Source organism: Hesperophylax consimilis, chromosome 17 (genome assembly GCF_061612785.1).
Source record: "Hesperophylax consimilis isolate HC1 chromosome 17, BYU_Hcon_1.0, whole genome shotgun sequence".
Classification (NCBI taxonomy): Eukaryota; Metazoa; Arthropoda; class Insecta; order Trichoptera; family Limnephilidae; genus Hesperophylax; species Hesperophylax consimilis.
Window position 1 is genome coordinate 24,231,494 of NC_142852.1, and position 72,089 is coordinate 24,303,582.

A 72,089-nucleotide genomic window follows, 5' to 3' on the forward strand; every position below is an offset into this window, starting at 1 on the left:
TTCTATTGGAAAAGTTTTCCCATACACGGCTGTTTATCATTTGTATAAAATTTTCACCAGATTTTCACAGGTTGTGAGATTATAACTAGTGACTTACAACTAAGACATATAATTAGTGCATTTAAACTGATCGTTGCTGGTGTCCTAAGACTAATACTAATAACAATAGACTATTGACTAACAACTAAGATTTACAACTACACTATTCCATGTAAGTATGAAGTTGTATATAAATTAACTTCCCCTCTCTCCATAAATTGAAATAACGGCTAAGATCTAGGACAGTATTAGAGTGGAAAAGCCAGAAACATTTGAAAGAAAATTAAAACTAGTGCTTTAAATTAAGACATCGTCAGTGTCTTCCAACTAATACTTATCACAACATACTTTTGACTAATAACTCAGACTTACAACTATTAACTTACAACTATAAACTTACAACTATTAACATACGACTATAAACTTACAACTATTAACTTACAACTAAGACTTATAACGAGTGCATTTTGACTTAGACTTATAGCTGGTGATTTACAACTACATGAAACTTACATTTACTTAAATTTACTTCTAAGCAAGCGCCCCTGGGGTTATATTTTCATTAACGAAGCAAGCACATTTCATAAAAATGGAATTACACTAAGCATATGTTGATGATTCATAATTATCTATTATCACGTCTTCTCATATCAATAGAGTATCAAATAAATAACTGAAAATGCTAAGCGTCAAATGCAGAGACTTTAAACATTACAACATCAAAGTCTTAAATTCTTCTTTACTTCAAAATCCAAAAACTTAAAAAAAAAAATTAAAATGAGTTAACAAACGGTTTCGTCAAAAGTCATGTTCACAAATGATTCTACTACAAAAAATGTATAACTTCACTTGGAACGCGAGAGTAGTTTTCCCTGAATTGCGTCTATAGTAAAATAATATATCCCCCCCCCCCCCCCCCGCGCTATCAAAATAGTCCCCGACGGCGAAAAGGTTCCCGACCCCTGGTCTAGGGTACGTTTATTTTAAAAAGCAGAGAAGGAACGGAATAATGTCCAAATTTCATACAGTAAATGAGGTAATATCTTTTTTGGAAACGTGGGAAAATTACTGTACCACTGTTTTGATGGGGAGTTTTTTGTATCAAGGTAAGTTCTGAGAGGCATTTGAAAATTATTCAGAACAGGAGTTGGATGGCTGAATGAGAGCCTGAGCAGTTGAAACATTCCATTCTCCAGGTGGAGGGGAAGAAGGACATTGGTCAGTAGGAAGGTTATCGCCAGATTTAAAACATCTCTATTTGGTGTGGCAGAGTTGGATGCTGTGGTTGTTTAGGGGAATCTGTCAAACGGATCGCCCGATTCTGCACAAAGATATTTACAGGGTATTTTGTCATTCCAGACCAAAAAAGTCTGCTAGATTCAACAGGCGCACTTGCGATTTTGTATTAGGTTCAGCGGTTGTGTATTATAAACACGCTTTTGACTGTGCTACAGCACATGAATTTTAATGGCCCCTTTTCGGCAACTTGAACAGCAACTACATTCAGAACATCCAAATATTGTAACTTTAGTGTGCGCCACCATATTTCGCTTCAAATCTGACTTGGGAGAATTCATTCACATTCGGAGCAAAATAATGGCTCTTCTGCGGAGTGTTTCATCATATGTCGCTTTAAATTTGACTTGAAACAACATAACTGCATTAGGAACGGGAGAGTGGTTTAACGCCAGAATGCGTCATGACATATCGCTTTGTTCATGAGTCTTAGTTGAAAAACAATATTCGGAACACGAGAATGGTTAATGGTGCTTCATCATATGTGTCTCTAAATGTGCCTTTCTAGAACATGAATAACTACATTCAGAACACGAGAACGGTTTTACGGTAGAGTGAGTGTACAAATGTCGCTTTAAATTCTCCTTTGTTAAAAATGAATAACTACATTCGTAACACGCGAATGGTTTGATGCCAGAGTGGGCCATCAAATGTTTCTTTAAAGTATACTTGTTTGAAAATGCAGAACCACATTCGAAACACCCGAATGGTTTTTCGCCGGTGTGTTTCATTACATGTTCCTTTAAATTTGACCTGGAATAACTTGAATAACTACATTCGGAACACGATAATGGTTTTATGCCAGAGTGGGCCATCAAATGTTTCTTTAAAGCATACTTGTTCGAAAATGCACTACCACATTCGAAACACCCAAATGGTTTTTCGCAAGTGTGTGTCAATATATGATCCTTTAAACTTGACTTGGAAGAACTTGAATAACTACATTCGGAACAGCAAAATTGTTTCCTTTTAGTGTGCGCAACCACCCGTCGCTTCAAATCTGACTTGCGAGAAGATGAAATACTACACTCGGAGATTGAGAATGGCTTTTTTGGTTTAACGTCAGGGTGCGTCATCATATGTTGCTTCAAACTTGACCGAGTCGAACAAGAAAAACTACACTCGGAACACGAGAAAGTTTCAACGCCAGAGTGCCTCATCATATGTTTCTTTAAATATGTCTTAGTGGTAGATGAATAATCACATTTGGAACACGAGAATGGTTTAATGCGAGAGTGCGTCATCAAATGTGTCTTTAAACATGACTTACTTGAACTTGAATAACCACATTCGTAACAGGAGAATGGTTTTATGCCAGAATGGGCCATCAAATGTTTTTTTAAATCAAACTTATCCGAACATGAATAACCACATTCGAAACACGCAAATGGTTTAACGTGTATCATCACATGTCGCTTCAAACGTGCCGAAGTCGAACACGTATAACTACATTCGGAACACAAGAACGGTTTAACAACAGAGTGCGTCCTCATATGTTGTTTTAAATATGACTTTTTCGCAAATGAAGAACCACATTCGGAACACAAGAATGCTTTTACGTTAGAGTGCCTCACCATATGTTGCTTTATATATGACTTATTGGTACATGAAAAGCTACATTCGGAACACGAGAATGGTTTGACGCCAGAGTGCCTCATTATATGTTGCTTTAAAGTTGACTTCATCGTACACGCATAACCACATTCGAAACACCCAAATGGTTTTTCCCCAGAGTGCACCATCAAATGAAGCCGTAAATGTGACTTAATTGATGATGAATAACTACATTCGGAACACATAAACTGTTTAACGACATAGTGCGTCTTCATATGTTGATTTAAAGATGACTTTTTTGTAAATGAAAAAGCACATTCGGAACACAAGAATTCCTTTACAGTAGAGTGCGTCACCAAATGTATCTTTAATCTTGAACGAGTAGAACATGAATAACTACATTCGGAACACGAGAATGGTTTGATGCCAACGTGCGTCATTAAATGTTGCTGTAAATTTGACTTCACCGTACATTCATAACCACATTCGTAACAAACAAATGGTGTATCGCCAGAGTGTTTCATCAAATGTACCTTTAAATTCGACTTGGTATAAGATGAATAACTACATTCAGAACACAAGAATGGTTTTGCCCCAGAGTGCGTCATTGCATGTGTCTTTAAAGTTGCCTTCAACGAACATGCATAACCGCATTCAGAGCACACAAATGGTTTAATGCCAGAGTGCCTCATCAAATGTGTCTTTAAATTTGCCTTACTGGAACATGAATAACTACATTGGGAACACAAGAATGGTTTGATATCAAGGTGCATAATTAAATGTTTCCGTAAAGTTGACTTCGAAGAACATTCATGACGACATTCGTAACACACAAATGCTTTATCGCCAGAGTGCCTCATAAAATGTTTCTTTAAATTGGACTTAGAAGAACATGAATAACTACATTCGGAACACGAGAATGGTTTTACGCCTGAGTGGGTCATTAAATGTTCCTTTAAATGTGACTTAGTTGAAAATGAATAACTACATTCGGAACACGAGAATGGTTTGATGCCAACGTGCATCCTTAAATGTTTATTTAAAGTTCCCTTCAACGTACATGCGTAACCACATTCAGAACACAGAAATGGTTTAATGCCAGAGTGCCTCATCAAATGTGTCTTTAAATTTGCCTTACTGGAACATGAATAACTACATTCGGAACACAGGAATGGTTTTCCGTCAGAGTGCGTCATCGTAAATTGGTTAATATTTGAGTGTCGAAAATGACTAACTACATTTGAAACGCGAGAATGGTTCAATGCCAGTGTGTGTCGTCATATATTTCTTCAAACATGAATAACTACATTCGCAACACGAGAATGGAGGAAGGACGATCCTGTAATTTACTTTTAATTTAAATTTAATTCTTCATATTTTGTTTCTATTGAATGTTATCATTCGGTACCCACCTATTATGTTTTACTGTTATTATTTTTATTTATTTCTCTAAACCTAATCTCATGGAATACTGGGATTGCACCATTCTTCTAGTACCGCTGGATTAAAAACCAATTAAAAATAATTTTCCTCCGAGAATCTTACCACATGATGGTTATAAGATTTCGAGCACGGTGAGTAAGACCAAATGTTAATTTAAAACATTTCGTCTCAGCTGGTTGGATAAGATGCATTTAGGCTTTCTTCACCATCTTTACCAAGAACTGTAAAAAATAAACATTAAACAGTTAAAGAATAATAATACAGTTTTTCGGTAGTCCAGTTCTACAATCCAGGCTACAATTTTTTCAACATTTAAAAATTCCAAGAATTACAACCTTGGCTAAAGTCACACACAGCGGTGTTAGAAAAGGCGTTTTCTCTGAACGGTAAGCTATTTAACTCCGCAAAAAAAGTTTTTATTTCGAAACACAACGGAGCAAATTAATTAATTATTATATCAATCAAACAATTAATCATATGAATTAATGTTTTTTAAAATATATTTATTGCCTTTTTTATTTATGAAATAAATTAATGAGTAAAACCTTAAATTGAAATATTTAATAACTACAACATTAAAATTAAATCAAATAACAGTATCAGTAATATTGGTAGTTCTTCATCGAAGAAATTAATCTTACCGAAAGTAATTTGGTCGGATTTGCTCATTTGTATATCAGCGCCCCGACAAGGGTAAGATCAAATTTTCGTTTGAGAATTTTTAATATTGTCTTCAATGAAACAATATTTATTGTCGTCACTTAATTACAATTCCGCTAAACTGATCCATATATATTTTTATATATAGGTTTGTCAACATTGGTTCTTTGTAAGAATCCAATCATATTTTTGAATTTTGAATCTGCATTATATTAGATTATTATAATTCATAGATATAAGATATATATTTAAAAAAATCAAAACAGCAGAAATTGAGTATAAAATCAGATGAAAAAGTACAGAGAAAAAAAGGAAAAGAAAATTTATTTTTCAGCATATCAATTTCTGAAAACTTTTTTATTGCCTTTGGAAAAAAAATGCTAATTTTAGGGACATTGAGGTTCTTTGACCGTATTTATTTAGATACCTCATAATAACAAGTCCATTGTTTGCAGTTAGTCTTGTATAATGAGCATGTTCCACTAGTTTGTTATATTCTGATTAAGACATGTGCTGACTCACACACTGACTTTACACAGAAAATTAGTATTGCGAGGGTTAGGCACAATGCCGGGGCGAGGTAACAAAAGTCAGCCTTATGCCAGATCAAATGCCCCCGACAAACGGTTAAATTGAAAATAATTCAAATAAAATAACAATCACTGACACAAGAAGGTATCCCTTTTTGGCATTAACTGTGCAGTCGGCAACAATTCGCACCAGAACTTCTTGAAGCACTGCAGCTATGTTTTTATTCGTATTTTATTCCAACGTTTTTTAAAAAGAAAGAAAAAAATTACCGGGTTACGAACGACCTGAAAATATTTGAAAATCTCCTACTATGTACCACCACAATAAGCGGATATGTTGCTTGTGTTGTGATAGAAGACCAGCCGAGGAATTGAACACACGACACCTGGGTGGGTCCAAAACGCGATGCGCCCTCAGCCACTGACCGATCACCGGTTTTGTTGAGTTATAGCCGTATAATAATGTAACTACACTTGAATATAGCAGTTTCATGTTTGGAAAGAATAAGTAAACGGTCTCTTTGGCGTGTAGCGCGTGAATGAAAGTCACGATAATACAGAAGTCTGTCAAATGGAGAAGCAAGAACCTTCGAAATCATCAGACTGTACCCTTGACACATGTCATGTAATTTCCTTCTGTTCTACTTATTCAGTAATCTATGTCAATCGAGGCCATGCGAAATATTCTCACGTCTCGGGACATTATAGCAATATTGAACACATGCATCTTTATTTTGGATGTTTCTACGCACCTGCTATTTACTCAGCATTACTGAAGACTTTCCTTATTTTTATCCTGTAGGATTTATCTATATCCGTGTACCACAATCCCCCTCCGTCTGGTATTGAGTCCAATGTTTTTGATAGTCACACTGTCTATGTCAGGGAGATCAAGGCACGACTTCCAGAGGCGTCAAGTCAGGTTGATGAGTACCAAGTTGTTGGAGTTAGCTCACAATGTGATGCCTGAAACAAAACTAAGTATAACTAAATAAACACCAAAGATTAGGAGACAAAATGGGGGAAAATTATGTTTTTAAATAATCAAATTTACAAAACTATAACAAATAACAAACCAAAGTCAAACATACACAGCATTTTAAAATATAATATTCAAATAATATTCGACCAGTTTAAGCACAATATTTGACAGCTGTAATTGTTTTAGGTGAAATGTCTAAAATTTGCGTAATTGTTTCAAAATACATTTAAAAAGATTACAGGTTGACTAGACTGTGTTTTTGATTACTAATTTGAACGCGTGTTTCTATTTTGTGTTGAAATATCGTGTATATATTTATACTAGCTTCGGAGATAGACATATACCACCGTGGACTTTTCTGTGGACCTTTTATTATCTCCTAAGGATAACCCAGAACAACGCCGGGTACACATCAGCTAGTATCCTCTATTAATCGGCCATCTTTGGACCGTTCCTTAAAAAAAGATTGTTGTGTGAAGAAGTTTAACTACCAACCTTTGGAAATAAAGACCATATCAAATATCTTGGCTTAATAATTGATAGAAATCCAAAACGGATCTATCTTATTACCATATTTAAAAAAATAAAAAAGTATCTAAGAAATATAATGGACATGTTTACATTTAAAACCGTATGTTATACGCTTGTTTAAACAATGCTTTCATTTAATAACTGGAACGTTCTGCTAAATATTCGATTTCAGCCTGTTGAAGTGTTTGGTTTGGAATTTTTCCGCCTTCATTAAAAAAATTATATCTCAGAAGTTTCATAGAGAAACATATGAAGTGCTTGTAGTCTTCGAGAGCCATTGAATGCAACTACAGTTTAACATTTATCGCACATTTTTAGGATTCATGAAAAAATTATTAAAAAATATTTAAATTTATAAAACGTGATTTCTGTTTATTATTTATTTTAAAATTGCCGTTTGTGGTATCTACTTGGAACAATGTTAAATATTATGACTTCTGTGCGTTGTCTATTGCCTATATGATAATCACTGGTATAAATTTAAATTCTAACATGCATTTTTAATATGTAAACACACGATCAATGATTTGCATGAAAAAATATTTCAATAATTTCGGTTCATGGAATGGCAATAATAAATAAGACGGAAGAGATGCGAGACATCTTTTGTAAGAGTGTGAAAATACTAAATTAACTTTATAATTACAATATGCATACTTCGGTTTTACAATAGATGTCAATTTTAACTGGTCGAATCACATTGACAACATATCTAATAGATTATTTATATTTTCATTTTTAGGAAATCGACAGTTGACATTTCATCAGTTTGTACATAGGTATTATATAGTAAAATAAAACCAATTATGGATTTCCTCCTTGTGAATTTACCTCTACTGAGAAAGCACAATATGGAATAAGTAAATTAAATTAAAATTTGTGAGAAGGGAATATGAATTAAAAAAATTATACAAAACAAAAGATTATATAAAACGAAAAATTTACAAAACAATACATTTATAGCCATGAAGAGAGGTTGTAGATATAAATCAAATCACGATAGAGATATAAACAATAGAAACATAAACATTATTCACAAAACATCAGAGAAATATTCATTTATGGATGTATTTGGTAAGTTCGCAACTGAAAATATCAATCTTGAATAATACGCTATTGTAATTATTGCATAGACTGTTCAGGCAAGAATTCTGCTTAGAGTTCGTTTTGCTTTGATCGATCTGTATTAAGGAAATTTTACTTCCTAAAAAATATTGTTGGAAAAAATATATTATACTGTATATATTAATGCATTGGCCGAATCAATTATAGGATGTGGAGTCAAGAGCTATGGATTAACGTACAAAACGTATTTAAATAAAATAGAGCAAATACAACTACGTTGCCTAAATTTTAAAGCAGGCAAAAAAAATCCAATTATGTGAAGGCGATTATGAAAAAAATGTTTTCACTGTGTAACGTACTCTACATACGTAATAGGGTAGATTACCAATTAACGCTGGATGAATTCTGGAACACTGAATTCAAAAAACCTATTAACCTTTCTCTTACTGTACTAAAAAAATCAACGCGTTTCGGTGCCGTGTAGTCAATACACATCTCAAAATAATCAATTTAATATCGGAAAAATATCTAATCGCTTATGTTTATTATATTTTATTTAAAAAGTGATAATAATTGTAATTTAATTGCTGAAAACATGAAAAAACCATCGGCAGATGATAAAAAAACGTGCGAGCGGTCCACATCTAACGACTGGCACACACACAGTTATGCGGTCGTAGGTATCGATGGTCGATGATCAAAATACAACTGTGGACGTGTGGATTTATCATGTTCCCGAATAGCGAACTAAAGCGGGACATCAATAGCGTGTCATTTCCTCGCACACTCTTCGCGTAGCAGTGTCACACGGTTGATTGTATTGGTGTATTTGTTTCCGATTTTTAACAAAAATCTCTGATTTTTAATTGAGTTTGAAAACTATGTAAAATATTATTTTTTAATTCAGTGCATAAACGTATAACGGAGGAATACCTAAGATCTGAACTCAGAATTTATTATATTTATAGAGTTATTAAAGTTATTAGAAGCAATGTGAAGTAAATACACACCACAGATAAGGAAAGGTTAACCACAATTACCCTACTAGACATAGAGAAGCAGAAATGTTTATAATTAACAAATCACAAAATGTGTACGGAGATAGAACAAAGATGCATAAAATCCATGAAATGTTTAACGCATTACCTGAAGACATAAAAATAGGGACATCTATCAATAAAATAAAAACCGAAATCAGGTATTTCTACCTCTGTACAGCATGTAAACGTAAACCTAAATGTAAATGAATGTATAATACCTAATATGCAATATGTAAAAAGATGTACCGTACCTATAAATCAAACCTAGTTAGTATACTGCAAAAATTTAGTTTAATGCAACGTATCAATGAATAAATTAAAGTTATTTGTAAAAAATGATTTTGTATTTTGAAAAATTATAAAAATGAGAGATTTCTTACAATCTAACTGAATACTACTCAGTTTTGTAAGACACTATGTAAAATCCAAATGTAAAAACAACTGAATAAATTAATTATTTAAAAAAAAAAGTAACTAATCGAAGATCCAACGCCCTGAAGTTTACGAAGTAATTCCAATAAATGTTTTAAAATATCTCTTCAAATTGCCTACACGGTCAACGTGAGCTCGAGGGCGTTTGCAAATTGGTCAAAAATGTGGCCGAATAAGGTCCAGTGGATAATGTTGTCTATGGGCGTTCTTGTCTGAAGATTACCCAAAAGCCTTTAAATGTTGCAGAAAAATTAATATAAAAAAAATTTATTCAAAAATTTTGTATTCGTCACAGTTATTATACAATGAAAGTAAAATTGGGTCAGTAAGGTAGTTTGTTTTACATAATACAGGTTCTCTGTAAACTTCTCAACAACATTGATATCAACATCACAATAAGTGCGCAAAACTAGATTGGGTTCTTATTTAATGTATCAGCCGGCGAACACCAGAAAATCCTTTGGACAAAGGAGTTTTTCTTGTAAGTCTCCGTTGCTTTATAATATGCTCGGTGAAAATATAAAAACTATAGGATGGTTCAATCTATTCCAGAAAATAGTGATTTTGGATTAACAATATCGTGGCTAATAATAAGTCATCGTAGATACCCCAATTTCGATATAATCCATATCTATGTATGTATTATGCGCTTTAATTGTTTGATTAAATATAATAGTAACGCTGCTCATCTCGACACATGAATTCCCTAGGGAGATGAGCGGCGGAGGATTTTATTATAATGTACCATTTTATGAATGAATGTAAAAACGAAATCAATTTTTTTAATGACGTATCCCATTTCCTGTCTCATCAAATACCCCCAAACAACCATAAGCCATTGTATCTGCGTTAGCAACACAACAATAAAATAATATTATTTCATTATGCACCACTTTGCGCACAAATCAGTTCAAAAATTAGTTATACAAGATGGCTGCCAGACAATTTCCCCTCACCCGAAATTTGACTTCAATTCCATTCATACAAAATCGCAAATGTCCAGGGCTTTTCGCATCTATGGCCGAGTGCAATTATATTGTCCATGATCGCACCTTTTTTTAAATACCGGCCATAAAAGTTTTTTCAATTCTTGTCTGTGAAAAACCCGTGTGACCGTTTTATCTATGTTTAAGTTGACGACAAACTTTCATCATACAAAAAGACCGAAGATATCGATTTAGTGAGTGATATATCTATGGTCGAATTCACGCAGCTGTCATCCGTCAAGGTGACATCAATGGCAGTCCCGCAATTTTCTGACCCCCTCTCCCGAGGGAGATTATAGGGTAGTGCAACACACACATAAACAATAAAGCTTTCATACAATAGGGTGGTTTGTCACTAACTTTGAAGGGGGTTGCGCTCTGTGCGGCTGGAAAGAGATAGCGCCATACGAACTGTTTAGTTCTGTCTCGTTTCGCCCCACAACGGAAAAAGAGAAAGAAGTGCTTGCATCCCGTATGGCGCTGTCCCTTTATGTCAAAAATCAATAACCAATTATGACAAGCAGGAATCAAGGTGCACAAAATTAATATTACTAGAGGGTACAATCAATAGATTTTCTTGCTTTGCGCCTCCCCGTGGCTAGCTACCCCATTCTACCACCCCCGATATATTACTTCAATCTTTATCAAGCTGCCCCAAAAAAGGAAGATTGTAATAATTACGCATCGTATATTTTACCGGTACTAAAATGAGTTTTATAACTCAGGGATTGCAATGTAGCAAGATATCAAAATAAAGAATATAAAAATAATATTAAGAGAATATATGACGCCAATGTGAATGCGAAGTCATTATTTTAGAAGTATTCGTCACTCATTTAACAGGTTAACGGACTTTTCAACACTTAGTAAACTTAACTATAAATAAAATAAACTTTAAACTACGAGAAGCGCAATTAATTGAACAACTCAACGAGTGTTTGCAAAATAGCAACTAAATTAGAAAAAGAGTTAGATGAATTTCCTACCTATAATGATGGATTCTTCCGAAAATATAATATTTCCACAATTCGCTGCTCGCACAGACAGACGCCATAAATCAAGCACTAACGGAGACGCCATTATCATTTCCACAAAGCCATAGAAAAATATTTAGCAAGATGATTATGTTTTGGATTTTAGAAATTTCGCGAAAGTATGAAATGTAGGTACTATTTTATGATAATAATAATGCTTCCACCTACAAATGTTTGTTGCTTTGACCCTTCAAGAGAGTTCTGGCCATCATTTCCATTTATGGGAGAGAGGGAATGTGAGTTTAAATACTTATTTTATTTAAATGGGTGAATTTCATTATTATACGGCAGTTTGGAGTCGAGTTCAGACTTAAAAGAGATGAAATATTGAACGGAAGAGAGGTAATTTCATTATTACATGGAATATTGGAATCAAGTTCAGACTTATAAGAGATGAAATGTTAAACAAACAGCTTGTATATAATATACAATGATAGATATAAATATAAAAGTTGAATTCAAGCCACAGAAGTTTATTATGTTAAAGTTCATAAGAAATAAAATTAATTTGGTGTTAAAGGAAGGGGAGAGGAAGAGGATAAAAGATGCTGCCGATACATTCCATACTATCATATTAATAATCGATCGTACGCATTACTTCATATCGATACTGAACATATTGTTGTTAAATAAAGTTTTCCCAAATAGTTAATAACAGAAAATCTAAATCTTCACGTGTAACATTATTTATTCATGTCTGCCCTTCAAGAGTAAGTAAAAACCTATACAGACAGAAATAAATTATCGATTCTGATTACTGGCGACGGAAGTGTTCCACTGGCGGGCTAACATGTTCGCAACGAGCACTCCGAGCATCGTCCATTTATCCATCATGCATCCATACAAAACAGCTCGTCGCTCTCCTGTGAAATCATGATTGCCACGGACAAGCTCACCCCTCAATGGGCCGCTTTGCCCGAAGGAATAATATTTCCTTCAAGGCGACATATAACATTTCTTTAACTTAACCAAAATTACTATCCACCTTATATTAATTTAAATACTTGACATACCATTTTAGTATTTTACGTATTTCTGTGCAAATACATAAGTTACCATTAATAACTGACTGAATTATAATTATATGAATATAATACATGTCTCCTTATTTACAAAATAAATAATAAACTCATACATACAAATACAGAACTCATTAAAACGTCCCAAGTACACACACACTTTACACGGCAATACGATAAAATAAATTTAAACACCATACATACTCATTATGGCAAGCAATCTATTGGTTACGAGGGGAGCAACATATATAATTGCCTCCCAGACGAAATTAAAAATGAAAAAAGCGTTGGTACATTTAAAATAAAATTCAGTTTTATGCTCAATCAACAAAACAATGAAAGTGAATAATATCGTTGTGTAATACATTTGTTGTTTATGTGTGTAATTTATTTGTTATTTCTAGTCAAATAAGTGAAAAATGTAATTTTATTTTATCTTGAATAAAATTATTAAAAAAAAATAATAATTGGGATTTCTATAGTTTAAAAGCCCATAAAACAGAAAATGCTTTTGGTAGTCGGAAGACCCACTTGGTTAAAGACGTTTTGTTTGGCATCTTGGCCTGGCAAGAATTAATCATATTCCCATGGACATTTAGAAATCATTTTTTTCGAATCGTATAACTTATAACTATTATAGTATTGCAATTTGTAAAATCAAGCAAAAGTTTTAATTCACTAAACGCACACAATATTAATTTGCACAAGTTGATGAAAAAATTTAACGTTAGTCGCAATTCGTTTATAAATATACCGTAAAAATAATATTGAAATGTCGTCATAAACATTACGAAGTACTAAGTTCTTGTAGAATAACTTTATACCTTTTTGATTATTATTCTAATTCATTGAATAACATTAATAAGTTATTGCTCCCACTGAACTTCGAATATTTCGTTCTTACGATTAAATTGTTTCGAATAGGGTGTGTCCATCACTAGGTGAAATGTCCATCACTATGAATTTTGTCGTTTGACAGGTCAGTGGTAAGTACAGTACAGGTATTTAGTGTGACAGAATGGAGATGTTTTTATTCTTAAATTTAACTACCTTTAATTGAATAAAACATTGAGAAATGTCAAACTCTCATCACTATTGTTATTGTATTGTACCAAAATGCAAAAATACATCTGTAACCACACCTGGTAAACAGTTTATCGGCGTTCCAAGAAATGCATCGCTACGGAAAAAATGGTGTCACGCCATCAAAAGATACAATGAAAAATTTTTACCTTTATCATCGAATTCTTCTAAATTTTGTTGCGAAGATCATTTTGATGTAAGTAAAATATTTCAATTTAATTGATTGATAAAAGTTTGCGTTATATATCCACATTTATTACTGGACACGGCTAATATGCAGTACCAGTTTAATAACAATGGGAAACAACAGTTATTAAAGACACCGGAAAACTCGTTATTTCTCACAAACTCAATATAAAAATTGGCAAGTAAGAAAAATTCTTGTTTCCAGTAAATTCTTCATTCAAAAGTTGTTAATGTATGACCAAGATAGATATTCAAAGAATATATGTTTGTGAACAAAATGAATTATAGCGGGCGTCGTTTTCGTATTTGCGTCTAACACAAAATTCTACACCGATGTGGCTGAGATAACAAGACGAAAACGGAATACTGTATGAGAAACTGCTATTAGGTTTTCCTTATACTTGTGCTGTTACATTCGCTAGCTCAATTTTTCTGATGGCGCTTATAATCTTCTCGAAACAATCGAAATAATTGTATTTTTTTATAATAATGTAATAATTTTAGTGTATTTACGAATGAAATCTTATTTCTTGTATTTTACTGTTGTTTGCCGAGTGATTAAAACATTTCTACTCACGAGGGCCTTTTGTACTTTTTCAATTCAATTTACTTTTAGATAGCACTCCACCTTACGCGACACGTGGCAACTTAGTTAGCTTAGTAATAAAACTACGAAAGTGAAACGTCTTGCTTTTGTCTACATTAAGGTTAATATCTCCAGTTATATATTGTCTATCGCACAATTAAATGGTATTGCAGATTTGTTTCGACAGAATGTTATTGATTTACATTTGTTAATATTTAGAAATTAACTGTTATTTTCACGACAATTACACATTTCATTTGAATTGTTTTGTGTATTTTTATGTCATCAGCTAAGATTATAAATTTAACGTAATTGAAACAGGATTGTATGTCACTAATAAAGTGTTAGAATAGTACAGGACCTAAATTGCTACCTTGGAGTAGGCCGCCAGAGGCGCAGAATTGTTTAGGGTATGTGGTATTAGTTTGTAAATTATGTGATATTTTATCAAATGCTTTCATGAAATCTGTATATATTCAGTATTTTTTTTTTTTAAATAAATGCAATGGTAATGTAATTTTGGTATAGAAGCGATTCGTGATTGTGATCTGCATTTTACAAATCCATATTGTTTTATATCTTTATCTATAAAGACGGGATTCTTTACGGAATTTGAACAATTATTTATCAAATTTCAAAGTTCATTTTCAAGTTCTGTGAAAGTAATTTTAAGTGTAAGTAGTTTACCATGTCCAAAATTTCACCTGCACTGTTGTTAACAATTTCATTATACTTGTGATTAGGCCACTGTCATTTGCTTTTCATGTTAGGTTTACACTTTCATTACACTTGTGATGAAACCACTGGCATTTGCTTTCCATGTTAGGTTTGGTATTTATATAATTCAAATTCCCAAGAATTACAATATTGGAGTGAGATTATTATGAGGAAATTGTGTCGATGTTTCACAGTGGTTTCCGTGTGTTTTTGATAGCTATTTCCTTCAAAATGCAGATAATTGGACGTATTTTCTTCGCGTCATTATTTGACATGGAATAAGTCGATTTGGGAGGCAGGTTTGGGTACCGCTGCCCCGGGAACCATTTATTGGATAACCAACAACCCTGCCGTAGATCCAATTGGTTTGCCACGTTTGGTGATTTAGCAGGGGTGCCCGGATTCATCGGGTGAGGTTTGTTTAGGATGTGCCGTTTTGTGTAGACCGTTTGACCTCTCCAACTGGTCACTCTTGACCCATCGCGGGAAGTACAGATCATATTTACTTCACTCCTGTACACATTTCACACGTTGACCCCAGATTTCTACCCGCCCCTCATACCTTTTCCTTCCCAGAACTTCCCACTCCAAAAAGACCCTCCACGCAGCATCCTCAAAGATTAAGATTAATTATATCAAGATGAACTTTTAAAAATTAAAGTTGCAAGGAATTGAGAAAGTGATTTTGTATCCTTTCTTTGCTCGTGAAGGCAATAAAAAATAGTTATAAATTATTTGTTTTTGTTATACACATTACTAGGTTCTGAGGTCTAAATATAGAAGCAAAGTTTCATTACGATGGTTTTCAGCTGACGATATTATCACTGACATTAATTTTCTTTTTAGCTCCCAAATGACATGGAGAATTATGTGAAGCACAAATTAATGGGTCTGGGATACTGGCAACTAAAAGCTAAAAAAGGAGTTTTTCCTCATATATTTGACTGTCAACAGAAACCAAGATGGCCAAAAAAAACGACAGGAGAAATACGTCGAAGATTGGAAATCGTTAACGATCTATTAGAACCCAAACTGAAACCCTCTTCTTCCGGAGACGGAGATAATGAAGAAACTGTTGCAGAAACGTTTCCCGAAAAAAAAACTGATAGTAAGGACCTAAAATATTAAATTGATAAATTCATCAAATATCATGTAACTTGAAACGATATTAATATTTTTTTATGATAAACTAATGTTTATAAGACAAGGTTATTATGCATAGCACAAAGGATAACAAATTATTACAAGCATCAATTACTCGCCTGAAATATCCAGACAAATTGAGAATATCTCCCAAAAATAAATACCGCCAACGGGAATTGAACCCGTACATTCTGATGTCCGGTCAGGTGCTCTGGACCATTGAGCTACGTCGGCTTATTCCCAACCCGCCAAATAATTCAATATGTACTAGTACTTCAATCGACAATCACTCCTTATTATATTTTTTGTATGCATATTTCGAGCGAGTAATTGATGCTTATACTAATTTGCTATCCCTTGTGCTATGCATAAAAACCTTGTCTTATAAACATAAGTTTATCATAAAAAAAATTAAAAAATAATAATATTTAACAAGTCAAAATATTTCACCAACAAATGTAGATATAATATATCTCGACGCCATCTAGTGGGAAATTCAGCACTAACAAAGTCTTTCCTACAAAAATAAATTTGTTTGCCTACTGGTGAAAAAATATAATTGGCAGTAATTGTCGATTGAAGTACTACTTGTCCATATTAAATTATTTAGCGGGTTGGGAATAAGCCTACGTATCACAGAGTTCCAGAGCGTCTGACCGGACATCAGAAGGTGCGGATTCAATTCCCGTCGGCGGTATTTATTCTTACTCGGTAGATATCCTCAATTTGTCTGGATATTTCAGGCGAGTAATTGATGCTTATAATAACTGAAACGCTCTATTCAGAAATATCTCTCCACCGGAATGAGACACGAAGTCGATGTAATACAGTTTTTTTAACAGTAACATTGTGGTATACAGTAGTGAAAAATGCAAGATGTCAGAGACGCCCGAAAAAGACATTAGCGATAGCGCAGCATTGCGGGGTTCACTAGTTGGCTATACAATTTAAGTATCTACCGTATTATTGGCTTGAGCACTCAATCAAATATTTCACGCAGGAATAACTAACGAAAATCACAACCAGTGAGGGCTTGTACTCACAAAAATAGGTAGTGCGCTAAAAATATTTCCAATCTATCCCTACTGGAATGAACGGTATGCGAACTGTAAACTAAAGTGGCGCCATCTCACCGAAGAGTTTAAGAGACATTGGTGAGCGCTGTTCATGTTTCGGAGACATTTCAATACTGTGGTTGACATCCACGCTCTGCGCGTAAAGATAATTGATGTTCCCGGGTGACGTTTCTCGAAGAGCGACACGGAATTCGCTCGCACCACGTGACTTATGACACGTGATACAAAGAACGAAAATTCGAAAGTTAATACTTTTATTAGTGTTATTTGCTTTGATTTTCGATGATATTATTAACGGTTGATTATTATTATTTTTAGACTGACTGAAATTTTGGGGTTACGTTGCTCCAACGCTCCTTAGAGCTAGCCGTCACTGCAGACAACATATTCAATGTTTGATAACTTTCAGCTTGTAGTGTTGCTATGAAACTCCCTGACGCAAACAGTGTGGCAATCAAGACGGAACCAGTGACTCCTGAAGAAATGCTGTACATTGACATAGATGTTCAGAATATTAAGGAAGAATGCACGGAGTACTCAGAGAGTGTCGGGCGGATGGGAGGTAAGAATTATAATTTAAACATTTTTTCTTTGCAGTTTTATTTACGCGCATTTATTGGTACCGCCGCACCGGATCTATTCATTGGATAACCTACATCTATGCCATAGCACGGTTGAGGATTGTCAGGGTCTTTGCGGTGGAGGTGAAGTCTGCTCTCCTACTATAGCGGGTCCGATTTGGAGAGAATGATTGAGGGATATCTTTTAACCTATCCAACAGGACTTTCTCGCCCCATTCGTCAGTCACTCCTGGACAGCGTAAGCCTCAGATTCTTACCCACCTCATACCCTTTTCCTTTCCAGATCTTCCTCTCCTTCCTTTCCTTTAACTCTTTGAAGTACTGTGGTTTCAAAATTCGGCCACCTTGAAAATAAATAATTATGCTAAAACGGCCATCTATTGACAAGTTTTTTAAATGCCATGTGAGACATAGATTCTCTACTATTTAGTTTCCAATAGCGATAATAGGTGGCTTTGCACGTTTGGTTATGTGTTTGACAATTGCCAGCGAATTGTGGTTTTTTGTGATCTCCGACTTTAAAGTGAAATATAACGGTATGTATTTCGAATTTTTGTCCATTTCTTATGAATTCTAGTGCCCTTGTATTTCATTTGTTGAATTATCAATAAGAAATGTCTATAAATATAGTATTTTTTTGTAAAATCGAAATTTTTTGGTGGTTTTGCTTTTCGACCACCGTACTTGAGGTAATTTTTTTAGTCTTACAACATGGTTATTCTGATTTTATAATTTTACAGATACACCATGCCGAAGAAAGGTCTTCGCCAAGAAGAAATCGCAGGAATACTTTTAGAAGAGATACCTTCTGATGATGACAGTTGTTATGGGTGCTCAGACAATGAGGAAGAGGATCTACAGGAGGAGCATCTAGCAAATGTCACAGTTAGCGCCTCTTCGGACGATGATGATGATGAACTGCCTCTATCTTGTGTGAGGAATCAAATCCCGGCGTCTTCTTCATCTACCACACTCGATCACCCTATAGCAGGCACATCCAGCCCTTCTGGTTCACAATCACCATCTACTTTTGATGTTCATCTTTCGCGTACGCGTAACCGACCAGTATCGTCTTCTCCATCTGCCCAGTATAGTCCTAATATCTCAATGTCCGTTTTGTCATCCACCGCTGCTGTTCCAGGCACAACTGCATCTACACCTGTCATACCTGCGATTATAGTCGTGCCTAAATGGAGCCGTACGTTCAATACCGCCCTCCCTGGTGAATTCCGTGAAGAAACAGGACTACATAATGACTTTCTTACGATGGAAAATCCCACACCTTTGGAAATTTTTCTGAAATTTTGGACTCCTAGTTTTATTGAAAATATCTGCTTCCAGACCAATCTATACGCACAACAAGTCGGGAAAAATCACCAACCCACAACCGTTCAGGAAATTAAAAAATTCATTGCACTAAATTTAGTAATGGGAATTAAAAAATCCCCCAGTTATAGAGACTATTGGTCATCGTCCCCTGATTTACACGACCCCTATATTTCAAGATTTATGACAGTCCATAGGTTTGGCTGGCTGTTGTCAAACCTTCATCTCAACGACAATTCATTGATGCCTGCTAGAGGTCAACTTAATTTCGATAAATTATATAAAATAAGGCCTTTGTTGAACTGCTTGTCAGACACCTTTGATCGAAATTACAAGCCATCGCCTACTTTGGCAATTGACGAGAGCATGGTCAAATTCAAAGGCCGCAGCACATTGAAGCAATACATGCCCAAACAACCCATTAAAAGAGGCTATAAGATCTGGATGATGTGTGCAGAAAATGGATACAACTTAAAATTTGAAATATACACAGGAAAAATTGGTGACTACGCTGAGTCTAACTTAGGGCCAAGAGTTGTCTTAAATTTTTGTCAATCTATTCAAGGTCGTAACTACACAGTTTACTTTGATAATTATTTTAATTGCTACCCCCTACAAAAACAGCTGAAAGATATGAATATTCGCTCATGTGGAACTGTCCAATCAACCAGAAAATATTTGCATAAGATGAAGGATGATAAAAACCTAAAAAGAGGTGAATATGACTGGTACGTGAGTGATACAGGAATTTCCATGATAAAATGGAGAGATAGAAGAGCTGTACACCTCCTTTCAAACTTTCACAACCCAAAGGATGCCGTGCATGTCAACCGTAAAGAGAAAACTGGTGAAATCACAAGGGTGCCATGTCCGTTGGCTCTAAATAATTATAACAACTGCATGAATTATGTGGACAAGTTTGATCAAAAGAAGGCGGTTTACTCGATAAACAGAAAGTCTAAAAAATGGTGGCATCGTTTATTTTTCCACTTTTTAGATGCAACAATTGTAAATTCTTACATTGTTTACACAGAGCTCTGCAATTTGGGTAAGGCTGACAAAAACAATCCATTGAGGCTCAAAGATTTCAGGAGGCAAGTTTACAGAGGACTTTTGGCTGAAGAGGAGCTGAAATGCACCAAAAAGCGTGGGTCCACATCGGAGGTGGTGGAAATTAAGAGACATAAGCCTTACGTGGACCCTGAAATACGTCTGAAAAATAGCGCCCACCGGCCAGAACATACTACTTCACGTCGTTGTGCGAATTGTAGTACAAAAGACAGGCCCATACGTTCCAAGTGGATATGTTGTGTTTGCAAAGTACCCCTTTGTGTAAAAAAAGATAAAAAACTGTTTTGAAATCCACAATTAGTCATATAAAATGGCCTTTTTTTTATTTCTAATAAACTTTTGATTTGAACCTAATATTTTTTTCCCATGTGTACTGTGGTATAAAATTTTGACCACCTCATTCCTGAAAAGCCTTCAGTCCAATTTTTTTTTAAATATTTTTTCCTCGTTATTATAAGTTACATCAATTGATTAAAAAAAAAAAGGTAAAAAATAAGAAAAAAAAGTTCGTACCTCAAGGAGTTAAAAAAAACCTTCACCCAGCATTCCCAAAGATGACATAGGCTCTGAAGGAAATTATATTTCTCTAAGCCAAATTTGTAGAGCTAATGTAAAAAAAATACAACTAGGAACTTTTGTAGTTTGTACAAGTAAAATGAGTTGTTTCGATAGCTCTTGAAAACTTAGCGTCTTTGTCGGGTGCAAATTGAACGATATACGGGAACGGGATAGGTATTTGAGGATGCCACCAGAATTAAGGAAAAGTCCTACCTTGTACATGTATCTCCTTACAGCCTGCGTGGTAGCACCAAACTCACACAGTTTTTATCTTGTTCCGTCACTCGATATCGACCACGAAAGAAATGCCCATGAAAGGTATAACCCGAGACGCGTATCGGTATGTGGTAGAAATTGTACTGGCTCCGGTCAGACTAAATCCCTATCTCCCGATGGCAAGGTGGGAACAATAGGATGTAGGAAATATAATAATTATAATTTATTAGCGTTGCGCCCGAACATGAGTCGCATAATTTCAAATGTACCAATTCAACAGACCAAAAAAAACTCATACTCACAATTTAGATAAACTTACATAAATGTTTTACTTTTCGTGTAGTATATTTATTTCTGGTTCATTTAAAGGATTTTTTTTTAATTAGTGTGAAAAATTTTAACTTTTGTTAAAAAAATATTGAATACGATTTTCCATAATGCCGTATTTAAAACAGAGTCAGAATGCCGGGTATGATTCTAACATTTTTAAAAATTTCCACTTTTGTTATTTTTGTTTTTGTTTCTATGTAAGGATGCGCTGCGCTATTATTTATTTAATGATAATGAGCTTCGTGATTGGTCGATATTACCAGATTTCCATATTTTTTTCTTACTCTGTAACATATTTTCGTGTTGATATTTTATTATAACCTCATTTTACTAAATACCGTTTTTTTATACCACACCAACCTGATATGAATTTACAAAAAAGGTAAAATGTGTGACCATATGTCACAAACAAGTCTGTAACTAGAAATTTATAACTGCACTCGGCATGCGAGAATGGTTTCCCTTGAATTGCGTCAACAAATTGGCCCACGAAGCGAAAAATTTTATGTTCCCTTAAGAACACAAGACTGTTTTAACTTAAGAGTGAATCTGCATAAGAGTCCACGAGCTAAAATAGTTGTTAGAATACACAAATGGTGTTCATCCAATTTTGCGGCATATGGTATGCGACTCGAATTTAAACTTAACTCTGAATATGAGGATTGTTTCTTTAAAAAAATTTCAGCTGATGAATCCGCAACTGTAATTTTAATTTACATTCCGAACAAGAAACTGGTTTTTAACTTTAAAGCGAATCTGTATGCGAGTCCTCAACAATAACAAAGACACACAGAATATGCGAATGCGTTCTTCCGAATTTTGCAGTCTATGATGTGCACCTAGAATTTTATACTCCACTCTGAACATAGGAACGGTTTCCTTAGAAATGTGCCAGCAGATGAAACTGCAAATGGAATTTCAACTCTGCATTTGGAATACAAAATTGATTTTAATTTTAGGGTGAATCTTTGTGCGAGTCCCCGGATTTAATTATTAACGTATTTAGAACACGAAAATAGTTCAACACATCAAAATGATGCCTGCAACAAAATACAGTGGACCTAAGTGAAACAATTTTCTTATTTATTTTTTTTTTTGATAAATTAATGTTTTTAAGACAAGATTTTATTTATGCATAGCACAAAGGATAACAATTATTTTTATAAGCAATAATTTTTCGCCTGAAAGCCTCCATAGCTCAGTGGTCAGAGCTTTCGACCGGAAATCGAAGGGACACGGGTTCGAGTCCCGTTGGCGTCATGTATTTTTTATCAGGAGATTTTTCAATGTGGATGAGTGTTTCAGGCGAACAATTATTGCTTATAAAAATAATTAATTTTCTTATTTGTTAGTTTAATGGCGTCACTCCATTTTGAAAGCTAAAATTGTTTGTTAGGAGCGGTCACAAATGTATTTTTTTTCACTTTGGAAAAGTACAATAACTGGAGTGAAGACACGCTGACATTTTACCCGTGTTATCAAATGATAAATTCAATATAGGTTTAATCAAACATTTATTTGTTCATCTAATTTAAACTATTATACTTAAATCAAAATTATCCCCGCAACAAAAAGCAGTTGACCTACTTGATAAAGTATCATTTTTCTTATTTTTATATTTCATGTCGTCACACCATTTTCTTCGTAGTAATGCAGATTTTGGAACACTAATAAATTGATTATCGGGAGCGATCACAGATGTTTTATTGCACTTTGGTAGATTGCAATAACTGTTGTGAAGAGATGCTCACATTTTACTATTGTTCTTCAATATTAACTTAATAATGAAAGAAAGTCTGTGCCTTTTGAAATAAAACGTAGGCTTTTTGTAACTGGTGATGTCAAATTGAAATAAAACTTTGAATATTATTTTTTTACCTCTACCTCTATTACGCTAAAGTCTCTATCCGCGTCTGTCTGTTTGTGCGCTTAGTTCTTCTGAACTACGCAAAGGCTTTTTATAGGGTTTTCATTATCATTTAGGGATTTCCTTCCGGAAGGTGTATATTTATAATACATGTCTATTATATTTTTAGAAAGTAGAGAAAAGTTGAGCAACGCCAGGTTCACGTCAGCTACAAAAAATAAAAATATATATTTTGTTATGTAAGTTAGTAGGTTATTATTGATAAAACCATGATTATTGATTAAAACAATAAAAAAGTCCCTTACTGCACAAGATCATATTTTAAAATAAAGATATGGATAAAAATTGCATGAAAATTGGATGGGTCTATCTGAACTTATAACCGCTGCTTGTGTTTTAGATGGGTCTATCTGTACCCATCACCGCTGCTTGTGTTTTTTTGGACTCACCGGAGTTTAAAATGTATTGCAAAGTGCGAAAATTATCGAATTTTAAATTTTCCTTTGGGAATAAAATTTTTTTTCAATTATTTTTACAGAATTAATTTTGAAAGAGGAGAACAATCATAGGAATCCATATTCTGTTACACACACAGATGATGCGGAGCAAGGGAAGAATTCTAAACCGTGTTTGTGTTCTGACTGCAACACTTCTTGTCCTGCCAAAGTGAGTTATTTATATTTTTTAACACAAATTGCATTTACTTACAAACTGCTTATAGATTTTTTACAACATGTTATAATAATTTCAGTTATAGGTTACATAATAATCAGAAAACGCGTTTAGAGATTGTGTGTATTGGTGATTAACCAGTTTGACTATAGCCAATTGCGATAGCATTCCCAATTTATTGGGGTATATTGTGAGGCTGAAGGTAATGGGTAGGGGAAAGAGATGAAGAAGAGGAGGGTTGGGAATTACCTGGTTATTTGAATCTGGTCACCCAATAGGTCGGCTGGCGCTATTTCATTTCAATTCTTAATGGTACTCATTCATACATCGTCATTCACATTCATACATCGTCTCATACATACTCTTCTATTATTCTGACTCTTGACATGGCCCGACTCAAGTATTTGATTCTACTTGATCGTGCCATGTCTTCCTCGGGCGTCCCCGACTTCTGCACCCATTCACATTTGCATTGTATATTCTCCTTACAATTCTTTCTTCGCTCATCTGCTCTACATGCCCAAACCATCTAAGCGTCCCTTTCTTGATCTTTCTCATTAAAGATAGATTCATTGTTTGCCAATTACTGTAATTTTTTTACTTACTAATACTATTAGCACACATGAATATGTGAGCTAACTTAAGAATTATAAAATAAATAAATTAACCGTTGCAACCGGGAATCAAATCTGTCTTACAGGGACAACGCCTAAAACCACTCGGCCACTGGAATTTCATTTTTTATGTCATTTTTGTCAATTTCATATTTCAAATTCATAACTTTTAAAGGTACAACAAAGATCCTGGGTTCGATTCCCAGTTGCGACTGTTTTATTTTTATTGATAAAGGTAAGAGAGAGACAAACAGCTTATACATAAAATATAAATATAAATATATACATGTTAAATACAGTCAAGCCAAAAAAGGTATCTATGTCTATCTATGTCTGTTTATCTAGGTCTATCTATGTATGTTTATCTATGTCTTGTTCTGTTCTGCTCATGTTTCGTTTTGATTAACTAGTATTATCGTCTTATTCAATGATATATTTCGTTGATGGGTAAAGTTATTATAAAATTAACTATTATTATTATTTAACCAATAACTCGTCTTATTTCCAGAATGCTGAAGCCAATGAAAGTGATGAAGTAGATCCATCTCTGCACAAAGAAGAATCGAAGCACCCCCGTGCATCAGCCGACCTCGCTCCAGAGCCAGTTGCAACATCAGACATACATTGGCGTCGCCGCGATTTAGATCTGTCGTCTAAAAATCGCAAGCCGAACGAAATGAGACCTCAAAACGATGTGCGATTCGGAGGTTGGGGACATTTCCCGGAATATGCTGACAAGGTATTGAGGTTGCGATGTCGGCACTGCTGTAGAATCACCATGGTTAAATGCCAACGGTGCCAAGTACATTTATGTTTCACTCGCAAGCGCAACTGCTTCCGGCTATTCCATACCCGATCTAGGGAACAGTAACGTATTGTAACGAAGATTGGTAATTGTATTGAACTGTATTTTTAACGAAAAGAAAAAATAAGCAATCGTGTTTATTTATCACAAGGAATATAAGAAATGGTGAAAAGGAGGCCTTTACCTGTTAACGGTGTTTTTTTCTTTCGAAGTTCTGGTGGTTTCTGGAAGGTCCCATGGCCACTATTAATAGTTTATAGATGTACATCTAATAAACACAATTGTTTCCACAACACGATCTGTTTTGTAATCACCACACAACACTATTTTTAATGTATTTAACTTGAGGATGATAATTTACACTCCTTTACGGAAGACAAGCTCAATACAGAGGACTCTCAAATGGGCTTCAAAGCTGGATGCTCTACTGATACGGCCATATATAGCATGAAACAAACAATCGAATACTATAAAGCCAGAAAAACAACGGTGTACGCATGCTTCCTAGACTTAAGCAAAGCCTTTGACAGGGTTTGTCATAATGCGTTGTGGAAAAAACTGACCGAACGACAAGTTCCACCACAAATTGTTAATATATTGAGAACATGGTACAACCAACAGGAAAACTTTGTCAGATGGAATGAAAGCCTATCAGAAGCAGCCAAATTAAAGTGCGGCGTTAGACAAGGAGGCTCAATGTCCCCAGTGCTTTTCAACGTGTATATGGATGAACTTAGTAAAACACTAAATACGACAAGAATCGGATGCCATATTGCCGGGGTATGTATGAACAATATTAGCTATGCAGACGACATGGTCATACTAGCTCCATCGATAAGAGCGATGAGAAAACTTCTGGCAATATGCGAAGCTTACGTTGACAGTCATGGGCTGATGTACAATGCTAAAAAGTCATCCCTGCTGATATTTAAAGCAAATACTGGTCCCACTGTCATTCCACCCATACGTCTCGGCGGGGCCAACCTGACAATTTGCAGCGAAATCAAATATTTGGGGCATGTCATCACCGATGACCTAAATGATAAAAAAGACATAGAACGTCAAAGAAGAGTACTGAGTGTGAGAGCTAACATGCTTGCCAGGAGATTCAACAAATGCAGTCCTCCGGTGAAGAAGCAACTTTTCCAAACATATTGTATGAGCTTCTACACTAGCGAGCTATGGACGACATACACACAAGGCGTCATGAACACACTCCGAGTACAGTACAACCACGCATACAGAGCCCTATTTGGCCTCCCCTGGCGATGCAGCGCTTCACAGATGTTCACCGAAGGAAGGGTGCATGGGTTCGCTGCTTTGATGCGCCACAGAATAGCCGGGACGAGTCAGCGCTACCAGAGATCGGACAACACTCTTGTCCAGGCCGTTGCCCAGTGGCAGGGAGCGCCTCTACACCGGAGATGGAGAATTTCACTCAAGCCACCATAAAGTCCTAATGTGCACATCAATGTATTGATTTTTTATTTATTATTTTTATTTATATCTTTATTCATTTTATTTTTATGTATCAACTTAAATGTAAACTTTTATGGCGGGCAGAGCATTGCACACACCGCTCTGTCCAGCTGAAATAAACATTATTATTATTATTATTATTATTATTATTTACGGACTTCGAAGACTAATTGTTACGAGCAGCTAAATAATATGCAACTTTCAACGACAACGAATATTCGAACATAAAACAAATGCTACTTGTGTTGGTCTTCTTTTTTCAAATTTTCTTTCTTCTAATGCAAGACTTTCGGGAATGGAAAAAACAAGGGAAAAGGCAATTTGGATAAGATCTGGAATGTGGGGTAATCATAAAACTGTTTCAATATTAAACATTTTATATAAATTCTGATAAAATTAACCATTCGTTTAAAGAGAGTTAACTTTGGGTGTGGTTCGAAGACACCCATGAAATACAATTTTGTAGTATGTCAGACTGTGAGCTGTGCTAAGCGGAAGAACACATTCCGTTGCTGGGTGGAATTTGGTGACTTCGTCTGGTATTTGAGAAACGACAACACGTCAATTGATGCAGAGTGTCTTTATTGACTGACTAGTATAAAACTTATATAACTAACTAAAAAATTAACCATCATGCCGATTCCCCGCAGGGATAGACAGAGAGAACATACCGCCAAACAACTGGGTCTTGGCATTCACTACTTGCCTCATTCACATTCATATATCGTCTCGTACATACTCTTCTATTATTATGACTCTTTACATGGCCTGACTTCAGTATATGGTTCGCTTGATCTCGCCATGTCTTCCTCGGGCGTCTCCGACTTCTACCGTTCACATTTGCGTCATATATTCTCCTTACACTCTCCTTCGTTCATTCGCGCTACATACTCAAACCATTTGAACATCCTTTTATTAATCCTACTCATTACGCTAGCATCAGTCTTACATGATCATACATAGTTTTACCACATGTTCGCCTCAGGGATCTTATTTCGACAGCATTTCAGTCTACTTTCATCCTTCTACCATTTCCATGCCTCACTGCCATTCTGGACAGCTAGCTTCGCTTCTTTGGTAATTTTTTTGTTAGCGCCAACTGCGTTCAGTCCTCCATTAATGAAGTTACCTGCATTTACCCTTCTTTCAATATCTCTGTCAGCCTTCCCATCTCTCTAGAACATACTTCCTAAATACACAAACTCATCCACCTGCTCCAAGTATTCCTCATTCACAACTGTATTGCACACTGTTTTCATACTCTCTCTTTCAAACACCATGACTTTAGATATACTTACATTCATCATTAACTATTTCTTCATACATACTTTGTTCTTATTTATAATTATAAGACAAGGGGTACTTAACTCTTTAAGTCTTGTAAGGACATTAGTAGCCACAAACATCATGTTCCATTGAGCCTCTGACCGGGCCGTCCATACGTTATAAAACCATCGTCGGAGCTGTGAACTCGAAAGACAACTCTAATACGAAGAATAAAATTAGAAAGCGATGTTGTTGCAAAAGTTAGTAAGCTCTAAAAGTTAGTTTTTAAAAAGACGGGATTGATTTCTCACAAATCACACACATTGCTCAGTGCATCTCCTGGCCATTCCTACAAGGAAACACTTATAAATGACTCGATATTTGTCCGCGTGGCATATGCGACGCTCATGAGTATCTGCCATACTATTTTGCTTGTGTTTGTACACGATGCGACACGTCAACTACGGGTTTGACGTCAGTTGCACGCTACTGAGAGTGCTGGTTGCACGTTATGCCAGTCACATTCGCATCTCCTACTCGTTTGACAGAAATTGAATTTAAATAATTGCTATTCTAAGAATTGAGAATAAGAAAAACATGACATTCGAAGAATTGATTTCCGAAGAATTTACCCATAAACAATTTTCTCATGACATGATCATCACAATAAAATAAACACAGTAATGTTATTCAGTTTTCATTTTAAATCCTTTATCACAATATATATATATATATAATATCTTCAAAAATGTAGCAATATGGATTTATGAAATATTTTGGAAAGGAACTCTTTCACGTAATAATAATTATAATAATATTTGGATGATTTGTATAGCGCTGTTTTTGTTCAAAATCACCTCAAGGACGCTGTAAAAATATATGATACATCTCTACAATGATATATATTATTACTAACTATATATGGAGATAATATACAGTACCATACTTACCTGGTAGGTTAAGATTAACACTTAATAAATATGACAGCTTAAAAGGGTAAGTTTTTAGTTTAGACCTGAATTCTGTTGGACTTGTTAAGGATCTTAATTCCAGAGGGAGTTTATTCCAAGCCTTCGGCCCAGATACTCCGAAAGCGCGATCACTAAACTTTGTATTTGGCTTGCGCTTGGGTTCCAACCATGTTCCAACAGTCTGCCTAAAGCATCGATGACACGGGGCTATTTTACAAGCTACAAGCCAGCGAGTTCGCTAGCAGCTTGTAAACTAGCCCCGTGTCATCGGCTTTTTTACAATCTGCTAGTTGACTATCCGATTGTAAAAAAGCAGCGAGTAAAATAGAAAGACGGGCTAATTTACTCGCCATTCGCTGGCGTGTTGGCTTATAAACTAGTTAACTAGCCGTGTGTCATCATCGCTGCTAGTAACTAGTTGCGAGTATCTTTGCGTTTTGGCAGTCAGCAAAAAATGTCAACGGAAGTAGTTCGCGCGGCAGTAGTTATCTTAGCTTATCCTATCAAGAAGGATTTACAACGAAAACTTGGATTTTTCAATTTTATTTATTTCTTGTCTGTATACGTCTTTTATTGATTTTATTTTTGTCTTCAGTTGCTTCACATCCATACCGACAGTTAGTTGTTTTTCGTTAAGTTTAATTAAGAGGTATTTGAAAATTTCATCCTTTACTTTTGTGTTACAATACTCTTTGTCTTTTATATTCCATAAAATAGGGTATTGTTCGTAGATGTTGAGAAACTCTGTAATATCACGCGTGTTCCACTTCATTTTTCAACTTAAAAAAATAAACGATAGAATGCAAATAACACGTCACGCAAAATAACACGTTATTCCAACTCGCTAGCTTGGCTTAGCCCTTCTAAACTAGGCAACGGATTTTCATAGAATTTTCACTATCATTTAGAAAATTTCTTCTGATTTTTTTACATATATGATAATAGCATATTGTATTTATAGAAAGTAGAGAAAGTCGATGTTTTATAATCAAGACGTAAAAATATAGTTTCGGGCAATACATTGCTTACGCTTGCTAAAACTCGTGAGATATGTCAAAATAATGTATTACAGAATATTATATCTTAAAAAGGCCAAAGAAAATTCCACTAAAATATATGTCTATATCCTAAAGATAATCCCCCAGCAACGCCTTATACACGTCAGATAGTATAATAAATATACTAATGGATAGGAATAAAGTGTGTTATTCCCAAGCGAAATTAGTAATGTAAATTTAATCCCAAAATCTAATACCAAACACATTCCATGTACCTATCTCTACCTAGGTATAACTAACTTTGACAACCTTCTTTTTAAACAAAAAATAAAATTATCGAAAATATTAATAAATTTCAGCTAAAGTTGAAAAGTTATCTAAGACTATTATAAGAGTTCACATATCTGTTATTATTTTTGTTAAATCTTAAAATCTATTATTGATAAATCTTGCATTTTTCTTACTACTTTTTTGTTATTATTTACAATATTTTATTAATGAGCTAGAATTCCACCACCAAACACAAGAGCCTTGTCTCTTTATGGTGAGGAAAGGCTATATTTTGTTTTACATTATAATGCTGTATGACCTGTGCAAATTGTGTGTAAATTATCTCTTCAATATGATAAAAAAAGCACATTTGTATGTATTTATTTAATTGTCACGTAAGTAATTCTTATGCATGTGTTCCTTAAATTGTAAATCCGTAACACATGAAAAATTGAATTTATAAAAATTGAAATGTCTCTCCCCAGAGTAGGGGAAAAAAAAAAGAAACAAGATTTCACCTAACATGCGCCGTCCTGATAAAACGAGTTTTGAAGAGGCAAGGTTAGATCTTTCTTGTTGTGAGGGAATATTTCAACATTCGATATTTTTATTTTTAAAGTAATATTTTAGGCTAGTGAACGGGGTAGGCTCCGAATGAGAATTATATTGTCTATGGTCGCACCTCTTTTAACAGATCTATGGCCAAATAGAGGTGAAATTTTTCAATACAGCTCGGAGTTATCAACCTAGTGTGTGACTTATTTGTACGTTTTATCCCGTTTCCAAACTGTGTTTAACCCACGCTGTTCATTTTATCCCCCCATACTTGATAGTTACTGGTAAGTACCAACTAACTCATATATTCATCGCTATTCATTTTGGTAGCGGCCGTCATACCAAATCAAACTGAGCGACCACTGTCCTTTAATTTGTGCTAGGGCATGTTCAAATGCACAACTGCGCTGTGTCTAACGCGACCTAGCTTAACTTAAGTAAATTGGTACAGCTAATTTAGGGAATCCATCTGGGGTGTTGTTTGAGGAACGATTAAACTTTAAAGTGTCATTTTGACGTCTACCTACTTTTAGATTTGTGTTTTGTGGAATAATTAAATTACTATTTTGACTTGAGCAGTATTACAGTGAGGCAGCAACGGTACATTGTATATAGTTTTTACACGATAACATCTACTAACACTTTCTTCTTTTAATCCCAGATCTCCGATAGCGTAGATGTCATTCATGCTAATATCCATTGTCAGGTACTCAAATCGTGCACTGTATAAAACAGTTGCCTTGTGCAGAAGACTTATCTTTAAATGGCTAGACTCAAACATACTTACACTTAACATATCAAAGACAAAATTCACAACATACAGTATAAATAGCACGGGACAGCCAAAAAACAATACAAACACCATAAAAATACACGAATGTTTAAACACCAACATCTGCGATTGCCCTCCTCTAGAAAAAACAGAACAAATAAAGTATCTAGGAATCGTAATTGACCATAACCTTAGATGGATACCTCACATCAAACATATCACAAATAAACTTCTCAAAACAATCCACATTTTCCTTAACATAAGAAACATATATAAAATAAAACAATTGAAAACAATATATTTTGCATTCTGCCAATCAATAATAGAATATGGAATTATTGCTTGGGGAGGAGCAACAAACTCGGCTATCAATTACATAGAAACCGCACAGAAAACGATCTTAAAGGTAATACTAAAAAAACATAGACTGACCGATACAGACCAAATATTCAACAGCTGTGACGTACTAGATATACGCCATTTATACGTTAAAACACTACTAAACTACATTTTTAACAAAAAAATAAATTTCAACATACACAAAATAACACTAACAGACCAGTTAGACAAGCGTACAAAGAAAACATTAAAACTCCAACAGTAAATTCAACATTTGGACAAAGACACTACCAATACCATGCTATAAAAGCTTTCAACAGTCTAAAAATTGAAATTAAAATTGAGGAAAATAAAAATAAATTCACACACAAAATTACAAAATGGATTAAACAACAAAAAAGACAATATTACCAAAATGTCATAGCATAAAATAAAAATAAAACCTACACGTAACACACAAAACCAACATAAACACACATCACTCACAAACACACAAGATTATTTTCATTGTATTATTTTTTTAATTTTAAATGTATTATTATGTATTTTTATTTTTAATTTTAAATTTATTATTTTCTTTTCAAATTTACTATCTTCTCTTTAAATGTAATATGTAGATAAGATTTTCATATTATGAAATGAAGGCCTCAGCACGGGCAAGCCACCCAGTGAGGCCTACATTACTGGAAAACATAAATTTTAACAAAATAATGTACCAAATAAAAAAAATAAAAAAAAACCTTTCACTCATTAACACAAATAAAATAGATTGTTGCAGTCGGCTGTTAGAAATACATCATTATATAATTGTTAAAATACTTTTATAATTCTGTTGAAAGCGGAACGGCGAATCTAATATAAGGTAATACCTTTAGATTTTTCTTTAGAGATAGATATTGTATATACTAAGTTATCCTACGATTGATGGTGATTTCCTCAACTTCAAGGTCAAAATACAGCTACGATAATTATATCCTTGTTCCTTAATATGTGTTATGCATACGAAATGAATGTTTTAGCAGAATATTTCAAGCGAAACCAAATATTTCAAGGTCATTAAGTTCCATTATCACAATGTTCTTTTTCAGGTATATTTGATTGGGCTTGAACCATTTACCAATCGCTACCACAGCCGTGCCATGGATCTACTGAATTCAGAGACAGTTTCCATCAAGAAAGAACCAGGGCAACAAGAAGAAGGTGGAAGTGAAATACCGTATACGGATATAGATTTCGACCTCCCAAATGTAAAGAAGGAATATTTGCAACATGAGGAGAGTACTCGGTCAGCCAGTAAGTTGCATTGCATATGCAAATATATGTATATAGATGTTAAATTCGGATTTTCGAAATTCATGCTTGTTCCTCAAGTTTCACATCATCTTATTTTTGACATGCTATGAGTTACACGCTTTATTATACATCATATCAATTACGTGAATTTATTAGGTATACTCACTTTATCGATCTGAAAGGCGAAAAATATTTTATCTTCTTTTATTGCATAAAATTGTTAGTTCTAGATTGGACTGCCGTGATGTTATTCATTTGTTGATTCCTTTCTCATTATATGTACCTCCGAAGCATACTAGAGGGAAAATATTGTTTTAAAACAATAACTTTGTTTTGAATTCTGTCATGAAAAGGATTCATAGACTTGGCAATTAATTAGTGGATGGCGCTAATATTTTCGTGTTAAATGTTGATTCATTTAGAACCAAATTAATTTGTCACTTTTTAGTAAACCTCATGGAAAGTGATGAAACAAAAACTTTATTAACTGTGTCAAATTTAATCGTCTCTAATGACTTTATATCACTTTTTAAAAGTGTTTTGAATTGTCACTGTGTTGCGTTATCATGGAACCATTTATAATATATTTTATTTTTCATTTATTTAAAGGGTTCTTCAGTAAGCGTATTATTAACTTACCAAGCACATCATATTTCATGCTTTTTCCTAAGAGAATCTTTCCTAGAAGAATTGGTCCCTGAAACGGACATCTGGGTGTTTTTATTTATTTATTAAATAAACCTTAAAGTCTCTGATGGAAATTCCCGCTTTCACCTGGTTAATCAATGGTATCTCTTTAATATTACATATTAATTTTTTTTTTTGTACATTAATGATTGATATATATATATATGTTGTTCTTTTGTCTATCCAGGTAGCATTAATGTTGAGACATTTGCCATCAAGGAGGATCTTGGACCACGAGAAGAAGATGAAAGAGGATATCCTTACATAGAAGTTGACATAGACATTCCGGATGTTAAAAAGGAATGCTCAGAAGGCTTTGAAAGAATTGTCCAGAAAGCAGGTAAAAAGTTTTAACCGTTCGTGCTATCACATATTTTACGTTTTTTACCAATTAACTGTGCTTATCTACACTTAATGTACCTTAATAGACTTGTTAAGCTTCCTCTATCTGTATATATATATATTTTAATTTGTTGACAGATCTGAAGAATCATCCGCTGGAAAAACTATTCTCATGTCCCCATTGTAACTACTCCTGCTCTCGTAAGTCTAATTTCGAAAGACACATGTGTACACACACTGGATACAAACCTTTTTTATGTTCTGAGTGCAACTATTCATGTTCTCAGAAGGGCCGCCTGAGGAGCCATATGCTGACTCGCCATGGAGAAAAACCGTTTTCGTGTACCGAGTGTAACTATTCATGTTCTAAAATAGGCCGTCTGACGAGCCACATGCTTATTCACACGGGAGGAAAACTTTTAACATGTTCTGAGTGCAACTATTCATGTTCTCGGAAGCACCATCTGAAGAGCCACATGCTGACTCACAGTGGAGAAAAACCTTTTTCATGTTCTGAGTGCAATTTTTCGTGTTCTCTGAAGAGAAATTTGACGCGCCATATGCTAACTCACAGTGGAGAAAAACCCTTTTCATGTTCTGAGTGCGACTATTCAAGTTCTCAAAAGGCCCGTCTGATGAGCCACATGCTGTATCACCATGGAGAAAAACCTTTTTTATGTTCTGAGTGCAACTATTCATGTTCTCAAAAGGGCCGTCTAACGAGTCACGTGCTGACTCACCGTGGAGAAAAACCTTATTCATGTACTGTGTGCGACTATTCATGTTCTCGAAAAGGAAATTTGACGAACCACATGCTCACTCACAGTGGAGAAAAACCTTTCTCATGTTCCGAGTGCAGCTATTTATGTTCTCTCAAGAGCCATCTGACTAGCCACATGCTGATTCACAGTGGAGAAAAACCTTTTTCATGTCCCAAGTGCAACTTTTCATGCTCTCTAAAGGGAAATTTGGCGGGCCACATGCTTACTCACAGTGGTGAAAAACCTTTTTCATGTTCTGAGTGCAACTATTCATGTTCTGTAAAGAGAAATTTGACGCGCCACATGCTAACTCACACTGGAGAAAAACCTTTTTCCTGTTTGAAGTGCAACTATTCTTGCTCTCAAAAGGTCCAACTGACGAACCACATGCTGACTCACAGCGAAGAAAAACCTTATTCGTGTTCAGTGTGCAACTACTCTTGTTCTCAAAAGGCACGTTTGACGAGTCACGTGCTGACTCACATGGGATAAATTCCCACAGCCACTATTCACCTGACTCACTTTGGAGAAAACCTTTTTTATGTTCCAAGTGCACTGCTCACATTCTCAGATGCCAGACGCTGACTCACAAGGGAGAAAAGACTTTTAAATGTTCTGAGTGCAACTGTGCATGTTCTCTCACGGAAATTTTGACGAGCTACAAAAATCCATTTGTATGGAAAACCTTGTGGAGTGCAAATATTCATGCTGTCATAACTTTTCGGGATAATTTGTTCGGTTTTGGGAAAAAAATACCCGTAGAGTTAGTTTGTTCGTTTTTCGGAACAGCTTCAATTTGGGAAGCGGGTATGGATACCGCTGGCCCAGGAACCATTTATTAAATAAGCAACCCCCCTGCCATAGGTCACATCAAGTAGTTCGCTGCGTTTGGTGACACATTAATAATGTCATGTTCTCTAAAGCACAATCTGACGAAACACATGCTGACTCACTGTGGAAAAGAACCTTTTTTATGTTCCGAGTGCAACTAATCATGTTCTCGAAAAGGAGATTTTAAGAACCACGTGCGCCCTCACTGTGCCATATTAATTTTATAAAAATTGTCTCTGCAATTACACATTTTCTCACGGACTCCTCGACGGGACACTTTTCTAGTACAGTGTGTCTCTTTTTTCATAAAATCATTCATGCAATAGTCTTTTTTTCTAGTATTTACTTGGTGTATTTAGTTTTAGAATTTTTCTTCTATCAAATTGTGTGTTATTTTCATGTATTATATTATTTTTTGTATGTGTTATATGTACAATAAATTAAATCAACTAATTTCTTAATAATATTTTATTTAATATCCTCATAGTTTAAACTTTCCTCAACTTGACACTGGCTAGAACACTTCTTTGGGGGGAAAAGTCATTGGAAAAAATTAATCCAAGCACTAAAATCGGCATTGGTGACGCCACTGATTGCAGAGTTATCCATGTTAAGCTTTACTCCCAGTGCGCTGAGAAATCCACCGTAGATTTAGTATTTTCTGATGTTACTTCCCGTCATCTACCGGTGGGATTTCTAGTAGCTCCTAAAAATGCTCCTAGCATACAATTTTTTTTACATTTGGCAACGATAAACTGTGTCTTAATATTTTTGTAGCTTATCGTTCAGTCACATGCAAAATCTTTATTATATCTATCTGTAAAAAAGCGCGTCGCAAAATCAACGAACAATTCAAATCAATTCAACTCATAGTAGTTGCTGTATTTTCTTCTATAAATGAAAGCCTCATTTTCCTTCTTTTTCTTGTTGAAAAATATAATAAAACGTCATGAAATTGTCGTATGTTTTCATTATATTATATTTTTGGAGAGAAAACAATCTATAGAGTTTTTTTTATATTAACCCCACACAGAAGGACCCAAAGAAAATAATTTCCCTCAGAGTCTATGTCAGCTTTGAAGCTGGTTGTTTTAAATTAGATGAAGTTCTGGGAAGGAAAATGGTATGAGGGGTGGGTAGGAATCTAAATATATCCCTCCCGCTGCAGCGCAAAGCGATGTGTCGAGAGACCATTTGGAGATGTCAAAGGATCTCCCCAAAACCAGTCTCTCCTGATCTGGGATGCCACGCAGGTGTTGGGCAGGCGCATTTTGATCACACCTAACCCAATTAACTCGGACTCCTGCTTAGTCACCTAACGTAGCAAACCACTTGGGGTGACCTATGGCAGAGGTATTGGTTATCCAATGAATGGTTCCCGGGGCGGCGGTACTCAAATGCACCTCCAAAATTATTGAGTTATGTTCTCTGAGTATAAATAGCTATCCTGGTAAAACCACTTGGGATAGATATTATCAGTTTTTGTAAATATGTAAACAAATTATCTGGTAAGTTATTTACAATTAAGTTATTGCAAAAATTGTGTCTGTCGGCGTACGGCGGGCCATCACCATTTTCGCACACTTCTAGGTCGCTGAAAGATCGCATTCCAAGGTTTAATAATTACTGTTTCGACAGCAAATATAGCATTACTATAAATAAATTGCTTTTCGCCATTGCAATTTTATTAATAAATTGCTTTTCATGAGTTCTAAATACTATTAACAATAAGTTTGACATATATTATAAAGTGTCCTTAATGTAATTGAAATAAGTTAAAAGGTTTATACTAGAAATAAAAATTTTAATTTTTTATACAAATTTTTTTTAATAAAATAAAAGCACGCAAAAAAGAAAAATACAAATACCTACTCGTCCAGTGTAAACTCAATACATATTTTTCTGTATCTAGCATTATCTATGGTTATGTACTATTTCACAATATTTTTTCTTCTGTCAATTTTTCTAGGTTAGACTAATGATTTTACTATTTGACAGAATGTTTTCAGTCTATCAAACGTATTTACAGTATTGATGACCACTAAAATAGTAAACTATATCAATTTTGCAATATTGTACAAATATATTACAATAAAAGGACGTTTTGAAACTACAAATGGAGGTTTCTGGCGCCAAGTATCTCTCTAGCCCTGATGGAAACGGCATCAAGATGGAGCCAGGTACTGGAGAAGTAGACGGAGGTAAAATTCGGGGTACATATATGGACATAGGCCTTCAGGATGTTAAAAAGGAATGCCTTGAATACTCAGAGAGAATGGACCAGACAGCTGGTAAGAAAATATTAAAAATATTGCCACACTTTTTATAGACAGTTGTAGTTTGTGGAAATTACACTTTCAACTTAATTACTTTTTTTATGTGAATAGTACAAGAGTCCTAACTGATTCAAACCATCTGAAGCCAGTGAGACTATGACATTCCCAGTTGGGGTATGGTGTGAGGCTGGATGTAGTGGGGAAGGGAAAGAGATGCGGAAGACAGCGGTGGGGGATGATGGACGATGGCTTTTCAGATCTGGACACCAAACACGGCCAAAGCCATTTCAAGCAACGTTTTGATTCTGAATGATGGTCTTACACCAGGACGATACTGAGAGTATCTTCGACTCTGGAACGTGTCGCAAATATATTGTATTTTAAAAATTACCACATATTAAACACTACAAATTAATCAAATAAAATTTACTTGCGCACGCCAGGATTTGAACCCGCAACCTCTGACTTTCTCGAGAGCCTTACCCCTCAACCACGGAGGTCTATAAGAAACAACGATGGTAAAAGATGCATTACAATTCCATTTTTATTCAAAGTTCAAAATTTACCTTATAAAACGAACGTTTTACCGACATTTTGGAATTTTTATGGAGTGACACATGCGAGAGTTTTGTTTCCATCTAAATACGCATAAATTACTTAAGTAACCCACACTTAGAACCCAATAACCTATTTCGTGTATGTAAATAGTTGTTTCATGTAGTAATTTTAAAACAAAGAGTAATTTCCATTATCTGTGTCTAAAAGTGCGACGGTTCGGGAAATAATCACAAAAAATAATTTTTTCAATTTGAAAATTTAATATAATATAAGGTATATTTCGCCGCAAGTTTTAGAGTGGAAGATACTCCCAGTATCGCCCTGGTGTATGACTACCATTCAGAATTGGAAAGTTGTCGAAAATTGCTTCACTCTGAGGTCTGAATAGACAGGTATCTCCCTACCTTTCTCCTCCTCATATCCTTCCCTTCCCCATTACTTCCAGCCTTATGACATACCCCAATTAGTTTGGAGTATATCATGGAGATTTCCTATCCATCAGGCCTTTGCAAATGTACACTTACATACTCCCATCATTACTGCGCGAACAACTGCTCGTATTAGAAGTCTGCCCAGTCGGAATTATATTGTTACGAAAGCGATATTCATGTTTATTACTTAAAATAATTAATTCCTGAAAAAATCTAGTGGTAGTACAATGTAATACATTCAATGTTTCAGATTTTGTCACGCCTGATGTCACGTCTGATGAGCGTCTGATGAGCGTCTGATGAGCATGGACCCTTGTCAATCACCAGGGTTATTATAGGGCTAAGGCAAGAAGACATAATGTGTAAAAGCATTGAAGAACCTTGATCATGTTGTCACGTCTGAAGGTGTTTTGAGAGTCCGCCAGCGGTGAGCAGGTTGCGCCGGGTAGAGATTCGTCTGATGGAGTGCGCGAGGCCATCCTCAATTAAACAGCATCCATTGAACGTTTAACGGAACAATGATGATTCATCTTTGTGTCACCTCGACAGCATGCTTGGTAATCCAGTGTAGTCTCCAAGGAATTACGCTTCACAAATAAAACCATTTTTTAATCCCTATAACCGATTGTATATTTTCATCTCTTCAAGCCACAACACTCGAACAAGCACAGGCCGATCTCACACAGGAGTCGAAACGTTGGTTATGTGTTTTGTAAATTTAAACGGAAAGTCTCCAAAGGATAAGTTCAAGGTATCCGCGCGATCTTTTTCTCAAAATTTCAATCTCAATTTTTTCTCGCCTAACGCCACGCGCACCGCGGAATCGTCCTCCCGCGTATTGTTCCCCAATCTACCTACCCGCGTAATTTTTGCTTGCCCGTCCAACTGATCGCAGGGCAGCCACCCGAAAAACTCTCAACAAAACAATAATCAGGCACTACCGTGGCAATCCAAACTTGCACAATTCTTTGACGTTACAATTCCCCGCAACCCCCGGAAATTTTACGCCGCGAAGTGAAGTAAAATTACCAAAACAAAAAAAAATCACACGCGAATACCTTTCTATCCCGCACATGTACGAAAAAGACAAAGCTAGTAGAAATAAATAAGTTTTTACAGAAAACCATAAAACTAAACAAGTTATAAACCAAGAAAACGAAAAGAGTTAACCAATTCGCAGATTGGTGTTGCACAACCGATATTATTATCAATATTTACATGGGGATTGTACCTTCACTTTTATATCTCTAATATGAGATTCGCAAACACTTACTCACTTATCGAGAGACAATTTCTCTGAGACACCAGTGAGTATGGAGAACTCAAGCTCCCACTTTATTCTTTGAAGAAGAAAACAAAAACACATATATATTTTTAACAGAAAATAAATAAATAAACTACCTAAACTCTCTTTATCTCCCTATGTTTATATAAAACAAAATTACCATTCTAAGATAAAAACTTGAAACAATAGAACTTAACAAAATAAAAATCCACTAAATCTCTAAGAGATCTTCACTAAATCAATTACAAAATTGATGTAAAAAAAATGTTCAGAGCAGGGTTTACATAACTTAATGCCAAGAATTTTAGATGAGGTTTTACAATCAGAAGATAAACCTGTCTATCGTGGTTGAATCAGGGTTTACATATAAAAAATACCTAGCATATTCTCTTCGAATGAACATTGCTTGCTCAAGAAATATGACTAAGGAAGTAACCTAGATGGCATTCTAACAAAAATTTCACTTACCATGTAAGCAAAGAGTCGAAATTTCTTGGACAAACAAAATATAATTGGTGTTCAACTATGTGCTTTAGATAATTGACACAGGTTACGAGGTGTACGAGCACAATTCAAGAGATCGACACTTGTACTACAAAATTTACAGCATAACACTGGTACTAGCAATGAGATACTTATGCATATATTACTTATAACTAACCAAATTGTACTTATGACTAACAAAACTGTACAAAGACACACTCTTACGTAGCAGAGGTAAAGTGATAATATCCAGACGGAATTATGTAATAGGTTAGCACGCCAAAGCAGTATGTACTTCCCTTTGTTTGAAACAACACAATTTGAGAATTTCCTTAAGAAACTAAGACTTAAAAATATATATATTAAACTAAATATATTTAACCATAAAACTAGTACATTGAACAACTAAAATAGAAATTACATAATCTTGTGTATGAAAAATTGCTCAATTCTTTCACACACAAAAAAAATAAGAATCCTTCTTTCCAAGTCCCCTGGAGACTCTTTGGATACTAATAAAACTTCGATACTTGACAAAAGTATAAGAAAACTCCAATGAATTTGTGAAAGAAGGGTTCAGACCAAAGGATAATGACAACCAAACTTATGTCCATTATGCTGACGGAACGTACCAATGTGTGTGTGTGCGCGTGTGCGTCGCACTACTAAGCTCACAACAGTAAGAAGACGAATCGTGTCATTTAAAATGAAAATTACTCAAAACGTAAATAAGAATAAATCTCAGTAAAGTTTAAGTGATGATAAAGAATTAAGACCTAAACTAAATTAATGGGCGCCACTGATCACTAGGATCAGAGAAACATCTTTTGTGAAGATGTTCCTATTCTAGTCCAACGAGGATAAAAAAAAATGAAATCTATCATCAGTACACTAGAATGTTGCGTTTATTCCAAGCACAAGTCCTGAAGGTACCAAACTCCAGAACACGTGACCGGAACAAACACATAAAGAAGGGAATGAAGCAGCATGAAGGGTTGGTAGTCCTTTACACTATTTCATTGGCTTCCTATGATATACTAAACTAAACCTAATCAAAACGAATTATATCTTTAACATTAATATGTGGTCTTATGTCATCTTTGGCATGTTCCAGAGGCGTGAATGCCTGCATTGCACGTGTCTTAGAACACTCCAAAGATGAAAACAAAGTACGGTTCCCCTCATACTCGTACGTAAGATGGTGAAAACCGCCCTTTAGTTTTTTGGTTGCTTCCGGAACAATTTTTCTATCTTCTAAAAGTACAATCAACTCCTCCCTCGTACAACTATTGATGTTAGGAATCGCCATTTTAATTAAAAGGAAAAAAAAAAAAATTTCGAGAAATTTTTCAAAAATTATTTAACAAACATTAACTCTTAAATTAAAAAAAAAAAATCTGGTACACTAACACGTTACCGCAAGTCGTAACAAATGTGTTCAAATTCTATATAAGTGTATAGCTCGCATTTACAAATGTAATGACATATCAAAATGATCGACAATAATAAACATTATCGCTGTCACTATGTTCAAAACAATATCAACTGACAGGTCCGTGTTACCAGTGGATTAAAACAACAGCACCCGAATATCATTCAGTAGTTAATTTAAAAAAATATGTTTTGAGCAAATGAGCGAACGAAGCTAGTTCACGTCAAAATTGTACACCGTCTACCGAACAAAACATCAATGTAAAGCGAACGAAGCCACAACGCAACCACGCAATGCACACATATAAGTACTTCGTAATGCACATTATATATAAACATTAAGCATATTATTAGAGAATTTATACATTAAAAATTATTAAATTACAATTTTTAATCTTAAATTTGATACGATAGAGAGTATACCCTTGCCATAGGCTTAAATACGAGCACCTAAAGTTGTTTTAAAACTTTATTTACGTTGGAGCGCCAATGTCACGCCTGATGTCACGTCTGATGAGCGTCTGATGAGCGTCTGATGAGCATGGACCCTTGTCAATCACCAGGGTTATTATAGGGCTAAGGCAAGAAGACATAATGTGTAAAAGCATTGAAGAACCTTGATCATGTTGTCACGTCTGAAGGTGTTTTGAGAGTCCGCCAGCGGTGAGCAGGTTGCGCCGGGTAGAGATTCGTCTGATGGAGTGCGCGAGGCCATCCTCAATTAAACAGCATCCATTGAACGTTTAACGGAACAATGATGATTCATCTTTGTGTCACCTCGACAGCATGCTTGGTAATCCAGTGTAGTCTCCAAGGAATTACGCTTCACAAATAAAACCATTTTTTAATCCCTATAACCGATTGTATATTTTCATCTCTTCAAGCCACAACACTCGAACAAGCACAGGCCGATCTCACACAGGAGTCGAAACGTTGGTTATGTGTTTTGTAAATTTAAACGGAAAGTCTCCAAAGGATAAGTTCAAGGTATCCGCGCGATCTTTTTCTCAAAATTTCAATCTCAATTTTTTCTCGCCTAACGCCACGCGCACCGCGGAATCGTCCTCCCGCGTATTGTTCCCCAATCTACCTACCCGCGTAATTTTTGCTTGCCCGTCCAACTGATCGCAGGGCAGCCACCCGAAAAACTCTCAACAAAACAATAATCAGGCACTACCGTGGCAATCCAAACTTGCACAATTCTTTGACGTTCCAATTTATTATTTAATAGATAATTTAATTTAATTTAACAAGATAATTTTTATGATATTTTTTGTTAATCATTAATATACTCTTGATTTGTACTCACATTTACCATTTTTCACTGCTTCTATGTATATTTCCTACCAGTTCTTGATTACTGTACCCTATTTGTTATCCACATGTATTTTTTGTGATATTTATATGAATAACAGTTTTTTGAGACTATGAAAAATAAATAAAATGCTATTCCACCACAAATATTTTCAATATTTTTGAAAAATATAATTTTTTTTTATTACAGGAACATCTGGAAATAATGATCATGTCGATCAACAGTGTAATTCAAGTGAGAATTGCAAGCGTAAAGAGTTGGCTAAATTGGCATCAAATTTGTTTTGCCAGATCACCAATTCAACTCCTCAAGCGTTAATGATGAAAGATCACATATTCAGTGATAGTAGGGAAAAACCGTTTGCGTGCTCTGAGTGTAACTATTGCTGCTCAAAAAAGTCAGGCTTAACAAGGCACATGCTGACTCACAGTGGAGAAAAACCATTCTTGTGTTCTGAGTGTGCCTATTCAAGTTCAAGAATGACAGATTTGAGATCACACAAGTTGATTCACAGTAAGGAAAAACCATTCTCGTGTACCGACTGCAACTATTCATGCTTTAAAAAGTCGTATTTAAAGGTACACGTTCTGACTCACACTGGAGAAAAACCATTCTCATGTTCTATCTGTAATTATTCGTGTACACGGAAATCGCAGTTTAAAAATCACATACTCTCTCATGCTGAGGGGAAACCTCTGTCTTGTTCCGATTGTAACTATTCATGTTTCCATGAGTCAACTTTAAAAAATCATATGATGATTCACAGCGGAGAAAAACCATTCGCATGTTCCAAATGTAGCTATTTATGTACTCAAAAGTCCTTTTTAAAAACACATATGCTAACTCACAGTGGAGAAAAACCATTTTCGTGTTCCGAGTGCAATTATTCGTGCAAAAAGAACTCAAGTTTGAAAGAACACATGTTGAATCACAGTGGAGAAAAACCATTCTCGTGTTCCGAATGCAACTATTCATTTTCAAGGATGTCGTATCTAAGAAAACACATCGTAACTCACATTGTAGGAAAGCCGTTTTCGTGTTCCGACTGCAACTTTTCGTGTTCAAGTGAGTCACTTTTGAAACAACATAATCTGACAAAAACTCATTTGAGAAAGTCGCAATTGAAGATGGACGTGAATAATGTCTCGTGAAATTTATTTTATTTATTATTACATAATATTATTTTCGTTAAATGTGAATTTGTACCGCCTAACTACTGCAATTAAACTTGTCAGTACTGGCTTTGGAACAATATTAGCTGATTTTAAATATATTATTAACATGTTTGGTGATACATTGTATTTATATACATATAGTGCTTTATGATATTGATTGATGAGGATGCTATTTAGCTTAGATGCTATTTATTTAAGCTATATAGTTTGCATTAAGTTATTAGTTGTTATAATAAGTTTTCTATAGTTAGCATTAAATAAATTGCACCTTACGCTCGAAGTTATTTTTCACATAATAGTATACATACATACAGTTACATGTGTGTTTATATAAAAATCACATAATTATGCAGCAATAAAATTACGAACGAAGTATAGAAGGTATTTAAAAGAATACATTTAAAAAATTATAAAACATAATTTGCTTAATATATCAGTTCTATTTTAAATTATTATTCATTTTGTTCTGTTTTTATATTGGTCGCTATATCTTGGAAGATCTTCAATACTTGCTATAGAATGTGTGTTTTTCAAAATGTGTTAATAAAAATAATGTAGGTAGACTAGTAGTATATTTGCGGAACGTTCCAGAGTGGAAGATACGCCCAGTATCGCCCTTGGTGTAAGACCACCATTCAGAATTGAAACGTTGCTTTAAATGGCTTTGGCCGTGTTTGGTGACCGGATCTGAATATCCAGGTATCCCCCGTCTTCCTGTTCCCCATCACAACAGTTTCGAATTATTGGGGACGCCATAGTCTCACTGGCTACAGACGGTTTGGAACAGTTGTGCGGTATACACATAAAAATAAAATAAATGACTTCTCTGGAAACGTGTACAGGGTATCCCGGATGCTATCTATCAAATGAAAAAGATAGTACGGACCACTGATGGTTATTATGATAGCCCCATATGTAGTGATCAGTTTCTTAACCATATATTATATACATACATTGTATATATATACATATATACATTGTATTTATATACATATAGTGCTTTATGATATTGATTGATGAGGATGCTATTTAGCTTAGATGCTATTTATTTAAGCTATATAGTTTGCATTAAGTTATTAGTTGTTATAATAAGTTTTCTATAGTTAGCATTAAATAAATTGCACCTTACGCTCGAAGTTATTTTTCACATAATAGTATACATACATACAGTTACATGTGTGTTTATATAAAAATCACATAATTATGCAGCAATAAAATTACGAACGAAGTATAGAAGGTATTTAAAAGAATACATTTAAAAAATTATAAAACATAATTTGCTTAATATATCAGTTCTATTTTAAAATATTATTCATTTTGTTCTGTTTTTATATTGGTCGCTATATCTTGGAAGATCTTCAATACTTGCTATAGAATGTGTGTTTTTCAAAATGTGTTAATAAAAATAATGTAGGTAGACTAGTAGTATATTTGCGGAACGTTCCAGAGTGGAAGATACGCCCAGTATCGCCCTTGGTGTAAGACCACCATTCAGAATTGAAACGTTGCTTTAAATGGCTTTGGCCGTGTTTGGTGACTGGATCTGAATATCCAGGTATCCCTCGTCTTCCTGTTCCCCATCACAACAGTTTCGAATTATTGGGGACGCCATAGTCTCACTGGCTACAGACGGTTTGGAACAGTTGTGCGGTATACACATAAAAATAAAATAAATGACTTCTCTGGAAACGTGTACAGGGTATCCCGGATGCTATCTATCAAATGAAAAAGATAGTACGGACCACTGATGGTTATTATGATAGCCCCATATGTAGTGATCAGTTTCTTAACCATATCAATTTTTGATTTCCAGTAATCCATCTAAAAAACAAGGTTTGTGGTTTTTGCAACTTTTTTTCTAATGATGAATGATATTTTATTTTTAATTTTTTTACGCTCAGCTGGGCTTTTACGTGGATTTTATGAACAGGACATACCATAACTTTAAACTGATTACCAAACCATGACATAACTTTAAACTGATTAACTAAATATGTAGGTATAGTAACGAAAAATAAAATAGCAACTAGAAGAATACTCCACATAAGATAAATTAACAACGCTACTATAATTTGTAGGATTCAACAAAGTGCTTGTACAGATTACGCTTATTTCTGTAAATGGTGATACTTAATATATCAATAGTTACCCTCCAACTTGTTGCCCAGATCATCAAGTCCGTTTCCATATTTCAATAGTTATTTTAGGTTTCTGTAATTTCCGATTTATTATTATTATTTATTGGAAAATTTGTATAGCGCCGCTTTTGTGAGATATCACCTCAGGGGAGCTAAACAATTGATGCAGGTATTACAAAAAATATAAATATTACAAAAATAAAGTGAAGTTAAGTTAAGTAAAATGAGGTATAGAAACAGGTGACACAAATATAGAAGATGGAGACTCTGCAGCAAGAATCCTAGGTGGTGAAGAAACTGGACCAGCTGCTGCAGCGAAAGGGTCCACCGCGTCCACCAACAGTGCCAGCACAAGGTTCGTCATCCGTCTAGGTGTGTGTCTGCTGCCAATAAAGCGCTGATACCTCACATATATAAGAGACCCAGGCAGCACTGCTGTGACGTTCGGCAAGTCCATCATTCATCTCCATGTAATCCTGTTCCAGGTTATTTTTGAAGTGGTGCATTCTGCCCACAATAAAAGGCGACGGTCGGGATAATAAATAAACCTGGGCTTAGCAAAACACTTGCCTTCGGAGTTTCCAAGAATTCCGTTGAAAACATCTGGGGTGCATTTACCGATCGACGTTCGTTTCGAATGTCCAATATTTTTGAGCAAAATTTCCGAATATTCACTTTTAAAACACTGCACTCAAATCACATATTATAAAGTTCTAATAACTGGTTGTTAAGTTTATTTTTATTTAAGTTAAAATTTTGGTTTACTGATTTTAAAAATAATTTCTAAGGGATGTTGCCTCATTTCCCTTGAAAATACTAAAAAAAACACACAAAGCGGTTGGAGGACGCGTTAGGACGCCTCCTGCTTCCAAAAAGGGCGCTATATAACGTAATATTATTTCTATAACAAAAAAATTAAAAAATATATATTTATTTGTATTTTTGAGTTTATGTAGGAAATTTACCGCACAGAGTTTTGGAGGCCGAGTTTTTTTTTATTTTTTATAGTGAATACCTCACAAGAGTCCCAACTGTTCCCGTCTGGAGCCAGTGAGACTATGGCATCCCCAATTGGGGGATGTTGTGAGGCTGAAGGTAAGTGGGGAAGGGAAAGAGGAAGGTGGGGAAGTACCTGGCTATTCAGATCTAGTCACTAAACACGGCTAAAGCCATTTGGAGCAACGTTTCAATTCTGAATGGTGGTCTTACACCAGGGCGATACTGGTAGTATCTTCCACTCTGGAACGTGCCGCAAATATACTATATATTATTTTAATTAATTAATTGTGAAATAACACAAATTAATCAAATAAAATTTATTTGCGCACGCCGGGTTCGAACCCGCGACCTTCGGAATGGCAGTCCAATGCGTTACCACTGGACTATGCCGGCCGTCCGAGTGGACAGGGTCGGCCAAATAAAGTGTCATTCCGCGCAAGAGCGTCGTCCCGTTTCCGTGCAAGGGGATGGTCTGATCCGTTGTAGGGAACCCGCACAGCGTTTGTGTAAACTATGCGTCCTTAAGTTTAATACAAGAGCGTCGTCCTATCTTGCCACGCAGGATTCGGTTTTGCCCATATAACTATACAATTAGAGGCGCAATTGCGGACTAATATATAATCGAAACGTGTTCCATTATTATTAGAAAGCGATTAACAGGCCAGTAGGCCAGATTCGGTTGTTTGAGTCAGAGCTTTGGAGGAGAATTAGTGTTTAAAAGTGGGACCTATTTTTTCGCTCAAACATAATACATCATTGATTTTACTCTTCTCGGTGTGCACAATAACACCTCCAACATCAGACCTTTCCCACAATAATTAATAATGATTGGATTATTTGTACAGCGTCGTTTTCGTGAGAAAATCACCCCAAGGGCGCTTAACAACTTAATTTATTACTATCACTTATACTTATAACTTATAACTTTTGGCTTATAAGTAAGTTTCATAGCTAGAGACTTATAACTTAGATTAATGTCGAGTGTTTTACAACTAAGACTTTTAAGGCGAAGCTTAATGCCAAATCACTATTTTGATTAATCTTTATAACGAATTGGTGAAGATTATGAATACCAAAAAATATGCTTTATAAATTGAAGGTTTTCCTATCGTTTCGCTTGAGTAGAATACAAATAAAATAATAAATTACTCAATAAAAAATATAAATGTAAAACTACTAAAAAATATATTTTTCAATAGAAATGTATGAACGCATAAAGGAAATAATTTAAAAAAAATACAGTACTGCAGCTAAGATTATCCGTGACAGTTTCACTTGAACTTTTTTGCTTTCTTATAAAATTATTTACAAAATAAATAAAAACCAGGTTTGTGCTTGAAATCGAACGTTTCTAGACTCCGTTTGTCAAGCGATTTGAATGCCTATTACCTACAATATAAGGTATACCAAGAATATACACATTTTGACTTGTAGCTTCCTCTTAAGCTAGAAATTTACGACTAATATACATATTTACGTTCACAAATATAGATTATTATGATTTCTGCCAGTGGTAAGGAATAAAATATTACAAAAATAGTTTACGCATGACATTGATTGTTGCGAACTTCTGCAACTCATAAACTTACGAATAACAACACGACAAATACACTATTCCAATGCAACATACATAAGCACAATTACATTGCGAATTCCCCAATACATCGGTTTCACACTATGGAAAACCAATACTTAGGTGATGTCGAAATATTTAATATTAATTTTGCGAATTTTGTGGATTACGTAAAAGACTTATTTAAATAATATTCCTAAATGGAAGTTATATTTTTGTAAGCCAGTCAAATCGCTGTATTTTTTTAATTTATGTTCTTGTTATTTTTAATACTTCTTTCTCATGTTTCAAAAATGTCATTAAAATTGTACCACCTACATGTAAAAGCCCTCTGGGCGTTATATAAATGAATAAATAAATAAATGGTTATTACACTCAAGTGGGGTAGTTAAGGAGAAAAATCCCCTGGACTGAGCAATGAATTACTACTGAGAAATAAAAATATTTATACTTTCTGATGGCAACATGTTACACTAGCGCCTCCTAGAGGCGTGAGTTGTGCACCTTGACTTTCTTTCAAATATTTTAATTTAATTTTATGAAAAAAAATAAAAAATCTTTATTTTACGTTAGTAAATTAGAGAAATTGAAAAAAAAGGTTACCTACGTACGATTTTACCGGTTTTTCTTTCTCTCTGTCTTTGATGGCTGAGAAATGTTAATAAATCTGTATTTATATATTTATTATACGATTGTTATATTCCTTATTTGTAGATTTCACTCTTCATGTAATCGAGAACATATTATTTACTAAGATTTAACAAACTCGCATTATATTTCAAAATCTAACCTGTCAACGTTTTTTGGCATCCTGATAACAACTTGAAGTGTTTTTGTTGTTTGTAATTATTACATCTGTAAACTACACAGACAGAACCTACTTTTTGGAAATTTTTTACATTTTTATCGATATTGATCAAACTACATATTAGAAATCATCAATACAAAACACCGCCACTAAGTATTAAATAAATTGAATTTCATTGAATAAATTGAAGGGAAAGTCAATGTCAATATGCTACACTAGCGCCTCTAGGGGCCAGAGTTGTGGATATTGCCAATATTTCATTGGAGCTGGATTATTATTAATATTACAAAGCATTTGCTGTTATTTATTTATTTATTCATTTTCAGGAAATCGACAGTTTACATTTAATCAGTTTATACATAAGTATTATATAGTAAAATAAAACCAATTATGGATTTCCTCCTTGTTACTTTAACTGATACAGCATAATATGGAATAAGTACAATAGCACCAAATGCTTTGTAATATTAATAATAGTCCAACTCCAGTGAAATATTGGCAATATCAACAACTCTGGCCTCTAGAGGCGATTTTGTAGCCTATTCACTTTGGCTTTTCCTTCGGTGGTGTCAATTTCAATTTATTTAGTACTTAGTGGAGTTGTTTTGTATAGATGCTTTCTAATATATATTTAATTTATTTATTAATTTTCGGAAAATCGACAGTTTACATTTAATCAGTTTGTACATAAGTATTATAGAGTAAAATAAAACCAATTATGGATTTCCTCCTTGTGACTTTAACTGAGACAGCATAGTACGCAATAAGTTATTTAAATTTGTGAGAAAGGAAAATTAATTAAAAAATGTATACAAAACAAAAGATTGTATTTATAAAACGAAAAATTTACAAAACAATACATTTATAGCCATGAAGAGAGGTTGTAGGTATAAATCAAATCATAATAGAGATATAAACAATAGAGACATAAACATTATTCACAAAACATCAGAGAAATATTCGCTCTTGTATTTGGTAAGATCGCAACTGAAAATATCAACCTTAGATAAAACGCTATTGTAATTATTGCATAGTCTGTTCAGGCAAGAATTCTGCTTAGAGTTTGTTTTGCTTTGATCAACCCTGAACAGGACACAAGAGCGTGTTGAACGCGCAGGTACGTTATTACACAATTAGAACAACAACTCGACTTGATGATTGCAGTAATTTTGTAGTTGTCGCTACAAAACATTGTACACGGTATTCAGAATCTCGTGGTACAAGCTGAAACAAGTTGTTTGTAATTATTACATCCGTAAACTGCACAGACAGAACCTACTTGTTGGGATATTTTTACATAAACTTTTATCGATACTGATCAAAATACAAATCAGAAAGAGCAAAACACCGCCACCAAGTTCTAATTTATTTTTTTTATGTGACACCTCACAAGAGCGTCCCTGCCTGTGCAATGTACAGACAGGGGAACTATGTCACCACCCGGTTGGGCGGCGTTGTGAGGCGGAATAAGGTAGGGGCTGTAGGAAGGGATTTGTTAATGCGAGCCTTGAAGAGGCTCGGATTATAGGAGGGATGAAAAACAGATGCCGTTCCACATACGAGCCGACTTACACAAAAACGAGTCGTAAAAACGGCCCGTTCTCATGAAGCCAACGTCAACCGTGAACGGGTGTTCAGTTCGTGTCCGTCGAGTTTCGCGCACGTGCACCGGTGCATCAGGAATCAATGCTGCTAGCTCCTTGGAGCAGGCTCCATTGAAATACCTGTAGAACAGACACAGCATGCCTACATTGCGTCTATGCATTAGAGAAGGCAATCGGTCTGTTAACAACGGATTGTCAATCAGACGGATCGCTCTCCTTTGCACAGATTCAAGCAGGTTTATCAAGTATTTCGGGGCACCAGCCCAAAGGTGGCTCCCAAATTCAATAGTTGGGCGGACTTGAGACTTGTACAGGGTCAGCAGCTGGTCACCGTTGAAGAATCTCCTAGCCCTGTACAAGACCTGATTTACTCGGGCTTCTATGGATCCCCGATACTTGAGCTGGTCTGATATAGTAACTCCAAGCATTTCAATGGAGTCTTTATTGGGGAGAGTGCTCCCATCAAATTGCACCAGACAGTCATTGATCTCCCTCTTTGCCGAAATCAGACACGCTTAATCATAAATTTAATTTGTCCCATAGACTAACATCAATGATTTGTCCCCATTGAAAGAAATGTCAATGTCAATATGCTACTGTAGCTGTTAATGTCTTTTTCGGGCATCTCCGACTTCTTTCATCATTCACTACTGTATACCACAATGTAACTGATAAAAAACTACATTACATAGACTTTACTTCGATCTCGTTCCGTTGCACGTCCATAGCGTTAACCCTCGGTCACTCGCGCGGTTTTTAACCTCGTGAGCACTCGCGGGGTGTTGCGGCCACCCCACATACTCAAATTACATTTTTATACATATAGTATCAGTTAATGGAATTATACCAGCCTTTTATTATTTAGTGTTGTATGACGTATGTAAATAAAAAACGTAAATTTTATAAATCAACTTTGTTACTGTTTTACAAAACATTATAATAATCAGCCTTTTTAGTCATAATATTGAGATCTTTCCTCAAAGAACCAAAAAAACAACTTCTTAGTTTTAAACATAAACTTTCTCATTGCAAAACATAAATATAATTTTTTGTTATTTGTTTTTGGGGTGTTATGCCGTGTTGCGCTAACTCCTTCTTTAGCCAACGTTTCGGACAGCATTGTAGTGTCCATTATCAGGGCAAGATGTGTTATTTGAGGTTGTGTTAAAATGTGAGCTTATGTATGTGGTTGTGATACCTTGTTGCCAGCTCCAATATAAATAAATATAAAGGTTAATTGACATCATCAAATAAAATTTTCTTATTTATCGTAACAAAACTAATAAGGTAACCTCCGCAAAAGTATAACACGAGAACTCTCGGGGTGTCGTGACCACCCCATGCAAACTTTGACACGTCCTCACGTTGCGAGCGCTCGCGCCACACTTCCCCTCCCTCCCCGTGTCGACGCATTTAACGGTCGCTTGAAGGTACTGAGACGCGCGGACTCGTAACTAGAAAAATTATTATTCATTTTTTCGTAAAAAAAATCGTGGGGTGCTGACAGCAGCCCGCGCGAGTGATGGCGGGTTAAGTATTCCTCGGGCGTCCTCGACTTTTTCTATCACTCAAATCATTCTATTAACACTCCTGACACTAATAAGAACAAACTTTGAAATTTTCAGCGATATCCGTTTGTTACTTTTCGAGTTTTGCGAGCACAAACGTACGCAGATAGAATTTTTATTTATAGAAGATTTGCTGACGTGTACCCAGCATTTCTGGTGAAGATAAGCAATATAGACATATACCATTGCGCAGTTTTCTGTAGACCGTTTTATAAGATATACAATTCCGTAGTACATTATTTTGATGTATCTCATAAGGTTTAGCCAGTGTTAGCAATGTAAGCGTCCGAAAATGGGTTTTCCAATAAGAGGTGTTATTTTGATATTCAATCGTAAAATATCAATAGTTTCGTTGCTTGTGTGGCACGTAGCGCCGTCTTGTTGAAAGTAAACGTTGTCCAGATCAATACCATCCAATTCCGGACATAAAAAATCATTAATCATCTCTCGATAGCGCAATACATTCACCGTAACTGTTGCTCCAGCCTCATTTTCAAAAAAAGTAAGGTCCAATGATTCAGCCGGACCATAAACCGCACCAAACAGTCACACGTTGAGAATAGAGAGGCTTTTCAACAATAACTCTTGGGTTTTCCGAGCCCCAGATGCGACAATTTTGCTTGTTGACGAAGCCACCGAGGTGGAAATGGGCCTCATCACTAAAGATGATTTGTATTTGATTCACTCAAGTGAATTTTAATAATTTCAATTCGTTGTTGAAGCGTGTATCGTTCCATTTTTATTAATGACGTAGTTTTTACTTGTCAAATATCAAAAAATAACAGCTTCAAAAGTAACATCTACTGAAATAGCGGGCTATTCAAAATAACACCTCTTATTGGAAAACTCTGTATTAATGCGTATGTTTTATATATAAACCTTCCGGAAGAATTTCTCTAAATGATAGTGAAAACCCTATCAAAATTCGTTGCAAAGTTTAGAAGAACTAAGCGCACAAACAGACAGACGCGAATTGCGACTTTGTTGAATACTATTTAGAAATAAGAGATTGTTACTACTCGTATTTATATCAGACACTATGTATAGATCAATGAACCATAAAAATAGGACGAAACAAGAGTAAAACATTTTACGCAATTCCCTTTCTCCGCTGAAAATGTTTGATTTGTCACCATTCAGGCGGAGAGATATTTACCGTCTTAAAATGGCATAGTGAAGGAAGTATTCCGAATTTTGTGATTATTATGTTTCATAAAATGTTTTTTCTTTTTAATTTGATTTGTCTTATTATTTTTTTAAATGTAATAAAACTACACAAGAGTGTCAACTGTTCGCAATCCTCTGGAGTAGTGAGACTACGGCATTCCCAATAGCTTATGTTGTAAAGCTGAAGGTAAGACCGGCCATACACGGGCGCTATTGGAGCAGGCCCTTCCGGGCGCCGACTTGCCAAGGCGCTGATAATACCTAACACCAGAACTAACAGTCGTAACACATTGCTATTGAGATTATAATTCATAAATAACGGCGATAAGGGGCCGTTCAAGTATTATGTAAGCACTGTAGGGGGGCAGGGGGGTCTTTGCTTTGCTTATTTTTTATGACATGGGGGGGTGGGGGGGTCGAGATAGTGATTACGTCAGCACTGCTCAGCAGTAGCTATTTTTTTTTTACACATTGGCAACCCACACATTGTCTATGTTTAAAAACCGAATACATATTCGGGGATTCCCACTGTGTCAATAAAGGTTGTTTAAATGAATATGATGTGCATTAAAGTACTCTATCCTAAGTCTATTTTATAAGTGCTGCTTATGAATCAATAAAAAAAACCGAATACATTAACAAAAAAATGCATATAGGTACCAATTTTTACGTAAGCATGGGAGGGGGGGGGTAAGACCTTTGCTTACTTTTGGTGACAAGGGGGAATAGGGGGTAAATAATTGTAATAAATCTGCTTACGTAATACTTGAACGGCCCCTAAGCGGGTACACAAATCATCCGATTATTATTGATTACAGTGATCGCCTACCTATGGCGTCTACTGGTTAAGTATGATAATGTGAGAAAAGTGGAGATTCGCATAGAATACAAGACCGATGTAAGCGTAATGAATAATATTAAAGAAGAGACGACTATATGGTATAGGCGTGTACACCGAATGAACGATGAAGACAGACCTCTTCAAGAGTCAGGATAACAGAAAAGAACGTATGAGACGATGCATGAATGTGAAAGAACCAAAGATATAGTTGTTTTGTGATCCATCTTCTCTGCTTACCCTGCGAGAACGGCGTGACGAGTTAGTTAGTCAGTTAGATTATATTTAAAATGTTTTTTTTTTTATGAACAAAATTACTTTAAAACAAAGTTTTCAAATGTTATGTGAGAAAGTCGAGTGGAAATTACCCGATTTTTTTGTACACGGAAGAAGTTTCAAGAAAGTGACTCTAAACTGTGATATTTTTGATATTTACCTAAAATTGGACAGTCTGACTGTGATTTTTGTACCGCGAGGGGTTTGCCGCGAACACTGCCCTCTTAATAGTTGGAAGGTTGGAATTCAAAGTTAACTTTCAAGTTCTGCAAAAGTTCTATTCAATTTTTGTTGATATTCCAGCTATATAAAACAACTGGCTCATAATGATAATATAACAGAACTTGAATATAACTTTCACAGATCTTGAAAATTAACTTTTAAATTATATAAATTATTCAAATTTTGTGAAACAACTTTTAAATTAATTTAATTTCAAATTTTAATATTGTCATCAAATAGCCAATCTGCATTGTTTTTTTCACTTTTAAAAGTTTCCCGTTAAATACCAATCCTAGGCCCGTTTCAACTTTTTAACAAATTTTTATCAGCCAAAAAGAACAACTGTCATGTTGTTATGCTTTTCAGGCGAACACAATTTGATGGAAAGCTGAAACGGACCGAGAATCGGCGTTAACCTAAAACTTGGTTATTTGAAATGACAAGGTTACAGTTAATATCTCTGCCTTAGATCTTATGTTGTAGTCACTGAAAAGTAACCATTTTTTCTTTATTTATTTATTGAGTGAAATTGAATGATGAACATTTTCGAATTTAAATACGTGAATTAACAAATGATCAATTTTATTGGCCTGTAAAGTTTCGTTTTAATTGGTGACATTGGTGTTCTTTCAAATCGGTAAGGATTACATTTCTAGGGAGTGCATATTCGGTGGTTCTTGGTGTTTATTGTTAGAACAAACAGTAAAAAAGATTTAGATGACTTAATTTTAAAGGATTTTGACAGCTCTTTTCTAATTTGAAAGTGATTTTGACGACTTCCTTCTAAACTTAAATCATTTTATAGCCTCCATTCTTAATTTGGAATGCTTTCGACGAATTCTTTCTAAATTTGAAGTTATTTCAACGACTTTCTTCTAAATCTGAAATGTTTTCAACGACTTCCTTAAATTTAAATCATTTTAAAACCTTCCTTCTTTATTTGAAATGCTTTCAACAACTTACCGATTCATGTGAAGTGATTTTGACGTCTACTATTACTATTATTTGAAATGTTTTCAACGACTTCCTTCTAAATTTAAATCATGTTAAAGCCTTCCTTCTTAATTTGAAATGCTTTCGACGACTTACCGCTTCATGTGAAGGGATTTTAACGACCACCTACTTATTTTGAAGTTATTTCAACGACTTTCTTCTAAATTTGAAATGTTTTCAACGACTTCATTCTATATTTAAATATTTTTTTTGCCTTCCTTCTCAATTTAAAATGCTTTCGACGACTTACCGCTTCTTGTGAAGTAATTTTGACGACCACCTATTTAATTTGAAGTGATTTTGACGTCTTCCTTCTTAATTTTAAATGTTTTCAACGACTTCTTTCTAAATTTAAATCATGTTAAAGCCTTCCTTCTTAATTTGAAATGCTTTCGACGACTTACCGCTTCATGTGAAGGGATTTTAACGACCACCTACTTATTTTGAAGTTATTTCAACGACTTTCTTCTAAATTTGAAATGTTTTCAACGACTTCATTCTATATTTAAATATTTTTTTTGCCTTCCTTCTCAATTTAAAATGCTTTCGACGACTTACCGCTTCTTGTGAAGTAATTTTGACGACCACCTATTTAATTTGAAGTGATTTTGACGTCTTCCTTCTTAATTTTAAATGTTTTCAACGACTTCTTTCTAAATTTAAATCATGTTAAAGCCTTCCTTCTTAATTTGAAATGCTTTCGACGACTTACCGCTTCATGTGAAGGGATTTTAACGACCACCTACTTATTTTGAAGTTATTTCAACGACTTTCTTCTAAATTTGAAATGTTTTCAACGACTTCATTCTATATTTAAATATTTTTTTTGCCTTCCTTCTCAATTTAAAATGCTTTTGACGACTTACCGCTTCTTGTGAAGTAATTTTGACGACCACCTATTTAATTTGAAGTGATTTTGACGTCTTCTTTCTTAATTTTAAATGTTTTCAACGACTTCTTTCTAAATTTAAATCATTTTAAAGCCTTCCTTCTTTATTTGAAATGCTTTCAACGACTTACCGATTCATGTGAAGTGATTTTGACGATCACCCACTTAATTTGAAGTGATTTTGACAACGTTGAAATTACGATTTGAAATGATTAGAAAAATACATATTTAAAACGGAAATTTTTTGAAAAACCTTTTTAACTTAAAAAGATTCTTAAATTGAAAGGATTTAAACGGGCGTTTTTTTCGTTTGACAGGATTTTGACAAATGCTTTTAAATGGATTTTGACAACCGTATCTTAAATAATTTCAACAATTTGAGACGGTGTTTTAAAAATGACATGAATTGAAAATACTATAACCATTGAAAGATTTTCTTCACACTTACTTGCAACTAGGCACGATAAAAATGTCACAGTGAATTGATTAAATGTTGAGTATAAATGTTAGTAACAAAAAAAAGAACAGAATTTACCGTAAAACTGTTCAGCAAGGGCACCATCTTGAACCGGAACCTGAACATAACAAAAAGTTATAGACAGATAAAATGCCAAATGTTCTGTTTAAAATAGGACAATCAAATTATCAGTTACGATTTAGAAACCGATTAGTTCTGAATAACGGAATAATCGGAACGTCACCGACTATTTGTTTCAGAATTCGTCTTGAGCAATATCTGATTATTGTACAATTCCGTGTCTAAAACTTGAACTAATTGATTTTCAAAAGTAATTATGATATATATTTTTTTTAAAGGCAATATTATTTGTATCGAGAAAAGAACCATTAGTTATATCTTTGTAGCAGTGGCGGCTCGTGACTTTTGAGTGTGCTTATATTATTAAAAATAGCATTTCTGATGTTGTTGTAGGTAAAAAAGGTTTTTTGTTTTTTTTTCTAAAAATCGATTTTTTGTATGAAGATTATCAGGAAATTTCAGTTTAAATCAATTTTTCCAAAAATAAAAATAAAAATTCGTTTTCAACTATAACAATCAATAACGCCATTTTTTGTAATATTGGCACTCTTGTAACCCAAAAGTTAAGGCGAAGCTTAATGCCAAATCACTATTTTGATTAATCTTTATAACGAATTGGTGTACACTATGAATACCAAAAAATATGTTTTAGACAAATTGAAGGTTTTCCTATCGTTTCGCTTGAGTAGAATACAAATTAAAAAATAAATTACTCAATAAAAAATATCAATGCAAACTACTAAAAAAATTTTTTTTTCAGTAAAAATTTGAACGCATAAAGGAAACAACTTAAAAAAAATACAGTATTATAGCTAAGATTATCTGTGACAGTTTAATTAACTTTTTTGCTTTCTTATAAAAATATTAACAAAATAAATAAAAACAATTTTGTGCTTGAAATCGAACGTTTCTAGACTTCGTTTGTCAAGCGATTTTAATGCCTATTACCTATGATATAAGGTATACCAAGAATATACACATTTTTGGCTTGTAGCTTCCTCTTAAGAGCCGCCACTGCTTTGAAGGACTACGGAGTCACGCTTTTTGCTTCATTTACATTCGTATACAGTCTCTGTAATATATATTTTTAATTTATTAATGCCATTTTAAAGGGCTTTTATGTATAAGTACTATTTTTTATTACATTTTTTATTATACATAACTAAACTGGCTCAGTAACTTAATTAGGTAAATTGATACATTAAAGATGTCCACTGACCCGGTATAATTAGTTCGCTCTGTAAGAATTTGGGGCAATTACTTGTTGCAGTCTCTTGTGTCTAGGATGAACAAAGTATGTGTGAAGAATGAGTTAATGATGAATGTAAGTAAGTCTAAAGTCATGGTGTTTGTAAGAGAGAGTACGAAAACAGTGTGCAGTGTTATTGAGGAATACTTGGAGCAGGTGGATGAGTTTGTGTATTTAGGAAGTATGTTCTAGAGAGATGGGAAGGCTGACAGAGATATTGAAAGAAGGGTAAATGCAGGTAACTCCATTCATGGAGGACTGAACGCAGTTGTTGTCAGCATTATATGCAGCAGTCCACAATGGAGTGCTGGTACCTTCCCTGATGTATGGAAGTGAGGCGTGGAACTGGCAAAGAAAGGATGAAAGTAGATTGAATGCTGTTGAAATGAGTCCTGAGGCGTATGCCGCGTATGTGTGATAGAACCATGTATGATCGTGTGAGGAATGTGGAAATCCGCAAAGAGTGCAAGGCTGATGTAAGCGTAATGAGTAAGATTAAGAAAGGGAAGCTTAGATGGTTTGGGAATGTAGAGCGAACGAGGGAAGAAAGGAGTGTAATTTACGATGCAGAAGTCGGGGACGCCCGAGGAAGACATGGCACGACCAAGTGAATCAGATACTCGATTCGGGCCATGTCAAGAGTCAGAACAACAGAAGAGTATGTATGAGATGTATGAATATGAATGAGGCAAGGAGTGTGTGCCAAGACCGAGTTTTTTGTCGGTCCGTCCTCTCTGCCTACCCCTGCGGGGAAACGGCGTGATAGTTAGTTAGTTAGTTAGTTAGTTACCTGTTACAATGTATTATAATAGTACCCGTGAGTCAATTTGACGATGATAAAATAATGACATTTAGCATAAAGGCGGTAAATACGAAAACAGAAATCTGCAATACCGACAGTTTTCAAAGGTACAAGCTAGATAGCTTATCTGCCGTATGCAGAGATTATTAGTCTAAGAGGTCACGGTCTTTTTCATAACGATCAGAGGAATGGGTAGTTTTAGTACATATTCAAAGTATGGCATCTCCGCATATGAAAAACGTTGGTCTGCCTGCTCTAAGTGGTTGCAACTATGAGTTATAGAGCTTACAAGAGGCTTTATTGTTTCGAAAAAAAAACGATCAGAGGAATGGGTAGTTTTAGTACATATTCAAAGTATGGCATCTCCGCATATGAAAAACGTTGGTCTGCCTGCTCTAAGTGGTTGCAACTATGAGTTATAGAGCTTACAAGAGGCTTTATTGTTTCGAAAAAAAACGATCAGAGGAATGGGTAGTTTTAGTACATATTCAAAGTATGGCATCTCCGCATATGAAAAACGTTGGTCTGCCTGCTCTAAGTGGTTGCAACTATGAGTTATAGAGCTTACAAGAGGCTTCATTGTTTCGAAAAAAAAACGATCAGAGGAATGGGTAGTTTTAGTACATATTCAAAGTATGGCGTCTCCGCATATGAAAAAAGTTGGTCTGCCTGCTGACCATTTCTCTGATCGTTTTTTTTTTCGCAACAATGTAGCCTAATTTTGTAAGCTTTATAACTCGAAGTTGCAACCACTTAGAGCAGGCAGACCAACTTTTTTCATATGCGGAGACGCCATACTTTGAATATGTACTAAAACTACCCATTTCTGTGATCGTTTTTTTTTTCGCAACAATGTAGCCTAATCTTGTAAGCTCTATAACTCATAGTTGCAACCACTTAGAGCAGGCAGACCAACTTGTTTCATATGCGGAGACGCCATACTTTGAATATGTACTAAAACTACCCATTTCTGTGATCGTTTTTTTTTTCGCAACAATGTAGCCTAATCTTGTAAGCTCTATAACTCATAGTTGCAACCACTTAGAGCAGGCAGACCAACTTGTTTCATATGCGGAGACGCCATACTTTGAATATGTACTAAAACTACCCATTCCTGTGATCGTTATGAAAAAGACTGTGACCTCTCAGTCTATATGTAACATACATCGCCCAACATTTCCAGCATCTTCACAGCGCTCGGTTTTTGTCGATTGCGTACCGACCCATGGGACGGTTGCCTTATTGTCAGCAATTACCTACTCAATTTTTTTTAACTGACTCTAGAATCTAGCATGAATCTCATTTATTAATTGATGGAGGGTAGCGAAGTCCTATTTTTACTAGACCTTTTTGCAATTTGTCTGTCTGTAAATTTGTTTGTACATTCCGTTTCACGGAGGTGGCCGTTTTAATGGTTCCGAAAATATTTTTTTTTATCTTCAAAATATTCGTAATCCGGTCAAAAACGGGACTGCAGGCCGTTTCCTGATAAACTTTTAGTACATTCCTAATATATCGGAACACGTGTTCATGCACCTGCACCATGCCTTGATAATATATAATAACAAAATGCGAAAACATTATAATTTTTATGAACAAGTTTCACGACATTGTTCCTCTTTTACTAAAAGTTTAATAGGAACCCTATCAATTCATTCGTTAAAGGCCTTCAATCCCGTTTTTAACTAGATTATGAATAATTTGAAAAAATTCTTACTAAATTAGCAATATTTTACAAAAATTTCAAAATTGATTTTAAAGTTCTGTGAAGGTTCTATTCAAGTTCTGTTATTTTATCATTATTTTTGCCAGCTGTTTCACAAAACTTAAATAATAACAGAACTTGAAAATCAACTTTGAAATTTTGACGAATTGTTCAAATTCTGCGAAACAACCCGTCCTTACATAATAAAGTAGGTAATTATTTAAGTACCTACTTACAAATCGCATGATTTCAGAGGAAATTTAGGTTTTGATACAGTAAATAAAAAAATATATATTTGAAAGTACTTTTTTGAACGCGAGGTCTTCCATTTCTAGTTTATCCAGTGGACATTTTCTCCGGACGAGTGACGCCCAGTGGACATTTTCTTCGAACGAGTGACGCCCAGTGGACATTTTCTTCGAACGAGTGACGCCCATTGGAAATTTTCTTCGAACGAGTGACGCCCAGTCGATATTTTCTCATAGCGAGTGACGCTTAGTGGACATTTTCTCCGAACGAGTGACACCCATTGGACATTTTCTCCGAACGAGTGACGCCCAGTGGACATTTTCTCCGAACGAGTGACGCCCAGTGGACATTTGATTCGAACAAGTGAACATATTTAGTGGCCTTTTGGGCAAAGTAAAGTTGGACCACTTCGAGAGTGCCGGCTGGACAGTAGCTAGAGATGCAGTTGTTGTGGTTCACCTTTCTATCGCTGGCTTTCTTGTCGGAGCTGACGTTCGCCATTGAAGAGGTTTGCCCAGCCCAGCGACATACGTTCAAAATCGCTAACAATTTTTGGGATGAAAAAAGTAAGTACCTAACTTAACCTAACATTAATTTTGACCCTTAAACTAATTTGCTCGCATTTGAAAATAATTCATATGGTCTCATAGAGATAGTTGTATCTCCCTCACTGTCGTGGGGAATGAGAAATATGATCTAAAATGATCTAAGCGTGTTAGAAAGAGAAAATACCATGCTTTGTATTCAAATCTAGAAGTTAACCACGCAAGAAGTAAACTGTGCACAATGTTAAAAAGTATATTTTTTTACGACTTGATTACAAAACATCGACTTTTTTCTACTTTCTACAAATATAATATTCATGTATTTTTTTTATATAAACCTGCCATGTCTATTTCCTAAGGATAATCCCGAGCCATACCAGGTACACATCAGCTAGTAGTAAATAAATTAAGAAATATATATTTACTAGTTTACATATACCCGGCGTTGCTAGGAGTTATCCTTAGGAGATAGACATATACAGTCTTAGACTTTTCTGTAGGCCTTTTTAAGATATACAATTCCGTAGTACATTATTTTGATGTATCTCATAAGGTTTAGCCAGTGTTAGCAATGTAAGCGCACGAAAATATTATTTTTACGACTTGATTACAAATCATGGACTTTTCTCTACTTTGTACAAATATTATATGCATGCATTATATATGTAAACCTTCCAGAAGAAATTCTTTAAATGATATTAAAAACCCTATCGAAATCCGTTACATAGTTTAGAAGAACTAAGCGCACAAACAAACAGACGCGGATAGCGACTTTGGTTAACACTATTTACCCAAAATTCCGGAATAAAACATTTTATTTTTTACCATCATTATTTTATTTTTTTACACACTTTACTTAATATAGCAAATAAGTCCCGATAAATTACTTTTTAGCAGTTTGTCTAACGGGTTCTTTACATTATAAATCTTATTATACAAGGTTTTCCCATAAGAGGTGTTATTTTGATATTCAATCGTAAAAGATCAATGGTTTCAGGCCCATTTTCCCCTCAGTGGCTTCGTCAACAAGCAAAATTGTCGCATCTGGGGCTCGGAAAAACCAAGAGTAATTGTTGAAAAGCCTCTCTTTACTCAACGTGTGACTGTTTGGTGCGGTTTATGGTCCGGCGAAGTCATTGGACCTTACTTTTTCGAAAATGAGGCTGGAGCAACAGTTACGGTGAATGGATTGCGCGTTCGAGAGATGATTAATGATTTTTTATGGCCGGAATTGGATGGTATTGATCTGGACAACGTTTGCTTTCAACAAGACGGCGCTACGTGCCACACAAGCAACGAAACCATTGATATTTTACGATTGAATATCAAAATAACATCTCTTATTGGAAAACCCTGTAGTTTAACGTTCTTTGTCCATATTTATTTGTATGCTTAGGTACAATAAGTCCTTCATTAAAGTTAAAACGAATATTATGATTGTGTTCTAGCCTGTTTATATATAAAGGGTTATTTATGTGCTGAAATATAATTTTGTACCACAGAATCACTCTCACTGAAAGTATTTTTAGACTCTGATAGAAGTATGGAATATTATGCCTTTCTTTGTATTCATTTTTTTCAGCTAATAATTTAACCAATGAATTCTGCACGGATCGAACATGGTCGATATTAGTTTTACATGAAAATCCCCAAGCTGTTATTCCATACCTTATAACAGATTCAGCCAGAGATAAATAAATTATTTGAAGTGTGTACATTGGAAGAATTTTTTTTGGTTTGTAACTTGGTCGTGCACAACCTTTTGTTTATTTGTATATCCCACTTGAAAAAGCAATCAATATTGACACCTAAATAAACTTATTCTGTAGTTCCATATTTTCACATCACATTGCAGGAATACCATCGTGTAAGCAATCTGATGTACAGGTCTTTATTTCTGGTGTAATATATACCTTAACGCGATGCAGTACGTCGTGTAATATTTTAAATCGAGCCGCTATCAATAACACCCCTTACATAGATAGCGATAAGGTTTAAATTCCCATTTAACACCATCCGCCTGTTTTGATTTATGCAAGAAAAAAACATGGCCAAAAAGTGCCTTAGATTTAATTTTGTGGATGTTCAGGCATAAATATTTAACTTTTTTCCGATCATTTTATAAATAACTTAATTTGCAACATTATAAAATAATATCACAACCGAAAATGTGTTCGTAAGTAGGAGATTTTGAACTTTAAAGCAGTTATCATAGGCCTTATACATGATTTTTTTCTGGACTTATAAAAAGACTAATTTAAAAAATACTCGATTATTTTAAAGGCCAAGATGTATTCTACTCGCAGTATTTAATTAAAGCATCTGAAACATTTCTAGGCGACCAAATTCTCAAACCAAAAACACATGATTTTGCATTACTACGTAGTGCATCGGGATTTTATGTGTAACAATTTAATTTTTTGGCATTTATGATTTAGCCAGAACATTTTCATATTATTTTCAATTAGTGTGATTTTGTGGAATTCGGCACTATGTTACCTGTAACAATTTAATTTTTTGGCATTTATGATTTAGCCAGAACATTTTCATATTATTTTCAATCAGTGTGATTTTGTGGAATTCGGCACTATGTTACCTGTACTCTAATAGTTCAATGGCTCGAGTGACTGGCTACGTGAGCCATGTCAACCATCTCCGAATAATAAAAATAAAAAATAATATAAAAAAGGGTCACTTGCAACTTTCTACTTTCCGTTACAAAATCAATTTACGATCATTAATCAATTACATTTGCACTGTGAAATAAAACGTTTTTTCAATAATTGTTTTCTCCGATCAATATTGATGAGAAAATAGCAATGGTAGCAATTCGTCATGGTGATTTGTTTCGGTGCCATTTATTAAGAAAGTTTGCTCTTGCATTTGCGAGTCTGATTTTGTCAGTTAAATTAACTAAGTTGATTTATTTATTTATACTGGAGATATTAGATCTTACGTTAGAACAATCCGGCTATAAGAACTCAGTTAATATTGAAATTGGTACCAACATAAAATGATCTTAAATTTTCTTTAATGTAAAAATTCAGTTAAAAGTTTACCAATCTATAAATAGTATAAAATAAAATCGTTATAGGCGTCTGTATGTTTGTGCGCTTAGTTCTTCTAAACTACGCAACGGATTTGGATAGGGCTTTCACTATCATTTAGATAATTTCTTTCGGAAAGTTTATGTATATAATCCATGCATATTGTATTTGTAGAAAGTAGAGAAAAGTCTATGTTTTTTAATCAAGTCGTAAAAATATATTTTCGGGCACTACATTGCTAACGCTGGCTAAACCTCATGAGATACATCAAAATAATGTACTACGGAATTGTATATCTTAAAACGGTCTACAGAAAAGTCCTGAATGGCATATGTCTATCTCGTAAGGTTAACCCCCAGTAACGCCGGGTATAAGTCAGCTACTCTTTATATATAAAATTTTTTTCCGCTTATATCTGTGCTCGCAAAACTCGAAATGTAGTCTACCGATGTCGCTGAAAATTTTGAAGTTTGTTCTTATTAGTGCCAGGAGTGTTTGGAGAGTGCTTTAGACCGTAGAAGAAGTCGGGTATGCCTGAAGAATACTTACTAAATGAGATACGGGATCCAATTAAAGTCGATGTAATGTAGATTTTTTAACAGTAACATTGTGGAACAGAGACGCCCGAGAAAGACATTAGCAATAATAGCGAAGCATTGCAGGTCCACTTGAGACAAAAAATACAGACAGAGGCACAATACATAAGATACAGAACGATAGACACAAGTGATACAATAATATGATTAGATCAATGTTTTATAATTTTCAGAATCTGTATAAATTAACGAAGAAAATGTCTACTTCAGCACAATGTATTTTATTATATAATCGACACATTTAGTTCAGAGGGCTAAAAATTAGGCGATATATTTTTTTAAATGATTCAGTTGAAACGTGTTATTTTTTTTATTTTTTTTTTATATTAACTCCACACAGGAGGCCCTGAAGAAAATAATTTCCCTCAGGGCCTATGTCATCTTTGGGGATGCTGTGTGGAGAGTCTTTTTGTGGAGAGGAAGGAGTGAACATGGGTCTTGAAGAGTCCCATGTTGTAGGAGGGAGGAAACACAGAGGCCGGCAGTTCATTCCACAGCCGAGCTGTTGAACTTAAGAACGAATCGTAGAAGCGACCCGTTCTCATGTGACAAATGTCAACTGTGTACAAATGTTGGGCGCGCGTTTGGCGTGTATCCCGACTACGCACCGGTGCCGAAGGGATCAATGACGCTAGTTCCTCAGAGCATCTTCCATTGTAATACCGATAGAACAAGGACAGCATACCTACCTGACGCCTGTGCTCTAAAGATTGCAGTCCGTTTGTTAAGATTGGGGAATCTATCAAACGGACCGCCCGTTTCTGCACAGAGTCAAGGGTTTTTTTCAGGTATTTAGGGGCTCCGGACCAGAGATGGCTGCCAAATTCGACAGTAGGGCGCACTTGCGATTTGTACAGGGTGAGCAGTTGTGTACTATTAAAGTATCTGCGGGCCCTGTACAGTACGCCCAGCTTCTGAGAGGCCAACTTTACTCTGGCTTCGATGGAGCCCCCGTACCTGAGCTGGTCACTTATAGTTACACCAAGCATATCAATGGAAGGCCTGCTCGGAAGATTGCTTCCGTTGAAGGAGACTAGATTATCATTTGGATCCCTTTTAGAAGTAATCAGACAGGATTGGGTCTTTGAAACATTTAGTTCAGAGGGCTAAAAACTAGGCAATATATTTTTTCAAATGATTCAGTTGAAACTTGTTATGGCCTCAAACAATAGGATGTCAATAAATATAGGATATATTAACATGAATTTATTATACTTTTCTAAAAACGCACATTGGACTACGAGAGTATTACTAACGAATAATAATAAAAATATTTGCGAATTTATTACTGTAATGTGTCAGTCAATAACTAGAAAAGGACAACTGTACTTTTTTTAATTCTTATCGTAAATGAACCACTTTCTTATCCTGACGAACCGTTTAAAAAATCATTGATCTCCTACAAGTCGCTTACACAAGGAATCTGATTATTAGTCGTAATTAAAAGACATTACAATTACATACTTACATGTTTAACTACTTTTATATTGTGTCAGCAGGAACTCACATACTGACAGTATTTTTAACTTACCTATGGGTTTTTGTTTATGGGTTAAAGCTTGTCCTGCTTTCTTTTTTTTTGTCTGTGACAAACTTCAGTTGCTTATTTTTTGGTTTATAATTGGCGAGCTATGTTTCCGGGTCTGTGACAAGCTCCAATACTTCAGTATCTTATTTATGAGTTAAAGCTTGTCCTGCTTTGTTTTCTTGGTCTGCGACAAATTCCGATACTTCAGTAACCTGTTTATGGGTAAAATCTTGTCCAGATTTGATTTCTTGGTCTGTGTCAAACACTAATACTTCACTAGCTTGTTTTTAGGTTAAAGATTAGCCAACTTTGTTTTCTGGGTTGGTAACAAACTCCGCTACTTCTGCCGTTTGTTTTCCAGTAACAATTTGGCCAGCTTTGTTTTCTGGTTCTGTGACAAACTCAGATACTTCACTCGCTTGATTTCTGTTTAAATCTTTGCCGATTTTGTTGTGTGGGTTATTCAAGATCTTCAATAAGTTTGACATTTTGGCAAGTTTTTTCTTAAGCCTGAAGTTTTGAATTCTCAAGCCTGCGATTATTTTTTTGCGCTTCGTTGCCACTTTTTTGACTCGGATGAGTTCCATGTTTTTTTGTTGATCGTTCGTAGTGCTACTAGTGGGCACCTCCAATGGGTCTTTTGGAAAACAATCTTCTTCACCTGACATCTGAAAATAGAGAAAAGAAAAACAATAAGTATGATAACTCCAAAACAGAGGAATTTTTTAGTCTTGATTTTTTAAATAAGAGAATATTAGAAACACACTTAAAATAGATATTTACCTGCGTAAAATGACATTATTTGCGTTCTGCTAATTGATAATACAATGTGGCATTATAGGATGGGGTGAAATTTATTAAAAATATACAAACAAACGCATAACATAGCACAAGAATGTTCTTTTGATCAAAATCTTCAAACTCCGAAAATTCTTCACCAATTGCTTTCAAATTTTGACACAACTTTGCATTCAAATGCGCGTGTGTTTTTATATACTTATATTATATTATAGATGTCTCCTGTGACAGGTCAAAACAAGCTTTTTTAAAAAAAAACAGCGCCATCTACTTTAAAACATACTTTTGAAAAACAGCGTCACCTATTGTACGGAAAAGCAACGCTATTGTTTCTCTATCTGCACAGAGAGACTGAGTCACAGCAACATATGGCGGAGTGCAGCTAGTTAATAATAAAAACAATTCTAGTTAAACCTTATACATATTCATCAGAACGTTTGTTTAAAGAATTTAAAGTCAGAAAACACATTGACTAAAAAAATATTGTAAATAAAACTGCACAATTTAAAATAATAATAAAAAATTAAGACAAACGTCAATTAACCCAACCTAACCTAACCGTCAACCGTAACCTAACATAAACCTAACCGACTACCGCAACCTATGTAACATAAACGTCAACCTAACCTAACCTAACCGTCAACCGCAACCTATGTAACATAAACGTCAACCTAACCTAACCTAACCTAACCGTCAACCGCAACCTATGTAACATAAACGTCAACCTAACCTAACCGTCAACCGTAACCTATGTAACATAAACGTCAACCTAACTTAACCTAACCATCAACCTTAACTTAACATAAACGTCAACCTAACCTAACCTAACCGTCAACCTTAACCTAACATAAATATCAACCTAACCTAACCTAACCGTCAACCGTAACCTAACATAAACGTCAACTTTACTTAACCTAGCCGTCAACCGTAACCTATGTAACATATACGTCAACCTAACTTAACCTAGCCGTCAACCGTAACCTAACATATACGTCAACCTAACCTAATCTAACCGACTACCGCAACCTATGTAACATATACGTCAACCTAACTTAACCTAACCGTCAACCGTAATTTATGTAACATAAACGTCAATTTAACTTAACCTAACCGTCAACCGTAACCTAACATAAACGTCAAATTAAACTAACCTAACCTAACTACACAATTGTAGCCATTGAATTATAAACCACTTTACACAAATTCAATTAAACGTTAGAGGAACAGTTCAGAAAACTATAATAATAATACATTTTAAATTTCAGCTCAAAATTACACCAAAAAAGGAGAACTTGTAAACTGTATAACGGAACACATAAATCATGACAATAATACAAACCCACCATGCGCATAAAATCAGCTTAATTACAGCGGTATATAAATAACTAACAACCACGCCGTTTCCCCGCAGGGGTAGGCAGAGAAGACGGACCCACAAACAACTCACACCACACACTCCTTGCCTCATTCACATTCATACATACTCTTCTATTATTCTGACTCTTGACCCGAATCGAGTTTCTAATTCACTTAATCATGCCATGTCTTCTTCGGGCGTCCCCGAGTTCTGCTACCATACAAATTTGCATCATATATCCTCCTTACACTCCTGTCTTTGCTCATTCGCTCTACATGCCCAAACCATCTAAGCGTCTATTTCTTAATCTTACTCATTACGCTTACATCAGCCTTGCACTCTTTGCTGATCATACGGCATCACATACGCCTCAGGGATATCATTTCAACAGCAATTAATCTACTTTCATCCTTTCTCGATATTTCGTCTATATATAATTGTAACATTATTACTTATATACAACTAGCTGACATGTACCCAGCATTGTTAGTGGACTAATAGATGATTTGGGGTAAAGTTTACAAATTTTGAAGAATTATTTTGATGTAGGCAGGTATCTCGTAAGGTTTAGCAAGCGCAAGAGCAATATAAGCGCCCGAAAATAATTTGTTTTACGACTTGATTACAAAACATTGACTTTCCTCTACTTTCTATAAATATAATATCTATATTTTACATATATAAACCTTCAGGAAGAAATTCTCTAAGTGATAGTGAAAACCTTATCAAAATGCGTTGCGTATTTTAGAAGAAATAAACGCACAAACATACAGACAAGGAGAGCAAATTAGAGATACGTAGGATAAAAAAGATTAGCGGTCCAACAACTTTCTCCAGTGTGCGACGATTCCGGAGTCGTAAGGATATTTTTGGAGTTTATTTATTGCAAATTATCTCGTGGCTACAAACCATATTGTCCCCTTATGAAAAACCGCCATTGCTCACATGAAATATTGTCACGTATTATTTTGTAAACGATGTAACATAACATGATCATGTACCAACTGTTCATAGAACTACGAGTATAACTATGTTTCTCCATACCGGTAGCTCCAATTTCAGAGAGGGCACAGCATCATCGAACATTCGTCTTCTTCCTCGTTGGCTGACATTGAAAGAATCGTCGGTGAAATGGGCAGAACAAACCACGGCCCGCGGCCCGGGAAACCAGTGACCACTGCCCCTGGTGGCCTTAATCCACGCAGACTTTAAATGCTCATCTTTGGGGAATCTGGGAAAAAATACGAGACCGTGACAAACTGGTAGAACTGTTTAATGGGCGTGTCCATGCGTCCGAAATAAGTACAAATTGTGCTCACTTTGTTGAAATTGATCAAATAATAGTATACAGAGTTTTCCAATAAGAGGTGTTATTTTGATATTCAATCGTAAAAGATCAATGGTTTCGTTGCTTGTGTGGAAATTAAACGTTGTCCAGATCAATAGCATCCAATTCCGGCCATAAAAATCATTAATCATCTCTCGATAGCGCAATCCATTCACTGTAACTCTTGCTCCAGCCTCATTTTCGAAAAAGTAAGGTCCAATGACTCCGCCGGACCATAAACCGCACCAAACAGTCACACGTTGAGGGTAGAGAGCCTTTTCAACAATAACTCACAACTAAATAGGGTTTTCCG

The 72,089-nt window shown here is 35.0% G+C and overlaps 2 protein-coding genes and 1 long non-coding RNA gene across 4 annotated transcripts; 2 read left to right on the forward strand and 1 right to left on the reverse strand.

Annotated features, from left to right (window-relative positions):
• Nucleotides 1-951: 951 nt before the first annotated feature.
• LOC149416308 (uncharacterized) lies at nucleotides 952-11,646 on the reverse strand. Of its 2 annotated transcripts, none has more exons than XM_089642119.1 (3): nucleotides 11,545-11,646; nucleotides 6,275-6,488; nucleotides 952-4,553 (listed from the first exon to the last, which is right to left on the reverse strand). In XM_089642119.1, the coding sequence occupies exon 3, from the start codon at nucleotides 4,083-4,085 to the stop codon at nucleotides 1,800-1,802; it is 2,286 nt and encodes a 761-aa protein (XP_089498245.1). In that variant the 5' UTR covers nucleotides 4,086-4,553; nucleotides 6,275-6,488; nucleotides 11,545-11,646; the 3' UTR covers nucleotides 952-1,799. The 2 variants fall into 2 exon arrangements, with proteins under 2 accessions (XP_089498245.1, XP_089498243.1); XM_089642117.1 differs by having other exon boundaries at nucleotides 6,275-6,499; nucleotides 11,545-11,610.
• A 1,954-nt stretch (nucleotides 11,647-13,600) lies between these two features.
• Nucleotides 13,601-25,697, forward strand: LOC149416309 (uncharacterized). Its single transcript, XM_089642120.1, has 5 exons — nucleotides 13,601-13,890; nucleotides 16,030-16,291; nucleotides 17,812-17,964; nucleotides 23,890-24,017; nucleotides 25,146-25,697. Exons 1-5 carry the CDS (start codon nucleotides 13,687-13,689, stop codon nucleotides 25,506-25,508), a joined length of 1,110 nt encoding a protein of 369 aa, XP_089498246.1. The 5' UTR covers nucleotides 13,601-13,686; the 3' UTR covers nucleotides 25,509-25,697.
• Nucleotides 18,470-19,043, forward strand: LOC149416310 (uncharacterized). Its single transcript, XR_016303682.1, has 2 exons — nucleotides 18,470-18,519; nucleotides 18,724-19,043. It is a non-coding gene; the product is annotated as an uncharacterized LOC149416310 (long non-coding RNA).
• Nucleotides 25,698-72,089: the final 46,392 nt, after the last annotated feature.

What these genes read in the sequence shown, in the direction of transcription:
- LOC149416308 (XM_089642119.1), bottom strand. Translation starts at nt 4,085, where the DNA reads ATGACGCACTCTGACGGAAAACCATTCCTGTGTTCCGAATGTAGTTAT.
- LOC149416309 (XM_089642120.1), top strand. Translation starts at nt 13,687, where the DNA reads ATGTCAAACTCTCATCACTATTGTTATTGTATTGTACCAAAATGCAAA. An exon ending in TCCCGAAAAAAAAACTGATA is followed by an intron (nt 16,292 to 17,811) that starts GTAAGGACCTAA and finishes GATAACTTTCAG; the next exon opens with CTTGTAGTGTTGCTATGAAA. An exon ending in GAGTGTCGGGCGGATGGGAG is followed by an intron (nt 17,965 to 23,889) that starts GTAAGAATTATA and finishes TTATTTTTACAG; the next exon opens with AATTAATTTTGAAAGAGGAG.